The sequence below is a fragment of the Buteo buteo genome, chromosome 1 (genome assembly GCF_964188355.1).
Source record: "Buteo buteo chromosome 1, bButBut1.hap1.1, whole genome shotgun sequence".
NCBI classification, from domain to species: Eukaryota; Metazoa; Chordata; class Aves; order Accipitriformes; family Accipitridae; genus Buteo; species Buteo buteo.
This window is the reverse complement of record NC_134171.1, coordinates 3,183,749-3,245,173: the sequence shown is the minus strand read 5'-3', so window position 1 is coordinate 3,245,173 and position 61,425 is coordinate 3,183,749. Positions and strand designations below refer to the sequence as shown.

At 52.5% G+C, this 61,425-nt stretch overlaps 1 protein-coding gene across 3 annotated transcripts; it reads right to left on the bottom strand.

Moving 5' to 3' along the window:
- Positions 1 to 799: 799 nt before the first annotated feature.
- On the bottom strand, positions 800 to 55,826 carry LZTS3 (leucine zipper tumor suppressor family member 3). Of its 3 annotated transcripts, none has more exons than XM_075044509.1 (4): positions 55,586 to 55,826; positions 15,642 to 16,130; positions 13,121 to 13,951; positions 800 to 10,240 (listed from the first exon to the last, which is right to left on the bottom strand). In XM_075044509.1, the coding sequence occupies exons 2-4, from the start codon at positions 16,089 to 16,091 to the stop codon at positions 9,530 to 9,532; spliced, it is 1,992 nt and encodes a 663-aa protein (XP_074900610.1). In that variant the 5' UTR covers positions 16,092 to 16,130; positions 55,586 to 55,826; the 3' UTR covers positions 800 to 9,529. The 3 variants fall into 3 exon arrangements, with proteins under 3 accessions (XP_074900610.1, XP_074900780.1, XP_074900699.1); XM_075044679.1 differs by having other exon boundaries at positions 13,121 to 13,882; XM_075044598.1 differs by lacking the exon at positions 55,586 to 55,826 and adding an exon at positions 17,319 to 17,533.
- Between the last annotated feature and the right edge of the window lie 5,599 nt (positions 55,827 to 61,425).

The following is a 61,425-nucleotide window of genomic DNA, read 5'->3' as shown; positions in this document are numbered from 1 at the left end:
GAGGTTTCTCTGGGCGGTGGCAGCCTCTGAGCCCCAGGGCCGGGGACACCACAGGGAGATGCTGCAGTGGGAGATGCGGCTGCTCCGAGTGAGGTCTTGGCACGGGAGGGAAGGGGAATTAGCTCATGCCACTGTACCCACTACAGCTGGCTCCAGGGCCGTGCCTGGTGTCTCCACTTGGGTCTTGTCTTCCCCAGTGTGTCCTCACCTGAAAATCCCTCGGGTCTGAGCTTGGCTTGGGAGCCAGTGGGGGTAGGCTTGGGAGCAATTCATTCACTTACGCAAATGTTGGGAGGTCTTGGACATCGGCTGTGGGACCGGTGGAAAGCCTGTGTCTTTCTCAGTCAGTCCTGGGACATCCCCAGTGGCTCCAGACACACCCGTGGGGATCTGAGCTACAGACTGGGGTGAGACCTCGAACACAGATGTCTCGTCCAGCCCTGCGGCCACCACCATGGCCTTGCGGTGCTTGTTCTGAAGTGCTTGAAGGGCACGAGCAGCCCTCGTGCCCCAGGAAAGCAGGAATGGGGAACATCCCAGCTGGACACGGACACGCACCATGTCCCACTCTGCTCCTGGCAACCTCCACCTCTCCCCTCCCGCTCCACCACACCAGGCTGCTCTCCATCCTCCAGGATGGGACCTATGAGAAAACTCTTGACTAGAGGGTGCTGGTATGTCCAAGGTGAAGTCTTCCCTGTAGTTCCCCAGCCCAGCTGCAGATCTGTCCCGAAATCCCCCCACAGGACTTGCCACTTCTCCCACCCGCAACACAATCAGACAAACCACACAGTCGGGTTTTTAAAACGGGGCCTTTCTCCATTTTATTTTGCCCAATAAAAATCCTTCACAGTCAGGTAGAGATAAGAGAGAGAGATACGTATACATATAGATCTTCATATATATTTATATATATACATACCTCTGTACAGATATTTATATATTCACCGTAGAAAATCGCAAAGGCAGTAGCTCTTCACATCTTGATAACCCAATGGAAACATACAACAGACTAGCAGTAGATTGGGAAGTGTGGTATAGTTTTAACGAGAATTTCCAAAACGGATACACCTTTGCTGTACAAAAATCCCAGAATGCTGCGTTTTATCTCTTTCTTTTTCAACCCCTTGTCTTTAAATACACTGACCAGAGGCAAGGTCAAGACAATGGTGTTTGGAAGTGACCGGTGGACAGGAGAGACACCCAACTTTATGGAGTTATTTTTTAAATATTTTATTTTTTAAGTGTGTATATATATATATAATTTTTTATTTTTTTTTTTAATTTTTTTTTTGCAAAGTCTCATTAAACGCAGTTCAGAGAACCAGCAACAGTCAACGCAGAAACAAAACAGTAACGGAGTCGAGTTCAGAACACTTCTGGTTTGAGTTCACAGTAAGAGCAGAGAGAGACGGAGGCGTCAAGAAACAAACAAGAGGAGAGAAAGCACAAGGCTGGGATTGAATTTACAGTCGGGTAGGTCCAAAACGTTGGACGAAGGGTCTAATGCAGAGGTCCTACACACAGACACGGCCTGCAGCTCACCCAGCAGTGGAGCGGCAGCAGAGAGCTCTGGTCGCTCCTCCGCGGGGCTTTTATTGCTGGTGAAATCAGACAGCAGGCTTGCTCGGGGGTGCCGGCTGGCCCAACCTGACGTTCTCCCGTCGGGGAGCTGGGTTTTGGGGGGATACCTATTGATCTGCTGGAGAACAGACGCAGAAGACAGGCGACGAAGCAACGTGCATCGATTTAGGATGAGGAAACCCTCACAAGCGTACTGCCCGGTGCAAGGCAAAGACCAAGAGGGATTCCTCTCGGCTCACAGCGTTTACCAGGTCCGAGTGAGTGCAAACGAAGACACCTTGGAGGAGCTCCAGCCCTGGGCTGGGGTCTGCGGGGACACCGCTGCGTGGAAAGGGACTGCATAGACACATTGGCCGGTTGTGCAGCATTTTTTTTTTACACCGGTGGTGGAACACTTCTGCACCGGTGGTGGAGCACTGCCTGCGCACGTTTTGCTCTCTTCAGCCACTGGAAGGGAACCCACGTGCCACCGATGCAGTAAAGGGGACCTTCTCCTCTGAGAGAGCTCCTAGGACAGCCTGGCTCTTCAGGAATGGCAAAGCCAGCGCCATGGTCTCCCACTAGTGTCTGGCTGTCACGGAACGTGACTCTGTGAGCTCAGATGTCCCGGGGGACCCAGCGGCTCCCACGTGGGTGAGCTAATGGAGAAGACCTGCTGCAGGGTCCCAGTAGGAGTCATGGGATGGGCACCAGAGGGGGATGGACCACACCTCCTGGGGACCCAGACTAGATATGGACAGCTTTGGGCTCTCCAGATGAATGGGAACCACCAAGCTCAAACCATTGGTGATTATTTGAAGCCATACTGGACCTTGCATCCCTTTCCGAAGGAGGAGAGCCCAGGGCTGGAGCTGTGAAGGTATTCAAGGGGACATTGGCTTGCCTGCAGTTATCAGAGTTGGGAATAGTCCCTTTTGAATCACTCTAGAAAAACCTATTGCTTTGTGACAGAAAGCAGAGACTTTCTGTCTGAGAAAACAGATCTGTAAAAGAGCCGTGAAAACACAACCCTGTGTGTCAGAGCTTGTCCCACGCTCCAGACCTGACCTGATCCCCTTCATTGAGAGAACCAGGGAGGAGGCTTATCCTGAAAATGGAGAAGCCCATTTCTGGTCTTGCTGGCAGTTGCACTGCCAGCGTGGAACATGCTATTGGGAAGCCAACATCTGCAAACAGCTGGATGTGATCCCAGCCACTCGATACACTGGGGACCAGGTGGCATGGGTGCTGCGTGCCCCTACAGACCAGGGATACTCATACACCCCTCACACCCCTGTCTTTTCAGGGGGTGGAAGGACCAGGGAAGCCCCAGAGGTGGCTGGGTGTGGTGGTGCGATGGTATGAAGCCCCATGCAATGATCTCAAGTAATTGAATGTTCTTCAGCAAGAAGCAAGACTGTTCTTGGAGGTAAAGCAGTGCCGATCTAGCTGTTGCAGGAATGACGGAGAGAAGAAGTGAGGATCAGTAGTCTAGAAAGCTCCTCTGAGGGCAGGGTCGGGACATGCCACTCTCAGCGGGGGCTTTGGGCTTCAGCTCTGGCTCGTTGAGACGTATTTGGGAGAGTTCTGGGAGAGACATTGACTGCTCCTGGGATGACGGGGATGGTGATGATCTAAAAGGAGGCAGGAGAGTCTGGAGAGCTGGGGCAGAGGAATAGGAGGGCACAGGCAACATGATGAGAAGATCCTCAGCAAAGGGTCTTGATGAAAAGTAACTCTATAAAGTGGCTTTCAAGGCTTAGGCTGAAGAGTTCCGTTAAAATAATGGCAAGTTGGACCTGCTCCCATCCAGGACAGAAGTGAGGGCTGTCACTGCATGTCAGCAGGCTTTCGTGGTCTTAGCAGGAATGGAGTGTAGAAGGCTTAGCACAGCTGGGGAACAGAGATACGGTAAAGAGGCACGTGCCCAAGGTGCAGACCCACCTGAGCACCCATCCACAGGAGCACTGTGGGTGGAGGAGCACAGATCTCCCACTGGCCCGTGCTCCACTTGCCAAGGCTGGGACCAGGATCAGGAGCCTTCATGGAGCTTAGGTGGGCAGAGATGCCTTCAGCACCCCAAGCAGGAGAAGCAAAGACCACGGTGCCCTCACCTCGGAAGGTGGTTCCCTGGTAAGGAAGGTGCTGAGGACGCCCTGGGGTGAGCTGGGGAGAGGACACCAAGGGGGCAGCCAGCAGGACCACAGCTCTCAGGATACACATTTTCCTGGGCAATTCACACTGGAGCCAGAACAAAGTTTTGACTGGACCCTGTAGCAACGTCTGCTGCTAAATTAGAGGAGAGCTGTCGCCCTAAAGACAAGTGTAATGGCTTGGTGTGCATCCTCTCTTCTCCCCAAGAAAAAAGGGGAATTGCATCCATCCTGCCTCCTGGGAACAGACCCTGGTCCACGCTCTCGCTGGGCAATGTGTGGAGCTAGCCTGGCACAGCCATGGAGGATACTGGTGTAACCAACTGGGGACAATCAGCTCACCCAGGAACTCCTTTCTATCCTGGCCTATCTAGCACAGGAAGGGCCCCTCATGGACCCGCAAACATTCCCAGGTGGCACACAGGGAAATCCAAGCTCTCTCCTGTCCCCTGCCAGCTCTCATTCCCCTTTTCCAGCTCACACCAGCCTAATCCCTCCCTGGCAAAGCCCAGAGGCAGCTCCCAGCATGCAGCCCCACACCCTCCAGAGATCTTTGGTCATGTTGCTCATGGGCTCGCCGTCTTGAGCAAGCTATAAAGTGCCACTGCAAGGGGCAGGAGTGGGGTGGGTTGGTCCTTTCCATGGGCAGAACTCATGGGCAGCAGGGCTCAAGGGGGGACACGGCTGGGAGCCACTGTCTGCAAGGGGTTTTGGTGCGACATGAGGATGAGGATGGGCAGAGGGGACTTCAACCTTAACCAGGGGACAGTTGCAAATCCTGGCTCAGGATGACAGCAAGCATCAAAGCAGGACAGAGTGACACCAAGCTGTTCTGTCAGAGCCAATCCCAAGTGGATTGCCTTCCTGGGAGGTGCTGAGCCCCCCCCATTTCCACTGGAGCCAGCAAAAGCTCAGGGGGTGCTGAGCACCCTCTGTGTAGCGCTCAGCGCTCAAATGCAGTATCGGCTGCTACTGTTAGTCCCGCTCAGCAATATAGAAGCCACAGAGCTTTCTTGTCTCTTCATTTAATCATTGTATATACAGAGCTGGGCTGTTATTTACATCCAAGTACACTTGTCTCCGCATAACGTAGCAGCATAAGAGCAACAATTCGATTCCTATCTTGAGTGCGGAAACCCCGAGGTGATCTCCCTCCGGCGTGATGCCAGTGACAGCAGGAACAGTGCAGCTGGCTGCCACGAGACGGTGGCAGAAGCTAAGTGGGACTGTGTGAAGCACAACAACATGCAATGGTTGTGGTGTTCACCCTCAGGGTGAGACAGGAGTGCTGGCTACGTGAAGGGAACTAGCTCAGCTGGGTTGGCATCTTATAGCAACAGCAACCAACCTTGAAACGATGGTGGAACAAAGCAGCCCAACTCACAGCAGGTGGTCAGAGGGGCTGCTTAGACCTTCCCTGGCAGGATAGCCTGCTTAGTCCAATTCCTTATGGATGGAAATTGCTGGTGCTGATCAGTGTCCTCTATTTGCTCGTATAATGGCCATGTGGATATGCCTGGAGCATGACTCAGTTGCCTGCATGTGGGTGATGTGCCACTAGAGGTGTCACAGGTCTTCCCACCACTGGCCTGGCTCTCCCATAGGTCTTGGATCATATTGGCCAGCCCCATGTATCAGGTATCCCAGAGCTTCTCTAATGTCTCTGGACCCCAGGTGTGGGCAACTGGCCTGAGACCCTCGTGACCACGGCATTTTGCCAATGGCAAGTTAGAGATGACTTGTTGTTTCAGGAGAGACACTAGCCATGTGCAGGATTTTGAGGGCAGTACTTGGAGAATTACGCGTCAGCCAGTACGTTACACTGAATCCCATCAGCTCCACAGCTGGCTGAGCAAAGGCAGAGGGGACAGCGGGGTTATGATCAAACCCAAACTCTGTGTTGAGTTTCATGGGGCAGAAACATTTTATTAGCCCTGCCTGAGCCTCCAAGAGGCAAGATGTTAGCCTTCTTGGCCATTCCCTGGATATGTCATCAAAACGCCAGTCTGGCACCCCTTGGCTATCTTAGTCCAATGCTAAGACCCCAGGGCCTCAACGCAGACCTAGCTTATGATGGGAGACTTCATCCAGTCAGTGGGTAAAAGTGTTAAATTCTGGAAAGAGCGAGGTGAGCTCCCATCTGGGCCAGATCTGAGCACAAACAGCAGCAACACAGGTGTCCCACCATCATTTTGCTCCCTCTGCTGAGCAAAGGGCAGTCACCTGCAAGAGAGATGGGTCACCACCATGTGGCCACACAGTGCAAGCACATGGGAGAGGACGCGATGGGGAGCAGTGCATCCACTTGTGGGGAGGATTCCTGAAGAACAGGAATCCTTCATGGCAGTTTGGCTGGGGCACTTGCCAAAAACATTTAGGTTTTACGTCACCATGGCATAGGGGGGTGGTTTCTGGAGGACATCTGAGTTCTTGGGGGATGCTGGGCAAATCCCAAGAGAGGGAGAACCACCAGCAGCAGCACAGCATCTTAACAGGCATCTGCAAGGCTCTCTGTCATCCAGGTAATGGCCTCAATTGAGGTTGCTCAGATCTGGAGCACAACTCTTGATCAAAGTGATGCTGCGAAGAAGGCGGTGAAACAAGTGTACCTTTCCTTCTCCAAGGTGAAAAATTCTCCTTGCCGCTCCTGCTCCATACCGAGGAGCTCTGCAGTCCCTGATGGATGCACTGTGAGGCCACTGAGTCCCTGGGCAGTCCAGCACCCTCCAGCAGTCAGACAAACCCCTGTGCCTCCAGGTTTCACTGGGTCCCTCAAGACACACTCATTCCTGGCACCACTGCAAAAAAGATCTAGGAAAAAGATGACGGAGCAAACCTGGCACGCTGGAGGGCTTGACTGACTGCTGCTGGCTGGATCTAGGTATGTGGGGAGGCCAGACAAGCCCCTGCTTCTCCTGTCTGTGGATTAGCAAGGAGCTCTGGTGAGAAGATGTCCCACAAGGCGATGCTGGTGTCCATTCCTCTTGAGTGTTAACACAGGGGGGAATTGCGGCGTACATCTCCGCAACAGCAGATCCTTGAAACTCAATCACTCTGGGTGTTCTTGAGCGACCAACTGAAAGGCTGGTTTCTGTGATGGTTAGTGGGAAACCAACCTGAACATCAGTGAGGCCAGGAGGAGCAAAGGTGAAAATGACCCTCCAGGTTATTGGACCCATCTTGTGGTGAGGACACTTGCTGTTGGGTTTGCTTGTCACGTGGTGGCCTCAAAACTACCATATGACCATCTGAGTCTAAGCCTCTTGCCCTTTCTCTATGCTTTGCCCTTTTGCCCAAGGGCTGCAAAGCCCTTCAGAAGCACAGATGCCTCACAACTGCTTTGGGCAGGAGTGGGTCGTGGGTTTATCTGATGTGAAAAGAGAAGCACAGAAAGCCAAGATGACACAGGACACCAGATCTCCAACCCCTGATGTTGTGGGATGTTTGGCTCCCTCTCAAAGGCCCAGTGTATGAAATGGAGGAAGCTCTAGGGTTTGCCTGGCCAAGTGTAAGTTTGCTCAGTGCATGTGGTTGTCTCCCTTGGCGTGGCAAAATCTGCTGCTGGATGGGACCGGCAGGCAGCTGCACTCCTGCCTCGGTGGTGTGCACGGGCTGATGTGCCAGAGCGCTGGAGCACCTGCAGGATTCGTAGTGGGACTCTTCTCCACACCCTTCAGGGTCAGACCTAACCTAGTCCCCCTTTCTATGGCTGGTCCTGGGAGAGGGGCTTAGCCTGAGCTGCCCTGGTGTTTTCCAGACTGACGGGTTGTGTCTTCCTCCAGCTCCAAAGGCACAGGCAGAAGCGGTGGGAAAAGACATGTATCATCAACTGGGACCTTGAAATGCTCCGGTCTCATCGCACATCTCCGTTTTCTGGGGCTCCAGGGATCGCTGCCAGTCACCAACAGTTCCTGCCCAGTAATACTGTCTGTTGACCTTGGCTGGAGGCTGGTGGGACTGACTGAAGTCTCCTCTCTCCTTCTCAGCTTTTTTGCTCAGTCTGGAGCTCACCACAACATCTGTTCCCAACTTGAAGGTCAGACCTGGTGATGGAGAGGGGGAGCTTTTGGGGAAGGGAACGTGGAAAATGTGTAGCTTCAGGGCTTTTGTTTGGAAGGTCTTCAGCCCCTCAACATCCTGAGGTTCTTCCTTGCTATGCACATGAAATGTGATCTGGCCAAATTCTCCCTGGAGTCACCTCACAGACATTCCAAGACGTCCCGGTGCTAATTCTAGCTTTGTTATTCTAGCTGCTCTCTAGGACAAGGAGCTGAAATTCCCACTTGCGTTGATCCTTTGGCCCCTGCCCAGTCAGTGCAGACTCCACTTTGCAACATTTTTTTTTTCTCTTTACTGTGAATCATGGTAAAAAAGTGTTCATGAAAGGGAGAATCAAACCCACTTTGCCCACCTTTTCAAGCTGAATGCTGGTTTTTGATGCCTGCACCATTCTCAGTGATGTGCACGTAGGATTTGGTTATTATTCTGCCGGGGCATAAGCACTTGCGTGATCTTAAGTATTTTCCCTTCTTATGACTGCTTTCATGCTCAGAGTTAGTAGCTGAATATTTTCGTAAGCTAGGCCTGTGTTATCTCTGTCCCTGGAATATGTGGCACCACGTGGGATTGCTGTGGGTGCTGTTTGAAATGGCTGTACTGAAGGCTAACGCTCACCCTGTTGCAATTTAGCAGTAATGCTGATGTGTGCTCACTGCAACTCCTGAGTGAGGCTCAGATGCCATTTTTTAAGTAGACCCTGGACCAAGAGAGCACACCAAAGCATCACTGGTTTGGGAATAGGGTAGCACAGTTGCTCATTGTTGGGGCAAATTGCTAAAGCTTCAGTTTGCATAAACATCCCGCAGGTTTGGAGGCTTCCCCAAACCTTGATTCCATTGACTTTGGGAAGTAAGAGGGCTCTTGGGAAGGCAAACTAGCTTGGATTTTTTCTTGCTGTAGCCAGCTTGAGTATATGGTAAGAATAGGGGGACCAAGGTGGAGGTGGGAGGGTGTTTCTGCTCCCAGGTTGGTCACAACCCAGGAGAGAAATGGAACTGCAGAAGGAAACCACAATGAAATGAAAACGCAGCATATGTTAAGCTCTGCTGAGCCTCCAAAGGGGCTCCTGCTGGGCAATCATTCCTTGTTGGCTTATGTTACCAGAACAGGCTCATCCTGCTCCTCAGGGATGTCTTAACCTCTTGCAACCGTGGTAGCCGTGGGCTGGCAAGAGGGAGTCATCTGGCAGAGATATGTCTGGTTTCACTGAAATCAGTGGCCAACCTCCCACTGACTTCACTAAGACCACCGTCTAGACAGGATACTTGATGCAGAGCAGTGAGTTTGCTCATGATCCCGAGAGCTTTGCTCCATTAGCCAATGTGGCTAAAAATGCCCTGAAAAAAACCTGCCACTTTGAACTGTTTTGCTGCACGTAAATGCTTCAAAAACCAAAGAAACCAAATACAACCCTCCAAAACAACCAACCGAAGAGGGATGAATTGTAGGAGAGGGGATGGCAGCCTCTAGCAAAGTAACAGTCACGGCAGATTACAAAAGAGCCAATTGACCCTCACCAGCTGTACTAGGAAAAAAACCAAAAGAGATGTCGCATTATCGATAGAAAAACAACGCACATCCACAGTTATTTTACCTACAGAGCACAGAAGTATAGAGTAAGGGTGATGGAACTTGGTGCGAGCAGACTCACGCCGCTCCCACGGCAGCGTATTATCCTTCGGAAGATCACTGGCTTGAGTAGGTAGTACATGCACAGCAATAAAAAAATTACGTTGTATTGTCTTGGTCCCACCTCAGATCTCGGTGGACTCTATTCGCTCGAGTCTGGAGGGAGTCCATGTTTTTTTCTCCTCGGTGTGCGGGGGACTGGTGGCCTTCGTGTTCATTTCATTCACCTTGTGCTCCAGGAGCTGGTTCTTCTGGTACATCTCCACATAGTTCAGTTGCAGCTGCTTCTGGTACTTGATGACTTTCTCCTTCTCTTCTTGCCACGTGCGCCGCTCCTCCTCGAAGTCCATCACCTGCTGCTCCCGCTGCTGCCGCTCCAACTTCAGCTCCGTCTGGAGCCGCTCCACCTCCTTCCGCAGTGTGTTGACGCTGTCCTCGCTCTGCCGCTGCATCTTGGCTTCGTCGCTCTCGCAGGCCAGCGGGTCCCGCAGCTTCTCACCGAGCTCCCCACCAAAAGGTCCTGGAGGTCCCATGCTGGCAAGTGTCCGCTTCAGGCCGGAGACCTCCAGCTCACAGTGGTTCAGTTTTTCCCTCAGCACCTGGACCTCGCTCATCTTCCGCTGCAGCTCACTCTCACAAATCTCCAGGTTGACGCTCTTGGAGCTGTAGGAGTCCTTCAGGGTGAGGATCTGCTCCTCCTTCTCCCGTAGGAAGTTCTTACCTTCCTTGAGCTGTGTCCGCAGTCCCACGATCTCGTTCAGCTTCTGGGAGACGTCTGCTTGGGAGTCCTTCAGCTGCTGTTTGAGCAGGGAGATCTCACCCGCCTTCTGGCACACCTATGGGGAGAGCATCCGTGAGGCAGGAGGAGGGCAGCGAGGAGCCACCGCCGCTGCTTGTCCCCCGAGGCTCGGGTAACGGAGGGGACAGCCAGCGACGCTGCTCAAGGACTGAGTTCCAGCCTTCACCAGGACCCAGACCGTGCCAAAGACCTAAAAGTTGTCCCCGCATTTGCGGGGGAGATTTGGTGTTTCTTCCTGGCTCTCAGGGACCTGATGCTGTTTGTAGCTGGAGCTGACCAAACAGTTAAGCTAAGCGGTGTGGTCCTCACCAGTGGTGAGCAGGCACTGATGCTTCCCTGCCTTCGTCTTACTCACCTAACCACAAGCCTGTGGTGCCTGACCCCAAACCCTCTGAACTCAGCAGGAGTTTTCCCACTGACCTTAATGGGATCTGGACCTTGAACAAGCCTGAAACAGAAACATCTCAGACCCAGAGACCACCCGGGTTCTCCCTGAGCACTGGGAGTGTAGGACAGGACACAGAGACAGTAGATATTACTTACTTGTCCTATGACTCTTTTCTCCCCGAAGACTCCTAAAGAACCCAGCTGACTAAATTTTAGGGTTCACTTCACTGGGGACAGTGCAGGGACTGGTAGCTATTTAATTCTTTTGGGGCAGGGCATGAAGAGTGGCAGCCCCTCTGCCAAAAATCAAGGAAAGAGCTGCAACCCACCCTTGCTGAAATGGGACTACCATGCACTGTCCTTGGGCACTGGACTGTCAGGTTTCATCCTGACCGGCTCAAGTCTCACCCATGTGGTAGGGTACACCAGCCTAGTGGAAATACCCTTGCTCCAGTGTGTATTTGCATTACGTAGGTGTCACCATTCAATATGACACTCCTCTGCACCTGTGTAGTCCACCAAAGGTGACAGTTGCATGAAAAGTTGTAGGTATTGGAAGTGAATCATAAAAATGACCAAACCCTCATTTTCCCATGAACTCCAGGGTTTTCAGGGCTCTGCGCTGGCAGATCTGATCTGTCTACTGTGGACGACTGCAGAGACAAACAGTCCCTACCTATGCTGGCAGGAATCTAGGCTGGGGAGTAGCACCAAGGAACCATCAGTGATCAGAGAGGGTAGGCAATAATTAAAAATAGGCTTGGTAGCCACCTCCAGACCAGGGTGTCCCGTCCTCCTGAAGCTCCTGTCTGTTGTCACACATGAAATGCTTGGCCTTTCCTCCCTCCTGCAGTGCTTGCAAGGTCCCTTGCTGCTCCGGTCCAGTTGGGTCAATGTTCCTCAGACAAACTCTCCATTGCCTTCGTTGCAACCTCCACCTTTCTGTGCTATAGAGGGCTTGCCTGGTGCATAATGTTGAGCAAGAGCTTGAAGCTCAGCTATCAGGACAGTCTAGTGCTTACTACAAATGGCTAAAGAGCTAGGAGACATACCCAGAGTCTCCTGCTGCTACCTACTGGTAGCAACCTTCCCAGGAGCTGACAGCCGTGGTGGTTCCCCATGCAGACCTAACTCTGTGACTACCCACATCCACACCAGCACTTGCCTGCAGCAGATGCAGAACTGTGTCACGCTGGTTTAGGTGTAGTTAAAGTGGCATAGTTACTGCCTAGCTAGAAAAACTGCACAATTTACTGAAAGTGCTCTCCGTGGGCTAGCTCTTCCCAAAAGGCAGAGAAATACATGATGAGGAACAGCTTGGATAGGAATCAACTTACAGATTAAAACACTTAAATTTTGGCCTCTACTTGGGTGCTGTGGAGATCTAGGCAATACAGTCCATTGAGCCTGGAGAGCAAGACAACGAGTGTAGGTGTCTACAAATTTTAGGTGTCTTGATCCACAAGCTGAGTCCCTGTCTTTACATCGGTATCATTGGGTTAGCTGTTGCAGAGAGAGCTATAGCAGTGAAGCAAATAATCAAAAGCCCATCTGCAGTTTTGCTGGTGCAAAATCGGGGAACTTTCCAGACCTAACTTCTTGGAAGAAACAAAAGACCTGGGCAGAGCAGCTGGCCGAAGGAGGCATCGTGCAGCACAATGCAGCCTGCTTGTTCTGGGATGTAACTTGCAGAGATTTTACAGCAAGCCTCTAATAAGCTCTGCTGAACATCTGCAAATAGCAGATTTCAGAGCCTAATTAATCCCAGCTTCATTGACTTTCCATCAGGATTAGCAGAATAGGGTCTTCTGGATTCTAGAGCTACATGTTGCCTCTGCACTCTTAATAAATTTAAAGTTTCTAGCCAGTCCATGGAAGGATTAAAATTCTTCACATGATCAAGCTGAAAAAAAAATGTTAGTACTGGCTATACAAACAGACTTTGATAAAATGTTCTAAAAATAGAAACAGCAGAAAAATATGTAAGACTCAAAAGGAGAACTAGAAAGAGGAATTTGCCTTTCAGCCTTTTAAGAGAGATAAACTTATTAGCAACTGGAAACTGTGTTACAATGGAAAGAATGAGGTAGACTTGGCTATCATTCTTAGCTCACTTGCTTTATATCTTAAATAAAAAAGAAAATCAAATATTTGAAAAGCAGTTTCAAGGTTTGCCCAAACGCAGATGTTAGAAGAATTTAATTAAAATAGGCTTAAACTCAATTTTGGTGGGCACAAATACCTGTATGGAAAGACCTATATTCACTGAAACTGAATTAAAATGTCACACATTGGGAAGCCAAATTATTGACGAGCACAGGAGGTGTACACAAAAAGTTCCACTCATTTTAAACTACAGGCTTGGGGCTCAGACAAATGAAGAGGTGACTGAAGTGTCATCTCTTACCTGGAGGCCACCAACCCATATCCATTGTCTATGGGGTCCACTTAGGGCAAAGGGGAGGTACTTTGGGTTGTCAGAGCCCTCAATGAGAACCTCACTCAAGGTCTGCTACAACAAGGCTCTTACCTCCCACTTGGTCTCTTCAATCTTTGGGAGAAACTCAGCCTGCTCCTTCTTGAAAGCCACAAATTTCTTCTCCAGCTCCTCTCGTTGCTGGAGGAGTTGTCCCATATCATCTTGGAGTTTTTTTTTCTCCTGCTGGAGCTTGAAGATTTGGAGCTGCAAGGCCTGCTGAGCCCGCTGCGCCTTTTTGGAGACCTGTTGCAATTTGTTGGCATAGTTTTGCCTCAGGTCCTCCATTTCCCTCTCCCAGATCTTCTGCTTCTCCTCGAATACTTGGAAGATGGCTGCCTCGCTTTTGTCCAAGTTCCTTCGCATCTGGAGGACCTCCTGCTCCTTCTCCCACAGCCGGTCTTCCAGGTCTTGGATGATGTCGTCTGTTGAAGGCGAGTGGAAAGGCATCGTTTCGTTGAGATGGTTCAGTCTGTTGAACGAAGAGGTGCTCTTGCTCGAAGACCGCCCGCTGTCTGAGGTAGATATCCCGTTGTATCCCACGATGTTCTTGTCCACGTAAGTGGTACCGATGCGGTTGATGTGGCTCGTGGAGGCGCTCATTGGACCCACATGCTGGCTGTAGCCTGTCCCGTACGTGGGCAGGCTCGTTAACGAGTTACGGCCTGAATCCGAAAGGCCCCCCACTTGGTTTGTAGTCCTGTTAAGGCTGCTCTTGTCGAGTCCACTTTTCGGTGCGGACGGGCTATTGCTGTTGGCGTGGTTCAAGCTCTTTCTATTCTCTGTCACTCCGTTGCTCTGCGGCGGGCAGAGGTTCTGCATGGAATGGAAGTTTTTAGGAACTACTGGTTTAAAGGCTGAGGGTCTAACTAAGGGCTCATTGCTCTGCAAAAGGAAAAAGGACCACGCATCAAACATAGCAGGAAGCTTGGTAACAGCACACAAAAGAGACACATCAGCACAGGATGGGGCTGGTGGAGCTAAGATGTCTTGGCCTAGCTCCGTATTGCTCAGCCTTATTACACCCTGGACTACTTGGGATTTAACACGAGGGACCTGCGGTCACTCCTAGGGCAACACTTTTTTCTTCCCTTGCCCCAACTGAAAAAAAAAAAAAAATCTTGACTCACCCCAAATCATCGTGATTTTTCCCTAGAATACTCCTTGGGTCCTCTTAGTGGTCTTTGCAAAGAAGGAGGGCTGCCACCTGCCTACCAGACCTGATCAAAACAGCTCCTTGATTTTGGCAGATTATATTTTGACGGACTTCTAGTGTTGAGGGTCCATTGCCCATTTTCTGAAAACTGGACTGAACCCTTGGATTAGCAGCCAGTTTTCCCCAGGAGCATCACGTTTCCCTCCTGCCGGCAGTCGTCTCTCCCCTGTGTGGACATCATGCCCTGCTTTTGCTCAGACAGGAGTAAGTAGGAGCTGTGACCCCAGCCATTGCTGGCCCAAGTGCAGCGACACCAGGCAAGGAACATGCTGAAGCTGCTCTTCATTTGAATGTTTGTGTTTTCTGTGGGCATAAGCAGTGCTGAGGGGGAGAATGGACCACAGCTGTAAAGGATTTAGAAAGGATTTTAAAACTTTGCACATTCCTCACCCCGTGAATGCACCTATAGAATCAAAATTTTCCTCCAAGTGGGATTGAGTCTACCCTATTACAGGTTGGGCTTCAGGTGAAAATTAACCTAGAGGAAGCTGCTTAGGATTAACAAAGATGTTTTGAAAAATGCCTTCCAGGAGAAACAGAATGAGCCCTAGTGAGCAGGCAAGGTTGGAGACCAAAAACCTGGCACCTGGCATGTGGGACTAAGATGGACTACAGGGGCCGGTGGATTAACAACCCGGGAGACAAGGCCACCGAACGCTGCAGAAATAATACGGCACAAGGCAGCGTTCTCAGGACACAAATTATGGAAGATGCTGGAGCAGAGCAGCAGGCTGTATAAACCACCGCTGGCTCTGGGGCTCTGCTCCTCCAGGCATGGGAGGTGTTTGCCCCCAAAGCCAATATAAGCCACGAGGACTGGGCTTGGATGGGCGATAACACTTACAGGGGTAGTTTTCAAACCTTGTCAACTTGTCCCTCACAAGAGGCACTGGGATTTTGAACAAATGCTCGCAGCTGCTTGCAAACAATCCCTTTTGGTGGCGGTGGGCTGTTGGAGATCGCCTATAAATGGCACAAAACATAGGAGTGGGACTCAGATGCTGGACCTAGTGAAATGAGGGCCAACTCCAGCTCTCTCCCCATCAATCAGGGAGGTAGGCATGGCATCTCGGGTAGGTTGGAATAGCCAGTGACTTAAAGACAGTCTTAAATGAGCTGGAAACTTAGCTGTGGAAGACTTGTGTTCATGCTCTTGGGTTCCTCCAGAACTAATATTCCCCTTTGCTCAACCTCGTGAAAGTAATAAAAATTATATTATCTGTACATAAGAATGATGCCATCTACATACTAAGAATTAGACTATCTGTCAGGATTGCACCGTTGCCCAAGGCTTCCTGGTCTGTGTTTTTAGAGATCTGCCACATTCATCAAGCTGCTCCAGGAGGTGGGGATTCTCACCTGGTCTAGTTTGCCGGAGATTGGCAATATCTTTGGTGGGTTACTGGGCTCTCGGTATTGGGGAGGAGGTGGCATGTTCTTCTCGTTGTTGGTGGTCACGTTCCCACAGATGTCCATCTTCACCTTCTCGCTCTTGCGCAGGTCGCCGTTGATGTAGAGGGAATTGGAGACCTTCTCCGACTTGTATGTCTTCTCCTCGCCGGAGTAGCGGTTGGAGATCTCCCGTGTGGAGTACCCGTTGCGAGACCCCTCTGTCTGCCGGCCACTGCTCTGTGTCCGGGTCCCCACGCTCTTCATGGCGAACTCTTGGTCATTGGCAACTCCGCTGCCCACGCTCCCCATGGTGCTCTGGGAGACGGCTTGGGATGGCCGGGGAGCAAAACTGTGGAAGTTCTCCGGGCTGGGGTAGGTCGGGTCACTAAGAACGGGCAGCGTCTCTAGCGTGGCCATGGCAGCGCAGAGGTGAGGTGGAGGCACAGGTCAGTGGCACTGGGAGAAGGAGGAAAAGGAAAGGATTGTTAAAGAGATGCCTTTTATCTACCATACCCTTTGGAGATTGGCATCATGCAGAGATGAGCAAATCTCTGGGTTGGGCGATGCAAGGACAGAAGCTGTCGTGTCTCAGTATATGGTATGGAGCAGACGATGGGGCTGTCCTCCTCTCCGTGACCCCCCAGTCCCTCCTGGAGGAGCAGCATGCACTGGTCCCCCAAATCCCACTCACTGCTATGTAAAAGAGCTGGTCTTAAGCCTCTCAGTCCAAGGGTTGGGTGCTTCCAGGGGAGGGGGTTGCGTGGGATTTAGAGGGCACAGCTCTACAGCGTCAGTTGGACATGACCATTTGCAGTTCCCAAGCTTGAATTATTTCTGTCACTTTTCCCAGGTTTGAACAAGTTTGTGTGGCCATGGGGATGGAAGGTTTCCAGCCCTGGTCCATCTGTAGGCTCACACGCTATTGCTCCCTCCAGCGCATCCCTTAGGGATGCTTCAACAGGGCTTAAGCAACACACGTCCCATCTCTTCCTTGGGAGTGTTGTCCCATGGACTGAAGCTTTTAAAAAGATGCTTTTGTCCTGGTGTCATCCTAAATTTCCTTTTAAACCTTTATTCCCCTACTCCATTTTATTGTTACCTAGGCTGTGTCTTGGATTGGCCAAAACTAGGCCATGGGAAGTGGATAACATGCAGATAATGGTTTTAAAAGTTGGGACCAGTCCTCACATGTCTGCATGCTCTTCCTCAGCTCCATCACCATCACAAACCCCAGTTCAGAGATTTCAGCTCTAGCTTCATAGGCACCCAGGCCTATTCACATCTGTGTTTTGGGGAAATTCTCCAAATACTGGTGGTTGCATTGGCGCTGAATTTATTGACTTGCTCAGGCAGTCAAGGTCCAGAGCTGCCAGTGCTAAGACAGGTTTCACATGGGGACAATTTATAACTTTCTAAAAGGCCTTTTGAAAGTCACTTCTGAAAGTCCCAGCTGAAAATCAAGCTGTTTCTGTACTCTTGGACCCAGAAGTAATGGATCTGGTCTGCATTGCCCCACTACCCGCCCTGAGGGTGGCAAAGCCTCTACAGTCATGTCCCAGCATGGACTGGGACTAGGGAAAAACAACAACATGGATTTATTTCTCTCAACAGAATTTCTTTAGTTAAAAACCCCTTGCATTTTACCTGATGGGTGTATCCATAAAATATGAGTGTTGGGCCAGCAGGTAGGGGAGATGGAGAAAATCCCCATTTCAGTGGGGTTTTCCCTCTTCTTGGGGTAGGGATGTTAGATCAGCCCTCCCCAAGTAAAGCAGGAGAGCTGGGTTTATTTCCCTGGCGAGCTAGCTTAGGTCTAGAGCTCAGCTCCGATGTGGTGTCTCATGAGGTCTTGCTATTTGCACTAATAATGCAATGGAAAAAAAAATTTAAAAGGTTAAAGCAGGGTCTGTGCTGCTTGACTTCACTGTTATTAAATTGCATTTCTGGAGGCTTCTGCCAGGTGTGCTGCCTGTAGCCTCCTCCTTTTTTCCAGCATCCTGATCTTCTCATAGAACGCTGCCCTGTCCGAATTATGGCCTGAGTGTCATGGGGCTGGCGGACAGACGTGGCAAACTGCTGTGCCGGAGGGAGAGGACACAGAGCTGATACCTACAGTGAGCTGGCAGAGCTCCTCTGGGGCAGGGCAGGGTATGGAGGTGGTCACAGAGGGAAAAAGTGGTTTAAGAAGGTGCTCTGGTGAAAGCCACCATCCCAGCTGAACTCCTGTTGAGGTGTGAAGGAGCCTCCACGGTCTGGGACGCACCAGATGTGTCCCATCATGGACAGGGAACAAGGCAGCTGTGAGGCAGAGGAGGATGCGCCTGGTGGTGTAACCTTCTCCATCCCCTTGCACACCACCCCACCCAAGGAGGGTCCCCAGGGGACTTGCCCTGCTGAACCACCGGCAATATGAAGCGATGAGCGTTGGGTGGACGTTTTGTAGTCACTGCTCATGACCTTCCTGCATCTTGCACCTTTGTCCCCCAACAGAGCATCTCCACGTCGCTCACTGGTTGAGGTCTAAAGACCGAGCGGCAAACAAATATCACACGAGCATCACACGGTGCGGCGTGGGGACCCGCTACAATCAGAACATGTAAATGTTTATCAGTCATAAGTAACAAAACCTCCACCAGCAGAGAGGAGTGTCTGGGTCTGGTCACGCATCTGGTGTGCGGCATTTGGACACATCTCTCTCCAACGCACTGAGCAGGACTGAAGGGCTGATGACCCCATTGCACCCTAAAGGCACTTTCCAAAGAACGATGCCATAGACAGTTCATGAGTTCACGATGCCCAGGGATTAATCTAGGTGCCTGCTGGGCACCTGGAGATGAGGTTGGGCTACGGAGCGATGAGGAGGGATGGAGAACACCCACCTGAAGCCACACTCAACCCGCAGTGCCTTTGGATTTTATTAGTCAAGGGAAGACTTTTTGTTCTGCTAATTTAGGAATAACCTGCCTTTCAATGACTTTGGGATCTTTATAAGCTGTGTCTGTTTTTTACGGGAACCAGCTGCCGTGGGAGGGATATGCTGGAAGGTCTCAGCTGCAGACAAGGGAAAGGCAGTGGCCGCATCGCCTCCATGCAGTGCTCCCCAGCCTCGCTCAGCCGACGGAGGAGAAATCCAGGTTACCTTTTCTTCACTGGGTAAATTCCACAGTGACATTTACATTGACTTTCTGAGGTCAGGATGAGGTCACTGGAAAGTTTGATCCTTCCAAAAAAAAACCAAACCCAACACAACAACAAGCAGTATGAGCTAGGGAAGACAAATGTCCCCAGCGGGGCGAGAACCACAGCCTGGGCAGAGTCGTGGCAAAGTCCTCCAAGACACCTCAGAGGAAGGTGCCTGCTCAACCCCATGGCATCTCCATCGGTGGTCTTCACTGGCACATTATTACAGCCTTTCTCTGCCCTTGGGGATCCTCAGGCTCCCAGGTGGTGGTTTCCACATCAAGGAGGCTTCTGCTTAGGGCCGTGTCCCACACCCACTGGGATATTGAGCCGGCGTTCCCGTTTGGTGCCAGCAACCCAAAACCAGGGTGGAGGTTTTAGGTGCATTCTTGGGATGAGGGATCCAAGCTGCACTGCAGGGGCAGATTCTGAAAATGGACCTTTTTCTATGTTTTTTTTTTTTCTTTTAACTGGGAGTCATCCAAGAAAAATCTTCTGAAAAAAATGGTTATTAGCTTATGTTTACTGTAAACCCGCGATCTGATAAACAGAGCATACGGACAAGCATTACAAATATGTTCTTAAGGAGATTCCAGAAGTGCCAACAGATCCCTGACAATACATCTTTGTTTGCCAAAAAGGGCCATTTTTTTGAGAACAGCTCTCGCTTTTGTATCTTCCAGCTAGCTCCAGTTCCCAGTCAGGTTTTACCTCAGTCATTCCCCAGGTGAACTGTGAAATCAAGTTTTGAGCACGGCGAGGTAGGGAATAACACTGCCATGCTCTGGTGCAGAGCTGGAGGGTCAGTTTTTTTCCTTCCAGGTTTGGAGGAATGCATGATTTAAAAACCTCCCCAGGACATTTCTCCTGCTTAAATCTCATAACTGCCTTCCTCCTGTGGGAACATGAGCTAAAATTGAGTTTACGGGTGTTTCCCAATGAGGGAAACAAGGATGCTGAGCCCGACAGTCCATGAACACAGGGGGGCTGAGGGAAGCTGAACGTCTCACCTTTACCAGCATTTCACTCCCATGTCTGTCCTTTAGAAGGAAAGAGGAGTCATCTCCAAGCATGGCTGGGCTTGGAAGAGACCCCCAAGCCACGGCAGAAGGGCAAAAGTGGCTTCCCCTGCCCCGTGGTGGCGTGGGGAGGCTCCAGACAGGTGGAAAACCAAAGCAGGAGTTTTAAGCAACCTGCCAGCCACTGCCCTTTCCAGATGTTTTATCTTTCCATATGTTACATCCCATCTGCAGGGGTGAGGAGGCACCAGGACCACCTCGCTCTTCATCCTCACTAGGCTCTCAAGGAGACACTAGGTCCATCCCACCTCCCAAGCAGGACTAGCTCTACCCAAATTGCTCCCGAGTGATGTCTGTCCGTCCATCCATCCATCACAGCAGCCACTACCTCCGAGAACCAACACTCAGCACCCACTGGGCTCTGCCTTCCCCAGTTCCCCAGAGCCCCCTGGTTACAGCAGGAGCCCAAGCGCAGGGACTTTCTGCAGACACAAAGGAGGAGACGGGAACCCTTCCAGAAAAAAACACTGAGCTCATTTCCCATTTCTCACCATTACTGTGTTAATAAAAGCTGAAAGGGGTTTCTTTGTCTGGCTGGATCAATGCAAAGCATCCTTCCTGGTAGGCATCTCCATGCCAGCACCTTACCTAGGAAAGGTGCCGTGTCTCACTGGTACAGCCACCCTCCTCTCTGGCCAGGGACGCTGGGACCTCACGCAACGGTGCAAATCCCCACCATCTCCATGTTGCACGACATCCCCATCCCATCCAACCGTGATGGCCCCTTGGCCTTTCCCCCAGCAGCCCTGCCGTGGAGACAGCAATATTTTTACGCCTGATGCAGAAAATCTGGGCTGAAATTTCCTTTTCCCCAGCTGTGGTTGCTAAACTCTTCATGGCTACCTCTTACCAAGGTTTCCTACCATGGCTGCAGCTTCAGGGAACCCCTAGATGCTATTGTAAATATAATAATCCATAAAACAACCCCTGCGTCTTCACACTTGCTTTACCCAAATGAGTTAGCAAATGCCTTCCAGTTAGGCAGAAGAAAAATTGCTTTCAGATAAGCAGCTGAATGGTTAACTAAGCCTAGATTATGAAAGCCTGGCTCTGTTTTTGCCTGAGTAGGTTAATTGTTAACACTCTAGTAACAAAGGCCTTTGGGAGACATACCTAGGCACCGTGCCATGCGAGAACGAAATCAATCACTGGTCTCGGGCAGAGAGAGCTCCAGCAAACAGCCTGAGAGCAAGGCAGTGCCTTGGCACACGCACCATCCCAGGCATGTGGTCCCAGCAGGACAGGCAGCAAAGGCATCTGAAGGTCAAAAATTCCACCACCCCCCGCCAATTGCGGTAACAGGTGCGCCCGTGACCTTCAATAGTTGGGTTTGTTTGCGTCTGTTTTAACGAGCGAGCAATTACAGACACAATGAAAACATGCTTTTTTTTTGGGGGGGGGGGGGGTGGGTGGGATAGGACTTACACCTGTGCTATGTTTAGGGCTCTGGTGGCTTTCCAGTTTGTTGGCAGTGGTGCTGGCGAGCTGGTTCAGCTGGAGAAAAAAAGGAATCATGTCCTGGGGTGGTGGAGCAGGTTGAGAAACGGCGTAAAAGGGGCAAAAAAAAAAATTTGCTGTGATTGTTTCAGCTTCTTCCAGAAAGATATATGGAGAGGGAAGGGAAGGCCGGTAATGGGTTAGCAGCAAGAAGACAGCAGACCCTGTAGGGAGCAAAACCACCTGTGTGCAGCGAAGCCCTGGAGAAAAAACACCACTGAAACCCAAGCAGTCACACTCAGCCAATATAACCATGGGAGGTGTTTGTGTCTGGGTCCTAGCAAAGCTACCAGCACCTCAAATGTTGTCTCTTGGGTTGGTGTGGACATCCCGTGTTCCCATGTGGCAGCTCCAGCAGTGATGGTGAGATGGGAGCCTTACCTCCTGCTCCCTGCCCGGGCTGGGAAGGGTGGACATGGGCACAGGGGAGGACCACTGCAGGGCTGGAGAAGGTCAGATGGACCTGCCTCACTTCTCAGTGCTCCCATCTTGCCCTGCAAAATGCACTGCTTGCCTTAGTCGTACCACCATGCACCTCCGAGAAGGTTTTTATTTTCCCACCAATTAGTTTCAGATGCAACTTGCAGTCATATCCCTCTTCTTCTTCGGGCTGAGCAAACAGCCCTCAGCCTCTCCTTGCACATCACGTCCTCTAAAAAGACCACTCAGCTACTGCCCTGCCTCCTGTGCGTCCTGGCCCATCAGGAGTTACCTCCTTACGACCCAAACCTGGCCGAGAGCACATTCACAAGGTTCGATTCAAGAAGCAGGGACACCACCACTGCCCTCCCACCCGGCTCCAGTGCGTCAGCACCTCCTTTTCTTCTACGCGCTTCTCAAGTTGCCTCAGCCTGAAGAGGGGAACAGAATAAACTCTTCCCGTCTCTTGTAGGCATTTTTTCCAGCCCTCAAATAATTCTTGTGGCTCTTTTCTGCACCTCCTCCAAATTCTTTGACCCCCCCCCCCCTCTCCAATATCCTGGCTTGGTGGCTGCCAGGTTTTCCTCCACTGCTGAAATACTGCACGAAAGCACTTGAACCTGTCTGTGAAAACATGCAGATCTCAGGCTTTTCAACCACAAGCTTTTTCCACAACCAAAAGCCAGACAATGTCAGACAAACAACTCCCACTGCTTTCCTAGGACACAGACCTCTCTTTTCCCATTTATCCCTGCCGAAGGAAATGGGAGCTTTGCGATGGGGGGCTCTTCCCCCAATTTGGGGCCAAAAAGCAAACTCGGGAAGGCAGGTTGGAGGGTGAAGGAGTGCCAAGTTCTTGTAGCCACCTTCAGATGCCTCTTTGGCCACGGGGTTGCTGCATGTCTGCACATCTCACATCTATCTGTGCAAAGGCTTTACGATTGCTGCTGGGCTACAAAGATGGACGAGCCCTTGGTGCAAGGGCAGAGTCCAAACTCCAGCAGGACATTGCCCAGCATCTCCTAGGGCTCAGCTGAGCTGCGCTTTGAGCCTCAGCCCCTTTTGCACCATGAGGTGTCTAGGGCTGCTGGACCAGGTCACTGCAAATCAGTGCTGTAAGACACATCCAGGCTGGAGAATTCCCATCGTTATATTTTAAGGAGGTTTTGAGAGAGGGTCCTGGCTGCGATGTGCAGGGGGATGGCATGTAGTGAATGCACCAGTCCTGCTCGGGGCATTAGATATTTGCTTCTGTTAATGCTAATCTTGATGCTAAGAAGGGCTGATTTGCTAGGGCCGTTCTCCAGTGGGATACATCAATGCTGCTGGGCTGTCCTGCATCTCTGCCCAGGGCTTGCAAGGAGGTGTTGATTAGGAGCTACATGATACTTAAAGCTCTGGCGCTGGCTTTGCACACAAAAACATGTGGAAAGTTGTTTTCTTCCCCCAAGACCCTGTGGTTTGAGAGAGCCCTGCAGTTTTTCCCTTGGAGCCAGGAAAATCCTCTGGGGAACTGCAGGAATCATGGCCCATAACCAGCTTTCCATCGAGCCCCTGCTGTAGAAGGGATCCTATCCGGATCTGTTGCTCTTCAGGTCTCTCCATGGCCTAATCCAGGTCACAAATCTGGCAGAAAGTCAACCCAAACCAACAAGCAGTTTGCTGCCGCGTCGGCAGCTTCCAGCCAGTTCACTGAGGACTCAGCCAGGACCACAGGGCCATGATCAGGGTAGAGGAACGGAGAGCTTGGGCAGGAGCAAACCACCAGAAAGGGGTTTTGGGAGACCTCAGCAAGGACCAGCTCCTGACTGCAGCCCGGGGTGCTTTGCAGGGACCTTTGTAGCTCTGCTCCCAAGTGTTGCGCGTTCAGCTAGTAGCAAGGAAGGCGTGAGTTCAGAAAGGAAAGCAACACCAAAGCCATCCTAGATGCCTTCTCCTGGGAGCAATCTCCATGTGTCCTAAGGCTATTTCCTATCCCATCCTGTTGCAAGCATGCAACTGTCGAAATCTGTCCTGAAGCTCTGTGCTACGATCCCGGCTTGGGAGTCCCGCCAAGGAACATCCAATTTGGGAAGATGGGGACCATCCTGTCCCCCTGTGACTTTCTGCTTTCCAGTCACACCTCCTGTCCCAGCAGCTGAGAGCACTGGGGACCCACAGCATCCTCAGAGTAACAGGGCCCAGTTAAAAGCCGTCAGCCCCCCCCCAGTACGTGGCTTTTTCTGAGACATGAGGACCATGCTTTGCTTTTTTCTCCTGCAAATGTGGCAGCATCGGGTGGGGGTGGCAGGATTCGGGGCAGGCAGGTCCCTGTTTCAGGGCTGCGCTTTCTTGGGCTGCTGTGGGAAATAAAAGCAAGCAGCTTAGAAACATTTCCTTTTCCTTTCCTCGTGCTAATGAGATAATTACAGCCTTTTGTATTCTGGGAAACTACTTTCTCATTACGGGGGCGCATCAGCTATTTACATAATAAGCCTGAAACAAAAGAGATGAGATGAAAAGACCCAGGCGGCTCTTCGGGAGAGCCCACGTCGCGTTGTGTTGCGCTGCCGAGGGAGAGCCCACGGGATGATGGCTTTCTCCATCCCCGAGGTCCCTCTGCCCAGGTCTGGAGGAGGTGGCAGCACTTGGTCCGGGATGTCCCCAGCATGGGATGCTCCTCGCTCTCAGCCGCGAGGGTCCCTGGGGTCCCCAGAACCAGCCCGACGCGCTCTCATAAACCACCCATCATGACTCCCGTTGCCGAAGGATTTGGGAGGGGTGGCCGTGGATCGAGCCCCCGTGTGCGGGCGGTGGGGAGAGCCGTGTCAGCTCTGCCCTGATGTGGTCAGCGTACGCGGGGCTCGCAGTGACGCCTTGGGACGAGTCCCACCGCCCAAGGATATGTTGGGTACCAAACTGGCCCATCCCCTGGCCCATCTCCCATGTCCCAGTTTCCCCGCACCTCCAGCTGTGCCTAAGGGACATGCTGAGTGCCAGCCTGTCCCATATCCCTGTTCCTTGTTTCACTTTCTGGCCAAGGGACATGCTGGGTACCAAACTGGCCTGTCCCAGTTCCCTGTCCCCCCAGCTGGTCAAGTGACACTTTGGGTACCAGACTCTCCCATCCCACATCCCAGTTCCCTTTTCCCCCAGCTGGCCAAGGGACACTGAGTACCTGTCCCATCCCACGTCCCAGGTCCCATTTCCCTGTCCTCCCAGCTGGCCAAGGGACACATTGGGTACCAACCTGTCCCATCCCATCGCCCAGTTCCCTGCCCCCACAGCTGCCTAGGGGACACTGGGTACCAAACTGTCCCATCCCACATCCCAGTGCCCCGTCTTCCCAGCTGGCCAAGGGACACTCAGCGTACCAAACCGTCCCCGCCAGCCTGCCAACCCGCCACCTCCCTTCCTCAATAAAGGCCTCATTGTTCTCCCCCGACAAAGCCTGAATAGTGCAGCCGGCTCCACCTTCCCTGGCTAATCCTCCTGGTTTGCTATCAGTTTTCCTCCTTGGTTGGTGTTTAAGGGACACGCTCCACTGCCATCCCTCCCCATCCCCGTCCCCCAGGAAGGGGAATCATGGCAAAGCACGGCCGAAACCTCCGCCGCGGAGCACATGGCCTTGGCTTTGTGCCCTCCTGCTTGTCCTCCTTCCCTCCTCGCTCCCTGGGGGGTGCTCCTGGAATGGACACCCCTCCCAGTTTGTGTCCGACTCCTGAGCTGTGCCTCTGTCACACGCAGTGACACAAGAGTCCCCGTCTGCATTCACTGCGCTTTGCTGCAGCAGTTGTGCTCGTCCCCAGGAGGAGCGATGATGGTGAGGATCGTGAAGAGCACCAGAGGCTTGTGCTGGGTCCACGCTTGCCCTAGAACATCCCTCTGCAAGCACGAGGCTCGGAAAGCCCAGCAGCTACCTGGAATACCCTTATCGACAGCAAAAAAAAATAATAAATCAATCTGGGCATTACTATTGCTCATCCAGAGCAAGCTGCTCCGCTTGGTCCCAAGCTCAGTCCCACTACAGCTCTTCATCTCAGGGTGTTCCCAATTTTAATCCACAGGATTTTCTGGATCCAGAAAAAGCAAAGGTGTGGAATAAAAGGCTGAACACCTGGCAGGCTGCACTGGCCTGGAGCTGCTTCAGCAAGGGAAGAAAGCAAAATTACTCTGGAGGCTGCAGCGAGGTGGGCAAAGCCCCAGAGACACCTCGGCAGGTGATGTGGAGATGTAACACGGTGCTCTGAGTCCCAGGGAGGTTTTGTAGTCTCCGTTCTTGGAGGTTTTCCAGCCCTGAATGGACCAAGCAGGGTCTGGCCTTGTAGCTGAGCCTGCCTTGAGTGGCAAGGTGGCCTGGACATCCCCAAGGTCCATTCCACCATGAATTATCCTGCCGTGGAGGATGGAGGTTTTGGCAAGCCGCCCCGGGGCTGTCCACCAGTGTTGCGCTGGCTGGGGCAATGGGGCCATGTCACTGGCACACTCCTCATCCTCAGGGGCATTTTTTCCCCCTTTCCCCAGGCTGCTATCAGAGCCCTGGGTTTGGATCCAGGCTGGCATCCTCCAGGATGCACCCAAGGACAGATAGGAGGGATTTTCTATTACATGGCATGTCTGTCCCCATCGTCCCAAGGAGCAGAGAGTGCCAGTGGGACAGGATGGGTTAAAGCTCAGCCCGAACTACCAACCCAAATCCCATGTGTCCATCAGGAAGGGTTCGGATGTGGTCTCATCCGTGCCCGCCTACCCTTCTGGCTGCCCCCAGAAGATGCTCAGCACCAGCTGTGGACTGGTCATCGTCCCCAGTGACGTCCCGATGACAACCGGGAAAACACCAGCTTTGGTGGCGCAAGGAAAACTCCCTGAATTCACTCGGTACAGGGAAAGGGCAGTTTGATGGAGCAGCTTTGGTGCTGGCTGCAGGGCTGAGGGTCTGGGATGCTCCATGCCACAGGCTGGACCACTTGAAGTTATCTTAGCCCTGCGTGCCTCAGTTTCCCCTCGTTAAGGGTCTGCCTCCTTAGCAAGGTGGCTGGAGATGAGCTGCTGCTGTTTGAGCCTGTGGTGCTGCCCTGATGCAGATGATTGCAGCAGGGGGTAGAGGGGAGCTCCTGGCCCGTTGCAGCGGGCGCAGTGCTGCTGTCCCCTGAAAGTCCCCCAGCGGGGAGCTACACCCCTTGCCTGGCACCCCAGCGTCTGCCCGAGCACCCTCACCTGGCCCCACATCCCAAATTTCAGGGATTCCAATGTGATCCCCTGCTACAGACGCACTCCTTGGCCCCGAATGCGGTGGGAGCAGGAGGACCCCCCCCTTGTCACCAGATCCGCCCCCCCACCCCGCAACCCCGCGTGATTTAGCCCCCTGCCCTGGCCTGTGTGTTGCCAGGGGGAGGCCTGATCCTGCCCTTTGGGGTGAGCCATCACCCCCAAAGAGGTGCCAAGCAGCCTTCCCCACGACCCCTGCCTGGCTCTGCCGTCCCCAGACCTTGCCCAAACCTCCATCCCAGCAGGAAGGACAACGAGGGTCGGACCCGCCACTGGCTCCGACCCACCGCCCACGCCACCGACCCGGCCACGATTTATCATTAACTTGCCCTGAGGAATTTCAAGGGCGCGGAGCCAGCCCGGGAAGGGCTCGCTCCTCCACAGACACCGCGCTCGGCGCAAGTTCCCACGGTGGCGTGTCCCCACGGGGGCTTGTCCCTGCCGCCGGCATTAGCGCTGCTAACCAGAGTGATGCCCCAAAATCCGTTGGGGTGCAAGGTGCAAGGTGCTGGTGGATGTCAGCTAGATCCAGGGTGAGTTTATGGGGGGGAAAATAGCAGCTCTCCCCACCCTGAACAACCCACCTCCGTGCACCCCATCTCTGCTCCGATCCCCTGGTGTAAATGCAGCCCAGTGGCTACGTCCCACCCCCCAAAAAAGCACCTGCAGCGGGTCCCACCAGCTCAGCCCCACACTAATCCACTGAAAACCCTTTGTTTCCCTGCCTGGCCCTTTTCTGGGCTCAAACAAAGACACCTGGCGAGAGAGGGAAGGAGACGAAAAGAAAGACCTTCCCCCCCCCAAAAGCTGGCACCCACCGGGATTATTTACCTAGTCAGCCTAGGGGTACATCCTCCAGCTCCCTGTCCTCTGCAGGTGTTGAGGTTCATCGTCTTCCCTGCTTGGTATCCTGGGAAAAACCCCCAAATAATACCTGCGGAGAGCAACCTGCTGCTGGGCTGGGGCCAAGCGCTGCACTTTGCTCGGTGTGATTGGCCACCGCTGGCCTGCGCCCACGGGATCTTAACTCTTTCTGCCTGTCGGGGTGGAGATGAACCCACGTCCTCAGACGGGGATTTTGGGGTCTGACAGCTTGTTTTTGCACTAATAGGGATTTGGGGGCTGATGGCTCGGTTTTGCTCAAATGGGGATTTTGGGGGTCTGACAGCTGGGGTTTGCTCAAATAGGGATTTGGGGTCTGACTGCCTGTTTGGTTTGTTTTTTTTTTCTAATGGGGAGTTTGGGGTCTGATGTCTTGTTTTTGCACAAATAGGGATTTGGGGGTCCGACAGCTTGTATTTGCTCAAATGGGGATTTTGGGGGTCTGACAGCTGGGGTTTTTTTTTCAAATAGGGAATTCTGAGGTCTGATGGCTTGGTTTTGCTCAGATGGGGATTTTGGGGTCCGAAAACTTGGTTTTGCTCAAATGAGGAATTTGGGGTCCAATGGCTTGGTTTTGCTCAAGTGGGGATTTGGGGGTCCAACAGCTGGGGGGGGTTCAAATGAGAATTTTGGGGTCTGACAGCTTGGCTTGTTTCAAATGGGGATTTTGGGATCCAACGGCTTGTTTTCACTGAAATAATATAGTTATTTTGGGGGGTCTTCCCAGCATGGGACCCCTCTCCTCAACTTTCCCATCGCGGCGGGGTTGGTTCCCAGCTGTGTGGCTGAACCGAGAGCCCATTTACTGTGGAGAGAGGGGCAGAGAGCACACGTTCAGCCCAGTAACTTTGAAACGGCCTCAGCTTTTCTTTTCGAGGTAGTTTGGGTTAATTGATATTCTAAATCTCACCAAAGAACACAAGAGAGGCAGCCTGACACCCGGAAAGGCCAGGTTTTCTTTATGTGCCAACGCTGACCCATCTCAACCCCAAACTCCCTGATAAAGCTGTGCACATACGAAACAACAACAACAAAAAGTTACAGAGGGATTTGATTCTGCTGTAGCTCATCAACACATTTCCACGCAGACAAAATGGAAAGGGGCAGTCATTTTCTCCCCTGGTTATTGCAGATGAGGAGACGAGTGTTAAGTGGTCCATCTGTCCATCTGTCCTCCCCTAACTTTGGCATTTTCTGGCTGGTTTCAGCCCATTTGGGCAAATGGGATGGTGTCCATCACCCCAGAAGCTGGACCTGCATCCTGCCCTCCCTCCTTTGCCATCACTTCTTTGCCATACAACACCCCCCATCTTTCAGAGCAGAGCCCTGGTGATACAGGATGGTCCAGAGCTCCTTCTCCTCCCTTCCTGGCTGCCAGCACTGCGGCAGGAGAGCAGTCAGGCTTCCCATCAGGGGCCAATCGGCCTCAGCACTTATACTGAATTATTTGCAGTCACGAAGGGAGTGCAATGAAGGAAAGAAAGCTACACGAAGCTGCTGCTAATTTAGACTTATTTTCTCAAGTGAATTTTCTATTGGCAGAATGTCTGCGTATCAAAGGAGTCGCCGGTCACAGCCTCGCAAACATAGCATTGTCGTCGGTGGGCTAATAGCAAGAACAGTAAAATAGCAATAATGTTAACAATAATCAAATATGGGTTATGCATGCATTTAAACTATGGCAAAATGCACTTCTGGGGTGTATGGGGAAGGTGTAAATTATACCAAAATGGATTCCTGCGGAGTCTCAAGCTCTTAATTTTGCCCTTTGACTTCAGAAGAAAAGACTTCCAAGAAACAGGCTGGTTTATACATTGCTAGAAGAGATTTCCAGCAGCAGGGTGCATGGCACGCACCTTGGAAATAGGCACATATATAGCAAGCCTTTTCCATCCTGGGGACGGCTCTTGCAATAACCAGAGCTGACCCAGGAATTTCACCAGGACATGGACCCTTCCCACCAGTGGGATTTGGTGAAGCTGCCCAAGCAAAGGAGCCCTTGGCCGCACGGCGTGGAGCTGCAGCATACCCAGGCTCAGCAGATCTTGCAGGAGACAGGCAGTTTCCTGACATTACGGCTGGTTAAGGCTGTGCTCGTTCTCCCTTTGGGAGTTGCGTTATGTCTTAGCGCTTCCCGCAGATAAATAAATCATGATGGAAGAGGCTTTGGAGAATGCTGGAAACTCCAGGATAACCCGTGCTCCTGGCGCTCTCAGGCAAGTCATAAACTTTTGAACCCTGAACTCCCATTTCTAACCCGGGTCTCCGGTCACTGAGACATAAACTTCTCTACCCACCAAGTTCACCTCCACCAAGGGCCCTCCACCACCTCTGAGAGCCAACAGAGACCCCCCCAGTTTGCAGCCAGCACCCCATTGTGCAGGGGCTCCTGCGCAGGCAGCTGCATCCAGGCCATCGTGTTTCCCTGTCCCCGTGGGACAGAACCACGGAGACTTGGTCTCATCTCTTTGGGGGTTTTATCCATCTCTGCGCTGCCCTTTTTGGGCAGCCATGGTCAGACTGTGCACCCAGACCCAATCACTTGTGGCGCGTCCAGGTGGTGGTCCCCGTTCCCCACCATGGCAGACTCTGGCTGGAGAACCACGGGTCTAACGATGCGTTCTTAATGACCATTTAAAATAGACAAGATCGTCGTTATCAACACAACTTGCAAGAGCTTTTCTTTCCAAGATACGTTTGGCTGCCTGGCTCATCTCGTGAAGACTGTCAATAGCTAATGGGGAACGGGGTGTCCATCAGAGCATCTGCCAGCAGGTCTTCGATGCCCTTTTGGTGGGACAGGTAGCTCCTGTCTCAACCCCTGCCCGGACTGCTTTCTCCCACGTAGCGCCCTGAGATGGGTTGAAAGTTGCTGTAATCCTCAGCGTGATTGCTGTTAAGCTGCTCGTGTGCTGGGGCCAGCCAGGAGCAGAGGTGACGAAACCCTAGGAGATATTTTCTCCTCCCTCGTCAGCCAGCCAGAATCAACCGGGGCCTCATGAAAGGGCTGTCTGGGCAAAGGGGACCTGGAAATTTGGCTGAGAGCATGAGGTCCAGCTCGCCCATTTGGGGGAAGTCTGGAGCCTCGAGCCGTGTGGAGCCATGGGTGGGAAGCAGAAACCAGTCAGGAGCTGAACTCTGACTGGACTACAGCGAGTGCTCTGCAGAGCCCATCAAACAAGGTGGCCTCCAGCCTGGTATTACAGGGTTAGGGGTTACCCACCTAAAAAGCCTTCCCTACCCAGCCACGATGGACTGGCTTCCTTCTGCCTGGGGGAAGAGGCTTGGAACATCCACCCGGACCCAAAACTACATCCCTCAAAGGAGTCTTGGAGCTGGTTCCATCCTTGCCCCTTTCTCCCTTAGTTCAACAGCGGGGAAGGCTGCTGCTGCACGTGGCTCATGTTGAGGGCATTCACAACGTCCATCGTTCCCAGTTTAATCCTTTTGGGTGAGAAATTACGGCCATGGTTTCCCTGTGGAGCCGTGCCAGATGGCTCGGGATCAGCCCTCTATCCAGCGAAATGCGACGCATCCCACTCGGGTTTCACCCACGGGCCCACGGCCGCAATGCCAGTCTTTATCACCAAAAAACCCAAGAGAAACACAGTAGCCCCCCCAGACATCGGATGCTCCCCCATCTCGGGGCTCTCCCATTTCATACTTATCCCTTCCCTCGGTGGGAGGAAGGTCTGCCCTGACTTTCCCAGCTCCAGGCTGAAGCTTTTCCTGACCACGATGCCCGTGCCAAGAAGGTGATGGATCTCCAGCCCAAGTCCTGAGGCTGCAAAGTGTATAGCAGCACGGAGAAGGTTAAAGTTACGGGGTTTTGCAGCTTCAGGTGGGAGCCACAACAAAAGAAGCACCTGTAGCTTCCAAGGAAGAAAAAGAAAAAAAGGGAAAAAGGAAAGAAGCAGATCCTCTTTCTCACTCAATAGATCCCTTGGCCTGGCTGCTGTCAAATGGGACCCTGGGGACTCCTGTTGAGTTTTTCTTTTCTGCAGAAAAATTCTTCTATTTGAGATTGATTTCTGTGGAAATGTTCTGGGGGTTTGGGGGTTTTTTTTGGAGGTGGGGTTTTTTTCAGTGAAATTGGGGTTTTTTTCAATGCCCTCTCCTTCCCTTGAATAAAATAAAATTCAGTTTTCAGAAATAAAAATGCTGGCTATTTTTTTCTGTTTTTTCCCCAAAGACTTCTTCCTCTTGAGGAAAGGAAAAGTAAACTCTACCAAAAATTAAACTCTTTGTTCCCCAGATCCTTTGGGGTTTTTTTTCCTTTTTTTTTTTTTTTCCAGAAGTGGCATGCTCTGAGCAGCTCCCCTGCTGGGGTGATCTCACTTCTTTTGGAGCCATTTCATTTCAAGCTCTCAAAGCTCTTTGAGGTCCCTGGACTGCAGCTGCAGAACTGGTTAAGCACTTTCTGCACTGATCAGAGAAGGAGCAGAATGTCAGCTGTGGTGAGGTCTGAAGGAGCGTCACTGGTCTGGGACTTTCCGGGGGGAATAGTGGGCAGAAAGCACCGATGTGCTCGGTCATGCGGTGAGGTGGAGGTAGAGATGGAAATGGGAGCAGAGACGCCAGCTCCCTGCATTGGGATTTCTTCCTTAAAAGCTCTGGGGAGCAACTTCTCAGTGCAAGACATCCTGATGTGAGCAAGAGGCTTCCTCCTCTCTCCACCTAGACTCTTTTATTTAGAGGGACAATCATTTTCAAAGCCTCGAGGAGAAGAAAAAACTCCTAAATGAGGGTCCCCTGGCTATTGCACATACTGTCAGGTCATGAGTGAGGTGGAAGCATCTCCATCCCAGGATGTCTTTGTGCCTTGGCTGGGCAATGTCAAGTCCAACCTGGTCTAGTGATGATGATGGTCCTGCTTGAACTGTGAGGTTGGGCTGGAGACCTCCAGAGATTTCCAACCAGCATCACGACAACTTAGACCCAGCTTCAGACCTCAGCTGCGAACTGACTGTACTTGTAAGTGCTTGACATCCAACAGGTTGTACACTGAAACCAGATCTCCTGCAGTATCTCCAAATCAGGCTTTGTTTGAAGCTGTTCCCCGTATCTGTTATTAGAGCAGAGATTTCCAGCCCAGTCTTCGGAGGAAGGACCTAAGCCTGCTTTCTGTGACAGTCAATGGGTGTGGAACATCCAAGGACTTCCTTATGTTTCTGGAGAGATGCTGCTTTGTCTGATTTTTTTTTTGTGGGTGTCTTGCAGGGATCGTAGGGACCATAGCCAAATGGGCAGTGTGCTATTGGTAGGGGAGTATGACTATGCCATGCCAGAAAAGTCAACCTTACTGGTAGAAAAGCTGATAAAATCGCCACCAGTCTGCACACCTGAGCAAGCTCTGTGGCTGAGCTTCCAGGAAAAATGACATGTGAGCACTCAGTATTTATTTACGCAAGAAGAAGCTGTTGACTGCCTCCACGATGCAAAAGCCTTCCCTGTACCAGGAGGTTCACCTGCACCAGTACTTGCGCAACGAGATCCCACCATTGCACTGGTCTGGAAGTTAAAATGCTGAGAGAGGTTGTTCCTGCTCATTAAGTGGAATGATTTAAGCCTGTGTGAGGGCCCTTCATACCCACACAGAGCTGTGGATGGGAGAGGACCTTCTCCAAGCTGGCACAGGGGTCCCGAGGCTGAGTTGGCACTGCAAAGCTGGGTTGACGCCAGCTGCTGCAATGGGGGACACTTTGTGTCTCCAATCCACGACAACATCTGCCTGCTCAGCTTGAGGCAACAGGAACAAGCCAAAAGACTCTGGTTTATGTCATCCAGAGAGATGGTTTCCTATTCTGGCAAAAACATCCCTGCTGGTATAAGCTGTCTCCTCCTGTATTGACACAGGGCAGACAAAGCCTCTGCAGCACTGGCAAGCCACGGCGTGGTGCATCGCCCAGGTCTTCCCGTAAGTCAGGGGAGGCTCCTGCATCTCCAGCTGCGGGTGCTGAAAGCCCGGCATGTGTGCTGGGATGCTCCGTTGTGGTGGCTTGGCCATGCTATGTAGGGCAGGTCTGAGCTGCATGGGGGGGGAAAATGTGATGCTCCGTAAAAGCTAGTCCTAACCATATGGCACTCCTGTCTTGTGCCCGCTCATGGCAACTGAAGAAATACACGTTAAATGACCACCTTCCTTCCTGCAGCTAATGAGAGGAATGAGAGGAGCGGGTTCTTGTTCATCAGCCCCTCAAACCACACAGCCTCCGTAGGGGGGAAGGGAGCCTGTTTCTCTCACCGGAGCTCAAACCACATTAATGCTGGCCAAGACCTTAATCTAAAACTTACGAGCTGAAAGAAAAAGCGCGTGGGCAAGCAGTGTTGTCCTTTTTCCCTGCTCTCCCTTCGTGCCTTAGCTGAACAACCCCAGGAGAGGCAGCAATGGTGCCAATGCTGACAAGGTCTCCAACAGGCAGTGGCCAATATTCCTTGAGAAATCCAGGCATTACCAGGTTTCCCAACTAATTTCTAGGCCGGAGAAGCTTGCTTAAGCATCCTTGGGTGGTTATCAAGAACGAAGGAAGCAAATGTCCCCTTCACAGTCCCAAAGCAGCAGGCCAGGTCTGGTAAAAATAGATTTGAGCAAAATAACTTGCAGCCAGGAGGGCTAAATTTCCACTGACATCACCAGGTCTGCATGTGTCCTGTTTGAAAGTGCCATTTCTGTCCATATCAGGAATCAGGGATTTGGCACATCCCCCTTGGCTCAGGGTGGACAGTTTTTTTCAGCGCTACAAGGGAGGAACACGAGGCTAGATCCTCAGCGGGTGTAAGTTGTGTGTATGCATGATGCCCCATCCTACTCCACCTCCATCCTGGCCAACCTCTCTTCTGGGCAAGACTAGGTGGCTGAATGGCTTCAGCAAAAGCAGAAGCAAGAGAGTCCTCCATCCCTGGGAAGAAGGACCTTCTGGAAAGGCAGTGGAAGACCAAGCAGGAAGCCTGGAGCACCTCTGTGGTGGCTACCAAGCCTCTCTGTGTAGGACCCAAGGTCTACAATCCCTTTCCAGGCCACAAGAACCCTGCTGTCACAGTCCACGGGCCCCAGGGAGGGATTTGGCTGACTGAAGGTGGGTGTGGGCTGGAATGCCATCTAAATCCATGACCAGCTGATGGCCCTAGGCTCCGGCAGGAGCTTACAGTTTGCGGTTAATAAATGACCTGAGTACAACAAACACATCCCCCCGCTACTGCCTTCCCCATGGCTTCCTTGTCCGCAGAGAAACGTGGCTATTCCGTGCCCTGAAGACAAATTCCTCTGCAGTCACTGGCACCGGACCGTGACTGGGAACGCGTTTCCCCAGTGGGTGAACCAGTGGGTTTGTTTCCACTCCCTGCCCTAGCTACTAGCTCTCTTGCTTCCATTTCTTTCGACCGTGCATGGCCAATTCCCCCTTTCTCAGCTCTCTAAACTCTGCCTGGGGTCTGCTTCCCAGCCACCGAAGGATTCAGGCTTGCTTCATCTCCAGGCTTGTCCTCAAGCCATGCACTGGCTCAGAAAATGAGAAGGAGAGGTCTTCATGCCCCAGCTTTGCAACCTCAACTGGTGGCAGGACGGTCTGGAGCTAGGAGTCACCCCTCCCTGTCATGTATTAGTCCTAAAACACAGCGAGAAAAGACCCAGGTTTGGCCAGGCAAGACAGAAGGAATAGGGCAGGAGCAGAAGGGTGCACAGCCATAATACATGCTGCAGGTACGGGGTGATGCCTCCAGGATGTTTATCAACCTGTTCTCCTGAATATTTGCAGTCAAGGCAGGGTTTACTGGTCATGACAGGGGACTGTCTCCCTTTTGACCAGCACTGTTGGTGGAGGAAGCCTATGTCTTGGAGGCACCTGTGTCTCTGACCTCTGTTGCCTGTCCAGCCACAGGAGAAAGGCGGTGGGACAGAGACAATTTGAAGCAACAAAACTGAAAACCTCAGAAAGGATCCACCGGCAAAAATCACTCTGGTTTGGAAGCATTTTTGGCTGGAGACCTGCAATCACCCTGTGATTTCGCCCTGGCCGAAGTGACTTTGTGGGTCACCTGGGAGATCTTCGTGCACCCTGGAGCAACCTTTGGAGCAACAGAAGCGTTTGTGTCCCACCAATCCTTCATCCCTACAATGACAAACTGCAGTTTTCTTCTCTGGTTCACTTGCAGCCTCAGCATCCCCCAGCCCCTTCTTGGGGAAGGGGCAGTGGGCTTTCCTCCACAGCGTGCTGGATGGAGCAGATGGCTGCCCAGCGTCTGCTGACGTCCAAGCCACAGTAGATGCCAGGGCTGGGGGGAGACGTGGCTCCAACGTGACGCCCTTCCAGTCCATCAGGAAGAAAGGTGGACAAGGGCCTTTTCCCAGCCCTGCTGAAGCCAACGCAGCAGATGCAAAGCCATCAAGTCCTTTTGCTCCTTCATCGATGAGGCAGATGGGGAAAGCCAGGAACGGGCTTTCTACAAAACTGCCCTTCTGCTTACTGTCCAATTGGCCTGCTGACCTCAGCCCATCACCTTCTGAATAAGCCATAGAGAGTTTAGGGTGAAAACCGGAAAGAAAGAGTTGAGGGGAAAGTAGGGGATGGGCCAGAGAGGGAAAATTTCCATAACTGCATAATAAAAGCTGATTACATAAGGGCATCTTGCGTCATCTGCGGCTGGCATCTCTGGAGAAGTAATTACATCTGCACCACACATCTAAAGAAAATATTATCACGTTAGCTTCCAAATCCTATAATTAGCTCTTGCAAGATATGTGCCAGGGGCTTTATCATTTCGTATACATTGGCTATAGAGCTAGACACAGATATACGGACTTTTTTTATTTGCCAGCTAGGAAAATATTTGGAGTTTAGTGTGGCAGCTGACCTGAGTCCCCGTGGAAAGGGTGGCTCTGAGGTTTCGAAATGGTGTGTAAAGAGTGAAATATTTTCGTGGTCTCCCTCGGTGCCTCTTGGCCTGGTGGGGATCCAGCAGGAGGGCAGGAACAGCAAAGCCAGGGCTTGGCTTTCCCTCCTCCTTCAAATGCTCTTTGATTTCTACCCTGGTGCTCTGAACCTTGGGAAGCCATTTTTCACTTGCTGAATAAATGACCTGATTTGCAGGCAGGTGTTGTTCTCACAGGTTTCTGGGCTCTCTGCTCCATCATATTAAACAAACCCTTTTGCTCACCCAACTTTGGACTTCAGAACGAGCTTTGGGCTTTGAATGCTTCTCCCATCCCTCCAGATCCTCTGCAAAAGGAAGATAATGCTTTGAAATGAATGCAGAAGTTGCAGGTGACTTGGTTTGACGGAGGGCTTTTCATGTGCTCTGTCTTGCTGGTGGAGCTGGAGGTGGCCACGGGACAAGGAATGGATTACGCTGTCCTCAGATGGAAAAATGTCCTCTCTATCCTGGACTCGTAGACAGGGGTGACAAATCCTCCCTGTTTCTCTCTTTTGCATTTTTCCACTTAAAAGATACAGAGAACTGGAGGATGGCGAAAGAGGAGGACTACAAAGCTCAACAGAGCTGTAATTAGGGCCAGATCTAATGAAACCCTGCGAGCTGCCCTGTGATGGCTAAATAAACAACCCAGCAGATGCGAGGGGAGACCTGCCCAGAAGGAAAACCATTTTGCTGCTATTTGCAATCACTCTCAGGAGCTGCAGGGCCTCTGGTGTCAGTGATCAGAAATGGTCTTTCCAGGAAAGGAAAACCCATAGGGTCAGACAGCACACCAAAAAAAAAATCCATGATGTTTCTATCTCTGCTGACCTGTCTCCAGCCCACACCTTCTTGCAATGCCCTGGTGTCCTCTTGTGCTTTTCCTACAACACCCCATGACCGATACAAAACCATTCTCCACTGCCCCATCAGCCAGAACATGACCATCACCTGTCAAAATCTGATGGGCAATGGCCCAGTCCTTACTGGAAAAAATTTTTCTCTCCTGTTACAGGCTTTTCTGTCTTTTATTGCTCACCTGAGCTACGGACCGATGGGGTACCCCATAATGTGATGTTGTGTTGTGTTTTGTGCCTGCATCTCCAGGGAGAAAAACCTGCTGGTGTTGCCATCCTGCCCTAACCCTGCTTACATCTGTTTTTCACTTTGCTTGTTGCCAAAGCAGCCTTTGGTTACAAATGTGAGAAAAGGCTTCAAATGGTTTTACGAGGGCAGGGGTAAATTAAGCGTGTAGATAACCTGCTAAGCAAACAGTCCTTGAGACGCTCCACCTCCGGACTGCCAACGCTGCTTCTGCTACCAAGAGGAAAGTGGCACTGGGCTCCCAGGCTATTGCTTTCACCTCAGTGATCCTGGGGAACTATTAAAAACCCGTCTTCTTCAGAAATTATTTTCTCCCCAGCATCAGTGTCACGGGGAGAAGGTGGGGAATGACACCCCAATTGCAAAGCAATGGGCACGTCTTTCTGAGTGGAAGGGAGAGAAAGGTGGAGAAGGATGGCATGGGAGCGGGGAGAAAAGGAAAGTGATTTTGTAAATGATTTGCAGAGGAGAAAACAAGCTCCTGGATATTGTCAAAGAGACACAGTAATTCTCAGTTCAGGCTCTAGAGAGGACGAGGAGGTATGGCCAAGGACTTGGACCCAGCTAATCTCGTCTAAGCTGACCATACCCATCCAGTCCCTTGCTCACCATCAACCAAGAGAGGGAAGCAGATCTACCAGGTCAGGTTAACACCTACCGAGCCCAGATCCTGTCTCCCAGTGGTGGCCAAAAGCCTCAGGCAAAGCAGAAAGAGCAGGGCAAGCACACCTAATATTTCTCCTCCAGCCTCCACTGTTTTTGTATCTCCCGTTAACCACATTTTTTCCAGGCTGAAGAGTGCCAGCCTGCTTCTCTTCCAGAAGCCATGTCAGACCCTGCCATGTTCCTCCTAACCCATTCCTGTCCCACGCCCATCACAGCTGATGTCCTCCTTAGCCCTTCCTCCCCCATGCATGTCCCTGCACCTCTCCTGGTGAAATGTCTCCTGTCCCACACACAAAGCTGATTTTCTTCCTTAACCACCTCTGGGACATCAGGCTCCTTTCGGTCGTTGATAACCAGTTAGTGCCAGATCAGCGGGAACCAGCCCATGAGGACCCAGGAGGAGATGGTCACCACATTCATTTTGGGCTTGTGCTGAAGTAGGGAGCTCTCAGCCAGGCACTGCAAAGCTCCTTATGGCCAGGGTCAAGTCCCAAACGCCTCTGCTTCTGCTCCTGCCTCCACATCAAGCAGTAAGACGCCTTCTCCAAACTCAGTGATGTCCTTGACACCCATATATGTCCTTTGGATGGAGCTTGAACACTAAATTTTCATTTACAGCATTGCTTCCCTTCCTCATCTCTAGCCCAAACCCAATGAGCATCTCCTCCAGAGCTGCAAATCCACCAGAGGCAGATGCTCGGGTCAACCTTATCTGCTCTCCCCATCCTATCCACATCTCTCGCAGCAGCGAGGTGTGTAATCATGCACATCCACGCACAGCTCACGCCTTCTCCTGGTCCCCAAGCTTCAAACACATTTTAGGAAAGACCTTTAACCTCCGTCTAGCTGGTGTTTCCACCACATGTGAAAGCAAGCGTGCTGTGGGTACTGACACACTTCAGCATCATGGGGAGTGTGTTAGGGAGCTGGAAAGAGCTCGCAGGCAAGAGGAGCTTCAGCTCATTTTGCACCAGGGCTGTAGGGGCAAGTATGTCCCAAAACAGACCCCAACCTCTCTCAAGGTCGTGCCAAGGACAAGGCTACCTGAAGGCAAATGCAAGGAGCAAATGACCTCTAGATGATGCTTTGAGACCCCTTATTCTTCCATTATGAGAATTATTCCCCCTGATAGTCATGATTTTACAGACCCTTATATATAGACCTCCTCCTCAGTCATGTCTTTCCCAGGCTGGACTTTTTTAGCCCTAGGTAGTTGTTCTCCATAAAACCCCACTCCCTACTCTTTTCCTTTCTCTGTATCCTTTCCAATCCTATTGTATCTTTTATGGGATTTTGTGACCAGAAATCATGAAAGAGTAAAGCAAGGCCAGGGAGAAGCTCCCAGATGTTGGTTTTAAGCAGCCTTGTGGTACGTGTCAGGTGGGGGTCCTCTCCTTGCTGAGCATGGACCACACTTCAGCCCTTCAGAGCATCCTTTTTTCCCAGTTCCAGCAAGTTTGCATACATTGCTCAGCTTGGCACGGCCACCTTGCGCTAAGCAAATAGCCAATACACCCTGGATCAGGCCAAGGATCCATCTGGGATCCGTCCAGCCCCCACTGAATGAGGAGAACACCTTGGTGACCAAGCCTCACCCCTCCACCCCAGCTCCTACCACCATGCTTTGTGCTGTCCATCCAACCTGAATCAGCCCAGCTTCTATGGCCTAAAGCCAGGCAAAGTCTCCCGATGCTTTGTGCTGGTACTGGGCAAAGATGTGCAAAGGGAGAAGGTTGAACCAACACCTGGTCTCAGCACTCCTGTATTTTTTTCTCAGCCCTGCCTTGAGCTCAGGGCAGCAGGATGCCTCAGATGTGCATGTAAAATGGAAAGCACTTGTGAAACAAGCTCCAGAGGAGCTTGGCACATGTTACAAGCTTGCACTTCATATATTTGGGGCCGAATTCATCCCAGCACAGCATTCTTATTAATTTGTCTGGGCTGCGAGCAATCCCACGCCGTTCATCTCACCTGTGCTGCTGACAGGGACTGCCGCGGGACCTGCCTGTACAAATACCAGAAGTATTTTCAGCATTTTTTCTCTGTAGGTTTTTAAATGCATCCATGCTGATGAATTACTCAGACATCCCCAGGAGGCTTTACAAGAGCCTTGGTGGCTTTGGGGCAGCGCTTCAGACAGCTTGCAGTTGGGAGCAGGACCACAGCTGTAGTCAAATGACACACAGATATCGATCTCTGTCTCCTTTTAGCGTGGAAAGGAGGAGCACTTAGCCAAAACCCATCAGGAGGCAGGTAAAGGAAGAAATTGGGAAGAAAAGGAAAAAACCCATTGCTCATGCAGTGGTAGCTGGCCTAGGGAACTCCCTGCCACAGGAGGCAGTTGATGCCCAATGGGTACCTGGGTTCGAGGGGAAATTTGGCAAGTTCGTGGACCAGAAATCCATCACGAGCCAGTGCAAAATGCGCTGAGGTCAAATTTGGGATTGTATTGAAGGAATATAAAGCAGGCTGTCAAACCGACCCTTTTCTATCTATCCTTGCCCATTGTTTGTATTGATTTTCCTTGCTGTTCATCCCTAAAACACTAAGTGCCCCCACTGTGTCCCAGGAAGGCAACAGGTTGGAGAAAGAACTGGGAACACTCAAATTATCATAATCCAGAGGGTCTTGTGTGCATGATACTGAAAAAACCACCCACAAAACACCTTAATATTTTGCTAAAGAAAAATAAACCAGGAAATTTTCTAAACTGAGGATAGATTACCTGGTATGAAGGTAGCTAAATTTGTGTCACTTGCCTGGCTTGATTTCTTACATGCTGAAAATGCAGAGTGAATTTTTCAGTAGGACCATCCTGCATGCAGTCTCCATGAAAAGATATTTCACTGTTGGGGAAACCTTCTCTTTCTTGTTTCAGTCCAGGGCAGCCAGGGCTGGGTATGAGCAGGACAGCAAGGAGGGCACATAGTTCTGGAGAGGAGAGCGTCAGGCTGGGCAGATGTGGGAGCAAGATAGGACAAGAAACTGGTCTCCAGCAGGAAGGTGGGATGATGGGGAAAGGGAGATGGTGGCTGCCATTTCGGGCATGCTGGGAGAAGAAAGAACATCGCTGGGAAAAGGCAGCTTGGCCCCTGAGGAAGAGCTAAGGACACAAATCCCCTGGTAAGGAGAGGTGAAACACAGTGTGGTGGATCATGGGCCACCCAAACTGTGGTTGCCGTGGGGCAAGCACAAGGAATGGCTCGGCTCGCAGGCAACGCTGTCCCGGAGCCCAGCTGGAAGCTGGACAAGTCCCGTGATGCCACACTAGCAGGTAGATAAGCTGGAAGAGTCAGCGGGCTGCGTTGACTTCCAGAGAGGGGATGCCAAGAAATTTAGGACCTGGTGGCTCACCAGCACACCAACCCAGGAGTGGCAGCAGGCAGGGCAGCGCGGGTGTCACAGGCACACTGAGCTTCAGAGGAGGACACGGCCACGTGAACGTGGCTACACGATGCCAAGTGGTCCTTAGACCCAGGAGGAGTGAAAGCTCTGGGGAAGCTCTCCATGACTTGGTGAGGAGCTTTTTAACTCGGTACCTGTGCATTTCTACTAGGGGAATCACCCTGGTGCAGGCAGACCTCCGAGCGCTTGAAGAAGCGGATAGGCAGAGCCTGGACAAAACATCTCTGTGTGGTTTCTTGCCTTGATCCTGCCTCCTTCACCCCCTCATCCTAGGAAGCACCACCCTGTGAGGCTGGCACCTATTTGCCTTGGGAAGGGTCTTTTTTTGCCTGCTTCTAGTCCGGCACTGTCTCTGAAGAACCATTACTGCTAATGTCAGCGTTGCATTGGTGATGGCTGTTGAGCTATGCCTTTGACTTCACTCCCGGTCTGAGGTGGCTGCACCACAAGTGAGGCACTGCTGAGATGCCGGTCATGGGAGGAGGGAGAGGGGTTAAACACCCCCAAATGTCAGTGGTCTTAAAAATAGCCAGACTTTTCCCGCTCACATTGACTCACCCGTCGCAGACCGCAAATTCCTGAGACACGTCATGGGCTGTGGGGAAATGGCCTTTCCCTGGGCTGCTCCAAACAGACCGTGTGTTTGTCTCCAGAGTGACCCTTGGTCATCCTCTGAGGGACAGCCCTGTCCTCACAAGCATGGGGGGGGCAGGAGGGTGGGAGATGGGGCAGATGTGTCACCATCCCAGCAGAGGTGGGCTTGAAAGGAGGGCGAGCTGAGCAACCTCGCTGTCTTTTCCTTCTCTAGGGATTTGCTGGGGTCCCTGTTGGGGTTCAGCCCTACCAGTGGGGTTTTCTATACCTGCAGGTGCTCTCCTCCACTGCAGTAAGGTGTCCAACAGAAAGCAGGACCTTGTGTGCGTCCATTCCCACCAAACTGGATTTCAGTTGTTTCTGGTTTGAAATCCTCCGGAATCTGGTCCCTTCTCCAGCTCGAAGTCCTCCCTCATCTATTCCTGAGTGCCAGAGCTTTAACCTCACATGGGAATGACTCAAAGGCCCCTTCTCAAAAAGCCTCACGTAGGGGTTCCAGCTAAAGAGCAGAGATGCAGGAAAGACACAAGCCCAATTATTTTGGAGATGTGGGGACCAAGAGTCTGTCCAGCTGCCTCCGGCCATCTGACTGGGATTGCAGCCAGGGGCAACGCAGCCCCTGAAAGCCACCAGGCAACCCCAGGAGCCCACACAGCCATGGGGTCCCGTGGACCAGGGAGGTGGTGACCGCAGGAGATGGGGTAGAGGAGGGGGTCCATGTTGTGTTTAAGGGTATTTAAGCCAGACGCAAACAGTCTGGTGAGCTTTGGTGCCAGCCAACTCCCTTCTCCCTGCAGGACCCCATCCTGTCTTGCTCAGCCCTTCCCACCAAGAGATGTCCCCTCTTCACACCCGGATCCTCATGGTCCTAACCCAACCTGCCCAAAGCTCTGTGGTTTGGTCACTGGGGGCCCTCTCCCACCAAGAGAAAGGGGCAGAAGGGTGTACTCACATCTCCTGCCCTGCTAGGTCCCACTGGTGTAGAGACACCCAAGCCACAGCTGCAGCTGGGGTTAAAGGAACTGTTGTCATTGATACTTTGGGAGCCACTTCCTTCCCCTCCCCTTCTCCAGAATAGCTTTTTGTCTTTGGGTTTATTTTCTTTCTTTCATTAAAAAGGTTTGACCCTGATGTGTTTTGAATGGATTCAAACGTGGCTTTGAATGCCTCTTGGGATGTGGCTTTTTTTGGGTAAGAGAGGGAGGAGGGAATTTCATTGTGTTCAACCTTGCAAACCTTTGGCAAGGAAAAACATCACCTTCTCCTACTGCTATTGCTCTCTGCCTGGGCCTGTTTCTCTCTGACAAGTCCCGTGTCCTCACCCAACTCCTCCCTTAGATCAAACGAGCCAGCCACCCCCACGCATGCCACTCATCCTTCGCAGAGCTGTTCAACAATAGCTCCACCAGCAAAACTCCTCTGCAGCGGTAAAAATGGGGTATCCGTCTCTTGGCCAGCTCCTACCTGGCCGGGTCTGACGCAGTCTCTTTATGAGCTGCCAGGGGTCTTCACCCCTCTGCTGCAGCAAATACAAGTCACCACAAAGTCCCAGCGTGTCCCTTGTGCTGCTGAGACCTCACGGATGGGGCCAGCTGCTTCTTGCGTGTTCGGAGACTCGACCACCAGGTAAATGGTGCAAACCCAGCATCTCCCTTGGTATCCACCGCTGCCTGCTTTCTACCTCTGCCAAGCGCTCAGAATGCATCAGAGGTGATTACGGAGGGTAACGGGAGCCTCAGGTGATGCCGGCACGCAAACCTGGCTGCAGAGGTGGGTTGCATCTGCTGTGACCGTGACACTTGGCCCTGGGACTCCCTATGGACCCCTCTGTGATTTCAGAGGAGGACAAGTGACCCACCCAGATGGCAAGGTGACAGCATTCTGCAGCCAGGGTCGCTGGCAGTGACTGATGGCATTACATGTGGTTGAGACCTGTTTATGATGTTTATTCAGCCAGTGGATGCCCAGCTAATAATTTCGTCCTCTTAAAATGAAGAACAAAAGGTCTGGCTAACAAACTGGCCTTTTGGCAGCACTGGCAGAGAGCCAAAGGGTCTTGGAGATCCCAGTTTCATTTGGGCTGTCTTTTCTCCATCCAAAATACAGAAGAATGAACACTGGCTACCAGGACAAGAGCTTGTTGGTATTTTGGCTCAAGAAAGTTGTGGCATTTGCTCTGCAATTCAGTTTGCATTGAATGAATCCCCTTCCCACGCACTGGCCATATCAGATCTCTGCTGGAGGTTCATGGGCAACAGGGAGGAAGCAGCTTTTGATTTGATTTTGCAAAATGAAGAGCAGTGAAATAACTGAGCTGCAGCAGCGTTCCCTGTCCCCAAGCTGGAGATCAGAAAATTGTTGATAACAACAGAGAAAAGGCAGAAACGCTCAATAATTTCTCTTCTGGCTTTGGCAAAAGCAGGCTGATGTTCTCATATTGCACAGGGGCAACAAAGTGCTTTCTAGTCCATTAGTAACCTAGGAAGATACTAAATGGCATGGCCTAGGGATAAACATTTTTAAACAGCAGGCTTAGGCTAATTTGCTCCCCAGAGTCCCCTAGAAGCAGGGTGAGGAGTGGTGTGGCCTGCTGCTCATCCTCTCTAAAAAGTCCTGGGATTTCTCTCTGATCCCAGATGACCGGAAAGATGATAATTGCAGGGCAATATTGAAGAAAAGGGGAAAGAAGAAAAGCTGGAGTGATGCAGCTTAGCCCGGCAGAAAGTGATGCAGGACTGGAAGGATGGAGCGTGGGAAGCTGTCAATATAAATAGATGGCTCATGCAAAATAGGACTTTGCAGATTCGTTCAACTTCATCTGGGGCAAATTGTATTAGATGACCCAGGCAGCTTCACAGATGGAAATATGCTCGTGTGAGGTGCTTTGGTTTGGAATGACGTGGTTATTCTGGTTAAAAAATGAGTATGAGTTATCATTAAAGTGTGTGATGGGGACTGGTGAAGTGATAGATATTGACTGGATGCCAAGGGGGTTGGGACAGGGGTGTTTCTATCTGGGCTCCATGGAGGTCCTCCCAGTCTCCATCCTCCCTGTGCAGCTGGTGCTTAGAGAAAAAAGGACTAGGAAGAGGAAAAACTCAATGATCATTCCCCATATCTCCCCTACCATAAAGCTTTTCAGGGATACCTCATGCCCAAGGTTGTCTTTGGACCCCCCAAAGCGTTTGATGCCATCAGAGGGCACTCACTCTCCATGACACTCCCTGGTCCTTCTTCATTCAACCTACTCATGTTTTGTCCTCCCTGGCAGTGAATTTTGCAAGGGAATTATGCCCTCCGAGAAAAACTACCTCCTTTGGTTTATCTTTAGCCCAATATTTGAGTGATCCAGTTGCATTTTGAGGAAGAGCGAAGAGTCGCATCCACTCATCACTTCATGCCACAGACAGGCACTTTAATCCATTTTAGGCTCTATAGTAGCTAGTCTGAATATGCTTGAAGTTTTGGTGCCTCTCAGGCACTCTGGGAATGAAAAATCACTGTGCTAGGCTTTGGTTCCACTCGTGTGACTCCTCTGCATCTCTACAAGTCACAGGGATACCTGTAAGAGGTGGCCCTGGAGCAGAAGCCATCTCACTGCTGCGATTCCCACCTCTTACGTGGGACACGCCAGCCACTGCCAACCCCAGAGGAGGCAGAATCTCCCCCGGGTAATTCATGCCAAGTACTGCAATCAGCTAATTAGCAAACAAGATCGATTCAAATGAAGTTAACAGTGTCAACAGCTATTATGCAAGCTTGCCTGTGCTGGAGTAAAGCCATCCTGGGAGGATCTGTGAGAGCCGTCGTGGTCAAAAAGCCCTCGTGGATGGGAAATGGGAAGAGGTAAGGGGGATAACAGTGAAGCTAAGGGGGGAAAAAAACATCGCTGAGACAAATTAAGGAGGAAAAGCGTCAAGACTGGAAAGCAATCCATGTAATTGCTTGCAAGTAGAAAGGGGATGACAGGGATGATGCTCACCAGTCAGCCAGGTTGGGATGAGAAGAAGTCAGGTCTTCATGGGGGAAAAATCCGGGCTCATCTGTAGGGACCCCCCGCAAAAGGAGGGAAGCAGGGGGGAATTATCCCCTCCCTGGCAATGCCAGGGTCAAACAGCCTGGGAAGAGCTCTCTCCTTCCCGGCCACAGGCATGGTGCAGTCAGAGGGCAGGAGGTAACGCTCATCCACATCCTCGACCCGCACCAGAACCAGCTCTGCAATTAAAAATGATTGCCACTTTTGGAACTGAGTTGCCAGGCTGGGCTTGCTTGGGATGCAACGACCTCCCGACGGGAGTCAGAGCCAGGCTTGCTCCGTTTCTGTCTGTAAGCATCTCCTTTGGGAAAGGCAAGCCTGAAACTGGATGGGGCTATCAGGGCGGGACGCGGAGCTCTGGGACCAGCTCCAACCCGGAGCCAGAGGCCAGCGTAAAGCCTGTAGAGGCATCGGCTAATCCTCCCTTAAGCCTGCTGTGATGGATTTAAAGGGTGTTTGTGTCGCTCGCCCCCGGGATCAAGATCCTTAGAGGATAAGTGTCCGAAGGAAATGAAGGGATTCTCCTTCCCGCAGCGGTGGGGCATGAAAGAGACACAGCCCCCACTGGGATGCACTGGGGGGGCTGGTGTTATCTCCTGCACGCTCTCCCTCGGAGGATGCCTGCTGTCATCTTGCGATGGACTTTCGGGCGGGGAGTTTTGCTGCCTGGCTCTGGAGCTGGCAGATGCCCTGGTTTTATCAAGGCAGCTGGCCCGGCGAAACGTTATCCGGCAACCCAAATCTCTGCCTGTCTCTAAAGCCTTGGAGGGGTGAAAAATTGCTTTTCACCCCCGTGTCATGGGTGGAGAACTGAAGCAAAAAAGATTTCACCCAGGTCCTGTCCTGCCTGGAGCTGGGGCTGGGGCTATAACCACCAGGCTGTCCTGTCTGTCCTCAACTTCTCTGCTCATTCACATGATGGGAACCATCGCAGGTAAAGCCATTAACACACTTCTGCTTCTTTGCAGGCCAAGGAGGAGGGGAAAAGACATCAACAGATTGATGGGAAAGTTCATTAAAGAAGGAACAATTAAATTTTCCAGCTTTGAGGAATAACCTCTGGGTGGTGGATGCATCCACACAACCCGATGCTGTGATAGCTGTGCAGGCTTTGCGGGCATTTGGCATGGGGAGGCTGCTCAGGGATAGCTCGGGCGACTTGTAGGACTTGTTTTTAAAATAAACAGAACCCTTTTATTGCCTGAAATCCCACACCCCCGACGGCAGGAAATGTATTTAACCAAGAAATGCTACCATTAATCACCTCTGGAGCTTGAGACTTTGCTCACGCCTTGGCTGAGGGACCTCTTCCCAAAGCCACGTACCCACCTCCCGTGATGCTGGGCACAACCCAACCCTGCTTGGAGCCGGAGCGGGTCCTCTGCCACCGGGCTGGCTGGTCCTACTCGCCCAGCACGTCGCAACAAGTGGGAAATAATCCCTCCTTTCTTTTCCGGCTATCAGGAATGCACCACACCTGGTGCCCCTCGGGAGTGTTTGCAGTCCTGGCGGGCGCCTGGACTGGATTGTTTGCCTAGGGATTATTATTTTTTTTTAATATTAAAAGCTAATTTGGGCCCCCTGAGAGGGGAAGACAAAGCCCTTGGCTGGCACTGAGGAATGTGGGTTGGTTTGGCCGGTCCTGGCTGCGTCGCACAGCCCTCCTGAGCTGCAGATCACAGGTGAGATGAGTTTGTTTGGGCTCTGCTGGAAAACAGACTGGTCCTTGCCTGCGGGGGATTACCCGCCCCAAACACACATTCACTGCTTTAGCCACAAGATCAAGTTTCAAAATAACTCATCAGAGTCCCCAGTTTAGTTCCCACTCAGTACAATTCCTTACCATTACTTCCCTGGGCTTGGGGGGCTGCAACTCAGTCCAGCAGAGGGAAACTGAGGTCTGCAGGGTTAAGGAACATGCTAAAGTCCACACGAAATGCCAGTAGCAGAGCACAAAACAGAGAACGAGCTTTCCACTCGCTTAACACCACTAAACCCACTCCTGGCTGTTGGGGACATCCTGATCCCCAAAGAAATCAACGCCTGGGGTCTGCAAATGCAACTGCAACTGCATCCCGGCTTGGAAAACCACCGGGAAGGAGGAAGAGTGTAGCAGCCGGGAGGAAGAGCGCAGCAGCCCACAGATCGAAGGAAAGAGGAGAGCAAAATCCTGCTGCGCAATGGCTGGCCGGGGACCAGCTCGGCAGCAGTGATTTATTATTTACATTACAGGAGGAGCTGGAAGCCGTGGAGAACATCAGGGTCTCCCTGAGACTGGCACGAGAGCCGTGCTTTATGGGCTGTATTCGGCTTGCTCCCGGAGACGGGTATTTATGCCCTTGCTGAGCTGAAACCGGGTGGAGCTGTGGCTTCTCCTGGAGGCTTTTTGAGAAATGTATTTATCTGAGGAGAGAAAAATTTGAGCCAAGCACAGGTCCTGGTCATTCCCAGAGCCCCCCTGCCCTGGGCAGGGAGAGCAGGACCACCGTGCGTGGGGCAGGAGAGCCGTGGGAGCTGGGGAGCTGCTCTGTGCAGGGCAGGGGGATGTGGGGGTGCAGCTTTGCCCATCTCAGCCCAGCAGCCCTGATGGTTTTGGGGACGTTTTCATCCTCTCCTTTCTGTCTTAGCCTCTCTGAGCCACCCTGAGGAGCCATCCCAGCTACCTCCCATTGCAGAGACAGCCCTCCCTGCCTTTCCACCCCGCAGCTTGGAGTAATCACGCCGGGTGGACAACAGCAGGGCAAGATACATGGTCCGGCCAAAAAAACCACCAACATGTCCCTGTCCCCTGTCCCCCGTCCCCATCCCCTTGCAATTCCTTGCATCCCTTGATGCAGAAGACCCCACTGCAGGGAAATGTCTGAGGTGGGGTGGCCGGTCCTCCCATCCCCAACATCTCAGGTGGGATGGCTCGGCTGTTACTCCAAGTGCTTGCGAAGGGCAGAGCGGAGGATGTAATGAAGGCAACGGTCCATGGGGAGTGGAACGAGCTTGTACTAGATCAACTGATATAATTAGAAAGCAGGGACAAGGAGATGAGCTCCTGTGCCTGAAAGCTGGTCTGTTTTTTCCAGCTCCAGCAGCTGGGCTAATAAAAGCTCTGACCTCCCCTTGTGCATCATCCCCAGCACATTTCTACAGGGTACTGCGATGGCCGTGAGCTCAGGGACGAGCTCCCACCCTTCAATGTTTCCAGGGCTGGGGCACCTACAACCTCTCTGGGCAACATCCACCACCATCACTTTGGCCAGTGCCTCTTGCCCCCCTTACCCTGGGCCCGCCAAGAATGGGCAGTGTTAGTCCTTCCCAAAAACCACGCAGCTGGGGATGCTCACCCAGTTGACTTTGCCTACCAGTTTCATGCCAAGGTTGTCTCTCTTCGTGCTTTGGTTCAGGCAAGAACCCCCAAATGGCCCCCAAATGACAACCCTCTTGCAAGACCCTCAGGCTATGTTCTCTGGTGATGGTGGGCAGGAGCTGGTGGATTTGCATGGGAACATCTCCACCAAATCCCAACTGCGCAAACCACGGCTTCCCCGTGGAAGGAGGAACTGGCTGAGAGATCTCCATTCATCTGCAAACCCACCTTGTCTCCTCTGCAGCACTTACTTCCCTAATAACCCCCCAAAACTTGCAAACTGGCCTCACAGCAAGGATTTAGCAGGATTTAGCGCCAGGAAAACAGGAAAACCCTGGCCATCTGGAGAGTGCAGACCATGACCAGGCAGACTGGGGCAAGCAATGTTCCTGCCGGATTTGTGGGACATAGCCAACCGGTTTGGAAAAGAAGAGGTCCAATGTGCCCTGCTGCTTGGCCTTGGGGCTGGAGGGAAGGAAACACGGAGAAACACTGAGTGATATAAAGTCTACAGCAAGGTATGTTGAAAACCTGTGCCTATACAGAAGAGCAGTCCTATAGGTATATAGGAGAGGTGCATCGATGCAGGATGAAACCCAACTGAGTGCACTAGGCTTGCTTTCACCTCCCCTGCAAAATAAACACCCCCATCCCATCCTCCTTCTCAATTTGTCCCTGGCAGACACGGATCTGGTGGGCATTGCTCTGCTTGTGGAACTTCCCAGCAGGGAACCAATTTCCCCCTGGGATTCACTAGGTGCTGGACACAGAGTCAGAAACTGCTTATCCCAGGGTTTTTTTCCTGGCTTGGATCATTATTATTGCTACCGGTGCTGGGCTTCCAGAGGAAAACATGTCTTTGGGCCACATACCAAGGGATTTGGTTAATTCGTCACCCGCAGACGCACATATATTTATTTAACAGCGCCTCTTGTTATGTTACTTGGCAACTTCTGAGCCTGTGTATTTCTCCAGCTGATAAATATTTGTGAGGTTGGTTGTGTGAAGAGTGGCATGTGTTAATAATATGATCGTCTTTCTTCTGAGCTTCCTACAAAGAGAACAGGCTCTGTAACTTCAGTCTAAACCTGGAGCATCTCGCTGGGCCACGATCAGGATTTGGCCCCAAAAGAAAGGGAGGGTTGCTTGTCTCCGTACTGGTGTGAGGATGAGGTGTATGAGTTCATTTTGCATCGACAAATGCTGCAGTTCAGACTCCAGCAGCACCCACTGGGGCCAGTTGAGGACCAAAAGGCTAGAGGGGGCTGTTGGGTGGGCGGTGGGAGCGGGGAGGATGCTAAAGGGCATGCAGGGGCTCAGAAAGCAACCAGAAAAAAAATCATGGAGCAAAAGGAATAGCTCAGATCATTGAATAAATCCCATAACTACCAACTGCTGGAGGCTGGGAGAGTTTCTCTGATGTCTGAGCTAGCCCAGGCTGCTGTAGGTGTAGCCATCCTGGATTCTTATGTGCACGAGAGCTGCCCATGGTCTACATGCTCCAGTGAGGCTCTGGCTGCTGGAGGCATGTTATCCCATGACTTTCATCCAAAGGAAAACCCAAAATGCTTCCAGCTGCTGTGACTACTCCAAAACTCGATGCACACAGGTAAGAAGGAAGGTGCCAGCCATGGCAGCAGTCAACAGGGAGGAGGTGGAAGGCAGAGACCTGGCCACCAGGTCTCATCTTGGGTTGAACTCCAGCAAGGCTCAGACAGAACTTGTCCTTCTGACTCAGGAGCCAGATAAAACCAGCAGGATCCACATATTCACTGCAAAAACAACTTTGCGAGGGGGAAACTCAGCTAAGATCACAGGGAGCCTGATTTCAAGCCTTGCAGCAACTCCGCTGAGATGAAGCAGGAGCTTCTGCAGCTCCTCTGCCAGGTCAAGGGGACTTTCAGCTCCCTCTGCCAGGAGAGCTCTTGGCTCCAGCCAACCCTGGATTATAAGGCATAAGCCATCTCCCTCTTTCCTGAGAGCTGCTTTAACGCTTGTGTTTGCTCTCCTTGCTCTTTAAGGAGCTACGTGGACCTTCTTGTCCCCCCGGAAGGTGAACCTCCTCCTGGCTGCGTTCTCCCTGCCTGGTCCCCTCCTGTTCTGGGACCACCACTGTGAGGGTCTCAGGAGAGATGTCCTTCTCACCCACCACCCCACCAAGATGTGTTCCTGCAGGAACAGCGTGAAAAGGCAAAAGTCCAGCCCTTAGCTTCCAAAAAATGGGGGGTGTTGGCAAGGTCCTTTCCCCCCACGATGGTGCCTGGGGCCACGGGGCAATGGGAGAGCTGAATTTTGGGTGCAACATTGCTCCCTGCCGGGAACTGGCTTATTGCAGGGTCTCAAAGAGCTGGGACCACCACCACCTCCAGGATGGAGCATCACAGCCTACCTATGGCTCCAGGTGCCACCACGTCCTGTACGAAAAGGACTCCCAGGCTGCGGGAAGCACAACCAAAGGAGGAATCCAGCGACCCAGCGTGGGGTATAAAGGCTTTACCCACGGAGGAGAAGCGTGGGTGAGCCAGAGGTTCTGGGGGGGGTCCCTGCCTGCTCCCCCCAGCCTGTGGGGCAGGGACATCTGGGCTCCTGGACGCGTGCCTCCATTTCACTTTCAGATCTCTCAAATAATAACCGTGTTTGCCAGCTCCTGTGACAAGAATGACTAATGGGGAAAGATCCTCGGCGAAGGGAAACAAGAAATCTCCTCACTTCACCCTTTGTTTGCTGAATTTCTCTGACAGCCCCGGGGCATGGCTGGGCTTTCCTTGGTGTGCTCAGTTCCCCTTCATGAGAAAGCAGATTTTAAGCCCTACAACAGCTCCAGCAACAGCCTCTTAACTCTTAACCTTCCCCGTCGGGACATGACTCCCTTCAGAAACTTTTTGCAGCCCGGTTTGTCCAGATTCCTGCTCCACGCCGAGTTATCATGCAGCGAGTGCCTCTGCCTGCTGATGTAACGTGGTTTTCACAGCGCATTTGGAAACCACCCTCCCCATCTGCCTTTTTTTTGAAAGGCAGGGGACCGTCTTTCCTCCTCTGGGGAGGGACGGGCGATCAAGAGATGCCCTCATTTTGCACCATGACATGGTGATGCCCCTGCGGTGGATGCTGCGGTGGGTGCCCAGGGCTGATGCTGCAGCCCCCATGGAGGCTGGGGTTCTCCCAGTCCCATCTCTGGAAGGAAAAGCTGCTGCCACCTCCCAAATATGTAGGCTCCCGCAATCAGATATTGGACTTTCAGCTGCTTTTCTACCTCCTACTTTTGGATGTGGGGGCTGGGGATTGGTCCCTTAGGACATCAGCCCAGTGACCCAGCAAAGAAGAGTTCAAGGAGGAGGGAGTCTCGTCCCTGTATGGAGCCCATGCAGCCACACACACCGCCGCACCGCTTTTTAAATGCCCACCCCTGCAGCAGGGAGCCAACGGGGGAAATTTCAGCCCCTCCACACATTCCTCCTCTGCCCCATTGTCATCACAAGGCCAACGCTCCAGGACAACGTGCCTGGTTCCCTTGCGGGAGCCTGGACACCGCAGACGGGGAATCGCACCGCTCTGGCATTTCCACGCCTGTTTTCAGACCGTTCGCTTCCCAACCTTTGCAGAAAATAAATTCCCCGGCCAGGCTGAACTTGGATGACAGCATCGCATGCTATATATAGCCACGGCAGATCACTGCTCGAACCGGGGCCACACATAAACAAACCGCACGGTTCCCTGCGTGGAGAGGGGATGGGCGAACGAACCGCACGTGATGGAGGAGCCTCCCACCCCCGGCTGCTTGAGACCGGGGGGATGCTTTTTGATCCTACACCCTCTTTTAATGCCAGCATCTCCCTCGAGGGCTCAGCTGCTGGCGTAATCCACTGCCCGAGCGGGTTTGTGGATGAAGGATGTGCTGGAGGGTGTTGAAAGCAAAGCACGGAAGAGCTAAGGGAGTTGCCAAAGGTTATCCCGCGGGGCAAGTGGCATCCCCTGGCTTGAATTACACCCTGTGACTCCCAGCTTGAAATAAAGAAGCTGTTGGCATCTCGTGTACTGCGATGTGGGGCAGAAAATACCAGCACAGCCCCACTACAACATCTGCCCACCCCTCCTGCCTCCGCTCCACGTCTCTCTGCAGCCCTCCTGCTTGGCATCTGCCTGCTCCTCTCCCTGCCCGACCCTCTGCCGCGGTGCACGGAGCTGCGCGGGGCGCGGGGCAGAGGGAAGAGGGTGTCAATGTGCAGGGGGTACCCACGCCTGGCTCGGCTGGCAGGCCTCGTCCTCCTTCCCCAGCTCCCCACGCGCGTGGGGAAGAGGCAAGGGATGCTCGGGAGGCTGTGGAGCATCCAACAGCCCGACGCTCTCCTCCGGAGCAGAGGGACCGGTTGGCCTGGGGGGGCAGCTCGTAGCCACAGGTCCCCAGGCTCTCGCCTCGGCTCTGAGGAGTGGATGGGGGTGGCAGAGGGGGTCCCTGCGCTCCCCTCCGGGCACACCCGCATCCCTGGATGAGGCTCTCTGCTGCAGTGCAGCAGCTCCAGCCCCGCTCTTTCCCGGGGAGCTGGCAAAGGGGATGCCTGCCTTCATCCTTCCTTCATCACGATACCCTCTCCGGCTGTTCCAAACCCAGCTGCGGGGCCAGCAAGCCGGACGAGCCATGGGGATGAGCGGCAACTCGCTCCTCTCCTGCGTGGGGATGGAGCCCGTGGGCACCCCGGGGAGCAGAGGGCGATGGGGTGGGTTTGCACCCACAGCGTGCACCCATGCCTTGGGGGTTGCAACGGGTTGGGGGGGGGGGGGCAACGCTCGATGCCCACATCCTTCCAAAGCCGGGGAGGCATCGGTGTTTCCTTGGGTGAAGTCCCAAGCGGGGAGCCCCACGTCGTGACGTCCCCCCATGTCCTCCCTCCCTCCTTCCCCGCCGCTGCTGGGCGAGGGCCACCCAGTACCGAGGCAGATGACATAATTCCCAGCAACTGCACGTTAATCACCCGGCCGCCAGCAACCTCCTTTGCTTCGAATCCCACCCCCCCCATCCCCAGCCACCGCTCCCCTCCCTGACATCACCGCAAAAGAAATAAAGAAATAAATAAAAGAAGCTGAGGAAGGGGTGGAGGGGGGAATAACCTGATCCTGCTGGGCACTGGCAAACAGGTCTGATCCCACACACACACCACCACCACCACCCCCCCCCTCCCCACCTTGCACTCTATTTTTGGGTGCTGTCATATCCAAATGGCCCCGCGGGGCCAAATCCAGGCAGCTGCGACTTTAGGCACAAACAAGCCTTCCCCCCCCCCCCCCCCCTCTATACCTCCCCAGAAATCGGCGCGGGCAGCCCATCCTCCACCCCCAACCCCTTCCCCAAAATCTTCTCCCCCCCCCCACCCCCCCATCCCCAAATTATCTCTGGGTGGGTGATTCAGGCAAACGAAGCTCCAGCATCAAGTCCGTCCCCCCCCCACCCCCCCAGCTTTTCTCCCACCCTCCAGGGACCCCCCCCCCCCCTCCTTCCCAGTACCTCTTCCCAGTTCCTTCCCACCCTGAGCCTTACTCTTGGCGGGGATGCTGGGGAGTGTGTTTGGGGGGGGGTTCTGGCCGGTCCCCGGCGCGGTGGGCAGCGATGGGCAGCGCTGGGTAGACTGGGACCAGCCTGGGAATCACACGGCGTTGATGGCGCAGCCGGGCGGCCGCTCCCGTCCGAGGGGTCTCATCTCATTTTGTCCCTGTGTCACCACCACCGCGACACGCGAACACACGAACACGCACACACGCACACGCACACTCTCACTCACTCGCAGCCACGTTTCCCCCCCCTTCTTGCGGCAAAACGGCGGCCAACCCCAACCCCACCCCCTGTCAAAGCAGCAGCCTAACAGCGAGGAAGGGAAGGATGGAGGGAGGATCTGCTCGCCTTCCCTTTAACTCTTCCCTCGCCAACCCCCCCACTGCCCCCCCCCCCCCCCCAAGGACTGAGCTTTGCTGGCTGGAGATGGTGGGATGCTTCATGGATACCCCCAGGGATAAGGGATGTCCCTGGCTGGGGATGGTGGGATGCTTCATGGATACCCCCAGGGATATTTGGGGGTTTGGGGGGGGACTTGGTTCCGTCCCCCCACACCTCTTCGTGCCCCGTAAACAAGAGTGTGTGTCCCCCCCCCAATACAGCTTAGCCCCCCATATTACCCCACGCAGTGGGTCAGGGGAGGTGTGGGGTGTCTCGGGGACACGGCTGGTGTTTGGGGGGGGCACGAGCAGCCCCATGGCGTGTGGCTGGGGGTGGGAGCTATGTCTGTCTGCTTGTGTCCACCTTGAGACTGTGAAAAAAACCCATTTTGGCCTTTGGGTCCCCGCCACCTCCAGGAGCAGAGGTCTTTGGGGTGGCACAGCCTGAACCCCCGCGGTCCTCCAGTGGGGCTGGGAATGGGAAATAAAGTCGATGTGGGAGACGAAAGCTTCTCCTCCCACCCCACAGAGAGATCAAACTCCCCAAACTCCCTCTTACACAGATTAGCTAGAAAAGGGACATGCAAATGGCATGCAGATTTGGCCAAGGACTCAAACCGAAGGCAAGGCAGCTCCTGACACTGGTGTTGCGTGGACTTGCCTCCTCCAAGGAGAAATGAGAGTTGCTGGAGGGAAAAGGAAAATAAAAGGCTCACGGTGCTATCCGTGGAGAGGAGCTCCCACTCATGGAGAGGTCGGTGGCTTCACCCCGGCGCTGGGGCTGCTGCAGGAGGGTTAGGTCCTGCAACACACACTGTCAAGCTCTAGCCCTCTCCTTGGCCCCTTCCATGGATGTGCGGTGGTTACACTACTGCTCGCCTGTCGAGAGGGGGAGAAGAGGCAGGAGTTGCCGCCACATATTTCTGCTGCTTTCCTGTGAAATGGCAGGTCAGGTAATTAATTATTCCTGCTAATAACACCAGACAGGCACTTGACTGCTCCCACAGAATTGCAGGCTGTGAGTATCTCTCTGCATAGGTTGTTGCTGGCAGAGCTCCAGGGGCTGTGTGTGATCCTCCTTGGATGGAAAGGGCAACTGAGGCGCTCTGACTTACTTGTAGTCACCTTTGGGGACCAGGATTGGAGCCTGGGACGAAGCCGTCTCTCCTGTGAGTGGGACTCTGCTGCTTCCCACCCGCACTGCCAAGCAATGGAGCCGTGCAGATCCTGCACGGAGAACTGGGTGGTCCTTCTGGCTGTTAAATCTGGCAGGGGGCTGGAAATAGGGGATGGAGAAGGTCAAGTCAGACGTGTCTGCTGGGACCGCCCCAGCAGAAATGAAGATGTGCCCAGAACCCAGCAGGATTATCCCTGCCCGTGCAATGCAGCCCCTTGCTCAAAGGCAGCCTGGTCTCCTCTGAGCAGGGTGGTGCAGCCTCTTTCGGGGGACGTGCGAGGGTTTGGGGTGTCTCACACGTGAGCTGCCCACGCTGCTGCCAGCCTCAGATGAACCCATCTCCCATCGTCACCTGGCCACACGGCTCCAGGATTGAGCACCAACACTGAGACAGATGCACCCAAGGGGAGATGGACTCCAGCTCTCCTCTCCGACCCTCCGTGGGGCACTGGGGTGCTCCTGGACACCCTGAGGGGATGGGAGAGGATGAAGAGGGAATCCTCATTTGTCCCCCCACTTAAAGACAGGATATGCCTAGGCTGGGGCAAGGCTGGTTTTGTAGCTGAGAGGATGCTCCGATGATGTTGCAGCTCCACCAGGTCAGCCCAGCATCCTATCCCCAGCAGCAGCTGTACATGGACACCCAAGGAAGAGCAAAACCAGGACAATTTTTCCTCCTAACAGTCTCCAACCATGGGTTTCCATAGGGTGAGCTGTCTAGAAAGAACACCCAGGTGGAGCAAGGGCCCGATGGATGTACCCTTGATGGCTGGAGCAACAGCATTTCCCAGCTCCTCTTCCCCACTGACACGAAGGAGAGTTTTTTGCAGGGTCCAGACCTCCACGAGGGCTAAGAGTCTGTCCTCACTGCCAGGCGTTGTCTCCTTCAGCAGGGGTTGAAGCCCAGAGCCTGTAGGATACTTCACATGGTTTGGGTTCACACAGCACTGTCCTCCCCTCCCATTTCAACTGCTGAGTCTTTTCATAAGGATTATCCTGGGGCTCGTGTTGGGGCAGCAGGTTTTCTGCTCTCCTCTTCTACGCCGTTGTTGATCCCTTTCCAAGAAGTGCTTGGAGATGTTGTCATTTTCTACGGCAGGCCAGGATGAGTGCTTTCTCCAGAGGACATTGCTGTGCCTCTGCTGCTTGTCCTCATCACGGCCCGCTAACATCTCAAGTGGACTTTGTTTTCCTTTATTTGCTGAGTGTTTTGTGTGTCTTGATGTGGTTATCATGCTCCAGCCGTCAGATTGTAGCAAGTCCCAGGGAGAAGGTGCCAACTTTAACATATGCCTGAACAGTTCTTTTCAGACATATACAAACTGGAACAATGCCTTGCTGCGAATATGCTTGTTGATGCAATTTGCCAACTGTGGTTTCAGATCTGCTCTTTTCAGCAAGTACCAACTATTTGTAGACAGTGCAAAATCTTGGATAGCCGGGGACTGATGGGGTCTCTGGAAGTCTCTCTCCAGCCATGGAGGAACCAGGAGGGTAGATAACCTAGGGCTGAGTGAAGATCTCCATGAGCATCACAAATAATGTTCAGATAAAACACTTCGCCTCCAAGAACCTCGGTCCTTTTTCCCTCTGCTTTAGGAAGTGGCCTTCACTGGATAGGCACTGGTTTCTCTACCACACGAACCATGAACACGTTCTCACCTTGTGTAAGCAGGACTTTGCTGAACTCCTCACATCTCCTGAGTTCAAACATCCTCTGGTGCCTCCTCCATCAGTGGCGCTCATCATTCAGGTAGGACATCATTGGGACGTGACTCTAGTGCACCTGGACCTAAGGCTGCCCAGCACAGAGCCAACTGGGGTGTCTTTGCTCCAGCATGTCCTCGGAAACAGGACTGACAAACCTCGGTGGGTTGCTGGACTCTCCCTAACTTCTTCCCATGGGTTTGCAGACACCATGGCAACGTTTTAAAGAAGGGTTGGAAGATGATAACAAGGTGGGTCTGGGGTTGTGACTAAGGGGATGGGCAAGAGATGTTTTTTCACCACCATCCATTAGGATGTGGCTCTGCCCTTGCCCACGTGTCTGCCTTCAGCTTGCGAACTCCCAGGGCACGGATCACGTCCTGTTCTTTGCTGATGAAACACTCCGTCAGCTGGTAGCACGGGATGTGGAAATGTCGACGAGTCGGTCCAAGAGCGGGAGGGTCAGCGCTTGAACTGCCTGTTCTCCATGGAGGACTGCCAAAGGCATATGTGTTTAAGACAGCAAATAATCAAGAGACCATTGTTCATAGCAACCTCAGTGGAAATATTTTTGTGTGTGTGTGTATGTGTGTGTGTGTGTATGTGCTGGCATCCAATTTGGCAATGGTTACTCAGCACAAGTGGGCGGCCTGTCCCTTTCAGCTGGAGTCTCCTCCTCCTCACAGGGACCCAGAAGACGGATGAAACTAGAACAGATGGTTTGGGGGTGCTCAGAAATACCAATGCCAAGGGCTGTCTCATCACCAGCTACAGCTTCATGGCATGCTGAACATGCTCAAGACCAAAGAGGTCTTTCCAAGTAAGGGGGGGCACAGGAGGCTGCCAGCAACTCTTGGAGATATTGATGGTTTCAGCTTTTGGTTGGATTTTGAGGCGAAGGAGCAGAAATTAAGATCTTTGGGGAATCACACAAAGTATGGGGTTCTGTGTCAAGTCTTCCATCCCTGAGTCCAGGGGAGTTTGAAGCACTGATGCTGAAGGGACACTGAGAGAGGCCATGCTGGTTTTGCTAGGAAAAAGTCTAGGGCTTTCTCAAAGTAAGAATCTAAGGATGCAAGCTGGAGAGTCGGCCAAGACAGGCATGCTCCAGATTATCTCCCCTTTGAGTGCCACACAAACTCTGCCACAGTTGTTCAGTGGAGAAACTCCCAGACTCCCATTGAAAACTTCGCTGCAGCTCTCATCCCCACAGAAGTGAATGGAGAGATTTGTCTTAACCTCCGTACCCCTCCACAGCTCCCGGCATTTCATTTTCTCTGAAGCGACACGCTGCCGCTAGAATCAGCTGAGATGAAACCGAGCTGGCTCCTACACACCTTGGGAGCTTAGGCAGGGTTGCTTCCCACACAGTGTCTTTCACCCAAATTAAACAGCTTTCAGCTGAGCTCTGCCATCCATCATGCCAACCCGCAGGCAGAGCTCAGTTTTGGCACCTTTCTACACCCTCGGGTTCATGTTCAGCGGGGAAAGATTGGGGACCTTTTTTGTGTGAATGTGTTGCAAGGGGCGCGCAGTCAAGGAGGCTACAGGGCCATCCTTGAAATCACGCTGAAATTGGTGGGAGTCTGATGGTTGTTAAAGACAGCGAAGACCTGTGTATCAAGGGCTATTTTCACACTGCCTGCTACAGCGTTCAGTATTCAAGGGGGCAAGGATGGATGTAGAGTACCTGCTCCCCAAAGCTGTCTCCTTCCACAAGGAGGGATCACTGGGTTTCTGCAGTAAAAATAGCCCGTAGACCTTGATACGGCATCAAAGAAAATAACAGCTGATGTTAAAAGGACTTTGCTGGCCTGGGACTGAGCTGCATTAAGGCACCCGGCTTCGGATGAGTGAATGCACTCGCTCTTTGTCAGCGGTGGTTGGGTGTCATTCATCTGACCATACCTTGGTGCCTACATCAACGCCAGGTGGACGGATCTCCAAGCTGCATTGGCTGTATTGATCTGAGCTCGGTCCAGTTGCCCATGCCCACGTCTAATAGCACTACAGGCATCCCGGAGTATTTGAGGCACCTACGCAGAGCGGGTAGACGTGGCACAGCGTCTCTGGTAGCATCACGTATGGTGGCGATCCTTCGTGGAGATCAAATACTGTCTGTTCTCTCCTGCAACTAAGGTATCGGCCCATATCAGCTGACATCTGTGTTAACAAGTGTTTACATCCAGCTATTCGAGGTGGGAAACTGAGGAGCTTTGCCCATCTCAGCTGCCTGTGCCAGAGACTCCGGCACTGTTTGTGCCCATATCCACACTTGTTTCAGATGCCAGCAGCCAGCTTTTGTATCAAATCCGCTGCACAGAGCACTGATTTCTGGGGTGGTTTTAGTCGTTCTCCCCTCTCCCACTCCACTACATCTCTGGGCGGTAAATGAATGTCTTCCAGCTCTGTGTTGTGTAGGCTTCACCCTGGGCTCACCACATCAGCCACTTCAGCAAGGTGGAAATCTCTGGCTCTTTGCCGCAGAAAGGCTTTTGGGAGAAATCACTATTAACTCACTTTCTAACTCGCTTTTCAGATCCCCTTTCGGGGATGGTAGCCTT

Coding starts and splice junctions, on each gene's coding strand:
- LZTS3 (XM_075044509.1), bottom strand. CDS start 16,091: ATGGCCACGCTAGAGACGCTGCCCGTTCTTAGTGACCCGACCTACCCC. Junction 13,952..15,641: donor TCTCCGGCAAACTAGACCAG/GTGAGAATCCCC, acceptor TTCCTTTTGCAG/AGCAATGAGCCCTTAGTTAG. Junction 10,241..13,120: donor TTGAAGAGACCAAGTGGGAG/GTAAGAGCCTTG, acceptor CTCTCCCCATAG/GTGTGCCAGAAGGCGGGTGA.